Here is a 69,833-nt window from a genome sequence, read left to right on the forward strand (position 1 = left end):
GATAATTGTATTAGTCTTTTTTTATCTTTTATTTTAAAACTGTCTCTTGCTCTTATGTTCTATTGAGATACTGTTGATAATTCACTGTAGACATCCCTGTTATTATTATTATTATTATTATTATTATTATTATTATTATTTGTGGGGTGAGGGAGGCTAAAGGCAAGTGCTTGTGTTTAAAGTTGGGGTCTAGACACGCTGTTCTCAAGAAAATAAGGCATCTGGTAACATCTTATTAAATATACACAGGTATTTTGCATCATCTGAATAAAGCACCCAGATAATGAACTTACCTGTACACACATGCCTTGTGTAAATTTTGATGTAACTTTTGGACTCTGAACACTGCCCAATGTTATCAAGCTATCCACCAAATACAGTCCATTAAGTCCATAAAGTCCATTTTTCGGTTCAAATTGATCGTTAAAAATACAATAATGGATCTTGCATTAGATATTTAATAACAGTGAAGATCCCTCTAACATCTCAGATTCCAGGTAATATTATTACCTGGGCAAATAACAGCACTGCAGCAGAGTCTTGGGAAATGAGCTGCTTTATATACAAATCACTCATTTCATCCTAATGAAGCAAATATTTGCAGGAATGTAACAAGGTGGTATTTATTGCCTTCTCATGTGGTTCTTGTAAGAAATCTAACCTTCTCCACTCAATTTCCATGCTGAAATTATACGATAATCAGATATTATTGTAGAACCCAAGATAACTGCACAACCAAAAGTGGAAAAATGTTAACTTATAAAATGTTAAAAATTTGTCAAGATTAAACAAGTCTACAGAAAATAAATGTAAAATAGCAATTAAAAACTTTTTTTTTTTTTTTTTTTGGAGAAGTGTAAAAAAAAGAAGTGTGTAATTGTGTGAACACAATAGATTACAAAGAATCTGGTAAGGAGATGTACAATTATGGTCACGGTGAGAAAATAAATTCATGCAAAAAAAAGGATTTTTTTTTTTTTTTTTTTTTTTTTTTTACAGGAAACCTCAGTGATGAGAGATAACACTGATTGGGCTGTTTGTCTCTGTGGACGCTCACTAGACAGTAATGATCAGGACCATTCCAAAAAGTTTGCTAAATGGGATTTATTTTAAGTTTATAGCCAATTAGCTGTAGCCTAAACACATGGACAATTTATATGCACACAAGAAAGAGCCTGTATGAGTGTGAAAATCAGTAAAGACATAAAGCACTGAATATCTGTGGATGGTGGACATGAATCAGTCTACAGTAGCAGTAGAGCTGTAATTGTAATGAGCCGGTCTGATCTGTAGTGCATTGTGTGCCTTTGATTTCTGTCTAGTCTTTTTTTCCCATGTGTTTGTTTTTATGTTCCAGCCTCAAAGCTAGTTATTGGGATGTTTCCTGCTGTCTCCTGTCTGGGAGTGTAATTAGCGCACATTACATTTACATACTGTTTAGCTTCTGTTTAGCTCTCTCAGTTTCCCAAAGACATAGAGGACAGTCGTTATGATCTTTTTCAATTGTTCTCTGAAAGTCTAATTGGCCTAGAAAACATGTCATTTTCCTGTCCTTCAACAAAAAAAAAATTGTGAAAATCATCAGAAATCTAGATGAAACCAGGAAAGAGTAAGAGGCCAGAGATGGAGATGTGCATCCTTGATTACAATTCATAGTAATGATTGTTTGGATGTGTGGAGTTATAGCAGTTTTTATAGCATCCAGGTAGTATATTAGATGGGTGACATTGTAAAGACTGAAAAGTTGAGACACTCAAATAGCCCTGGTGCCAGTTTTTCAGAAACAACAGGCTGAAAGTGACCCCAGGGTGGACTTTGGAGCAACACCGGGATATTGCAAACAAGACACAACAGCCCTGCTCTGAATATGCCAGCCCTGTGCCAGTGTGATGTGCCCACAGCATGGCAACAATACCAAGGTGAGGCTGCATTGGCGTGGTGCTTGTGCCAATGTGCAGGAGGAAAAGAAGAGAAGTGAGTCAACAGCTCCCGGCTGCCTGGCAGAGGCGTGCAGGGCACTGAGGGCGAGGTCAGCCAGCATGGATGGATCTGACAGCAGGCATTGCCAGCTTGGCATCTCAGGGGCACTACACTTGCTGCCAACAGTCCCCACAGAGGTATAGTGAGACTTCTCTCCTCTGGGGGTGAGAGAAAACGAGTGAGTCGGGGGAGAGAGAGAGAGAGAAAGAGGAATGAAAAGCTATAGCATGAGAGAGGAAAAAGAGATAAAACAGGGGAGGACAGGAACAGAATTGAGGCCAACTGTGTTGCCCCAGAGTTTACTACCACAGGCTCTGGAATATGGGAAATGCAAAGAATAAACAAGAGCAGAACAGTGACATTTAGCTGGACTTGACTGTGTATTCAGACTGATAATGCACTGACTCGCCTTCTGAATGCTCAGCTCTACAGTATGTCACTGGAGTACAAGCCTTAGAGAAAAGACACCACACACAGTAACACTTTTCAGCATGAAAAAAATGTCTCTTAATCCTACTAAAAATGGACTATATGTTGAAATGTTATCCAGTTATTTGACATATCACCTGGTCTTTTTGCAGTCTTTAACTGTCCAGTGCCACATGAAGCCCCAGATTCCTGATGATTTAAGACGGAAGTGGAAATCTGTGTGGTCTTCTCATACTGTAGCTATATCTGCCTAAGGTTGAATATGTATTTCATTCTAAGGTGCTTTCCTGATTGGCACAGTTATAAAGAGTTGGCATTATCATCGATGCATCTAAGCTCTTATGTCAACTTGACCAAGTATGAACTGAACTTTGCCACCTGACCTCTCTAGCCATCATAGGACTTCTACCTGTGTATATACCAGTACTTTCTGAAATACTCACATCAGCCTTCTGGTATCAACAACTCTGCCAATGTCAAGGTTACTGAAATCACATTTCCCATCTGATGTTTGATTGTGAAGCCGTATCTGTAGCCTGTGTAGTTTCAGAGGTTTGAATGGCATTGTCTAATTAAAGAGCAATTTCCAGCTTATCAGGCAACTGCACAGTCTGCATCATGAATTGCTTGTCATGTAAGGCTTCACTGTGCACACTTTCCCCTATAGCGAAGGTAATCCATCCTGGAGTTTTAGTTTGCATCCTGCATCACTACAGCTGCAGCAGAACTTCAGTGTAATGTAATCCCAGGGGAGAGCGAGGGAGGTAGGAGACGGTGATTACCTGACATAAAACCTTTAAGGAAGTTTAGTACAGAGCCTAAAAAACTGGAGCTCAGCCAACTAAACTGTACTTCCATCCTTCTAGCTGGACCTCCGTAGTACTCTTGTTGTCTATCTACTTTTTTAACACCCCCTTCCCACCTCATCAACCTCCTCCCTCGCTCTATCCTTCTTCCTCTGCAAGCCTATTCAGCAGACCTTTTTTTGTTCAACTGAGCTATTTTGTGTGTTGTACACTGCTTTATTAAACTCAGAGGAGTTCAGGCTCCATGCTCAGCTCTCTGTCAGGTTCTTCCCTGCTCTGGCACTTTCTGTGAAACATGGTGAGCGAGTCTGGGATCGCTCCTAATTAGTTTCACAGCCAAAAACAGCGACTCTCACTTCTCCTCAAAAACTGACCTTAATAACAAAATGAGCCACCATGTGTGCTCTCTCACCCTCTTTTTTCTTTGTGTCTCATGAGAGAAAAAGTCGCCTCAGCATTTTTTTAACATAATTGTGGTGATTAGCTTAGCCTAGATACGGATGAGAGGAAACAGAAATGTTGCAAGATCTGTTGGAAAATTCTAAACACTTAGTGTCTTAAAGCTGGAAGATAGCCAAGATGTTGAACAGTTCCTGAATCATCATTCTATAGAACACTACAAACGCAAAATCAGCCTTTCAGTGTCCTCCTAAGGAGATAAACGGAAGTCAGCCACATGTTCTCAAACATTCGTGATAATGAGGGCTTAATGAAGCAGTGGATAGGAAATTGGCCAATGGTTAAAAGTTAGCAATAACTGTTTATTTTGATGATGAGTTTCAGCGTAGCTTCTGTTGACTGAAAATAGTAGCCTTACCTGGTTTTGCATTCCATATGTTTCAGTAGATATCTCGCCATTTTAACATGTCATATCTCTCTCTCTCTCTCTCTCTCTCTCTCTCTCTCTCTCTCTCTCAATCTCTCTCTCTCTTTCTTCACTCACAGTATCATATCATTTAGGAAAGGATTTTTAGAGCATGGAAATATACATTTTGCTGTTACATCTCAAATTATTACACTACTACTGATAACAATAATCAAACACATTAATTAGTATGTTAAGATGCAGACTGAGCCTGTGGACTAAAAGGTAAGTGAACCACTTATTTCTCAATTACAGCTACTTTCAAAAAACTGCAATTACATATATACTCATCCATCTGTATTATGCATCACAATGTATTAGAGCACACAGTCAACTAATAGGTTGTTTTCATATGGTTTTATTTGTGACCATTTCAGAGGCACTGAATGACAATGAATAAACTGTTTGAAAGCGCGCGCACACACACACACACACACACACACACACACACACACACACACACACACACACACACAGAGAGAGAGAGCTGTGTATTGATGTGAGAATAAAAGTGAGGTCTCACTATATGCATTTATAGTGCTTAATATTTTTTATTTTTCCATGGTGATCTTTTTATTATAATGCTGAATTGATACCTTTTACTTATTGTGATTCATTTAATCTGTCTCATAAAATGTTGGCCTTTCTGACATTTGGACATATATTTCACGCTGGTGTATTGGTAATTATTAATCTTACCCTTGAAAAGATGTCCCAGCTGAAAGCAGGATGGAAAAGGAGTAATTCAGTGTGTGCATCAGATTCTGTATCCCATACCGAGCCTGGCACAGGAGACGGCACTTTGCCCGGTGCTTGGCTGCCCAGATCTGTATCCTGGCTCTGTTCAGTGCTCACTGACATTTCAGTTAGGGACTACAGAGGACAGAAATTCTTTATTTTGTTTTTGCGTGTCTAAATTTCTCTAATTCATTTTCCTTTTTCTAGATTTCTGTCTTCAACCTGGACAGCTAGGTTTTTCATCCACTGTCTTTTTCAATCTATAAGGTTGTTCCACAAGTGGCCCCAGGCTCCCACATATGCTGCTTCTCTTCAGCTGTTGTAACAAATTAATGCACTTGTCACCAAAGATTATATCGTCAAACGGCTGCTCCTTCCACAGAAGGATCGTGACATGCAGTGGGAAAAGAAAACGCAGAAATGCAGACTCTTTTGGCAATCAATAGTGCATGTGAACTGACAACTGCAATAAGCTTGTGAGTAATACTTATGCCAAGAGGGAGACTTCTGAAACTAAAGAATAATAGTATAAATATATTGTTCAGGATTCAGTTTGATCACTTTTAGTCAAGATACAAACCTGTGATTATTCATATATAAAGTCTAAGCCTGGGTATGTTTGGTGCCGTCTGTAAGCTTTGTATTGTTTTATTCCTTGCTGCCACAACAGTGTACATTATTCTCCTTCTTATATAATACCAGTTTCTTCATGAAAACTCAGTATGCAATTTTAAACGCTTATCATGAGCACTAAGGGTCCTTTGGATAGTTAATAGTTCTACATAGCTATATTGTAGGGTTCTCTTAGTGGCACAAATCTAGATTACATATTTAACCTTAGAGTAACGCTCTAGAGTACACTGTGTTTTTATTCTCTCAGGGTCTTTTAATAAACTGACTAGTGTGAAGTTACTAAATTGGTTTTGCTGTGATCTGCACCACTATAATAGAACTTTACCTGTTAGACAAGTGCATCATCTCATCTTGATCTTGTTTGTGTAATTTTTTCATTCAGCCTTCTTCTTTTCATGGTGCTGAGACCTGCTGGCAGGCACAAGGGCTAAAGACTCAGACCTGCCTCGCTTACTATTTCGTAAGCTACTGTGACATTGGTCCAAATCTCTCTTTGAAAACCCTGACCAATATCACATGATTCAATTTCACACTCATGTGGACTGCTGACGTCCATAATTGCCATGCTGGGGATAAGCCATGCGTTTGCACTTGAACAGAGTGTTAACCTGCTCTCTCTCTGTCTCTCTCCCTCTCTCTCTCTCTCTCTCTCTCTCTCTCACTCACTCACACACACACACACAGTGTCATTCTATAGATTTAAAAGAGTGTGAACAGGGGTTGAAAAGGCAAAAATAGCATTTGAAAGTTACTGTTGACTTGTGAAATGGCTTATGAAAACTGTGTTTCTTCATGCATTGAAAGTTGGTACCATAAGCTCTATTCACTGGTGCATACATTTTGTGAACTTTTTCTACTGCTTCCTCTGATTCGGTGTCATTTATGTCTTTTTCCTCTGAATCAGTGTTATTTATGTTTAAAATGATGTGTCTGTATATTATGAAGGGAAATAACCAAGAGCCTTAATTTAATGCTCATGCATTCAGCCTTCCTGGACGTTACATTCATGTTACTGTATTTTGTAGTTTTGCTGATTTTCCTGAAGCACTTGAGTTTCTGTGTGTGTTATAGCCTCAATGTCTGTCTTTAGCTGTGTCATTGATGTGTATCAGTATAAGGGGAATGCACAATAATAACACAATATATTACTAGATATTACCATTATTATTAATACTATATGTGGGACTTCTCTAAATTGTTTCCACAAAGTTTAATCACACAAATGTATAGGATTTCATACTGTAGCACTACAGTTTTCCTTCACTCGTGCTAAATGGGTCTAGCCCCAAACGTCACAATGCCCCTGTGCATAAAAGTCCATGAAGACATGAAAACACTGATCTCATTAAAAAAGGGAACTATATTTGCAATGAGTTGCATATGGCTGTGATTATCAGGTGTCCACAAACATTTGCCCATGTGGTGTATATAAATTTCTCTACAGAACAGACATGCTCTCACAGCCATAACTTACAAGCATCAATGTTGACCTTTCAGCAACACTATTTTAGAATAAGGAAAATGCTTCTTAAAAAGGCCAAGATGTCCAAAAATATGCTATGTAGTACAGTCACTTTAACAGTTCATTCGTTTCATCTTAAATTTCACATCACTTAAAAATTAATGAATGTACATACAGAGTAATTTTTTTAATGATTTATTTATTTATTTATTTATTTATTTATTTATTTCCCTAATAAGAAAGCTACAGCATACAGAGTCACAGTTAAACACAAGACAGGTTGCACTGTTTCCAAACAAGAGCTAATCAGGTCAGCTTTAAAAAGACCTGAATTCAAAGCTCCGGTCAAGGAATGAAAAAGGCCACGTGCATTCAGTTTCCTGTGCATTTCTAGCCTCCGGAAACTAGGCACAGGTCTTTGGCACATGCAGCAGAACAACCAGCTCAGCATTCATTCCATTGTGTCCTAATTGTAGACAGGGTTTCAGAAAACTTGCAACAACAACAACAACAAAAAATAGCATTTATGATCTGCCCTCTTTCTCCTGATCGTTAACACCACAAGTTATCTGAGTGAGTATTTGTGGATGACAACATCAGTACACTATGCGGTCTTCTGCCAGGCATTTTTTTTATTAGGAAAATTCTACAGTTGTTGAGAAAATCAGTGCATTTAATGGCTCACTGGTCAGGAAATAAGGAGTATAAGAAACACTCACACAAGGTAATGCACACTATAAGCCAAATTGTTAATGTTTAAATTAATGAAACTGTTAAAAGGTTAATACTGTTAAAAGGTTTTTATTATTTATGCAACATTATTTACGTTTCAAAACTTTGTTGAAAGTCTATTTTCTCTCATCTTAATTCTATTTAAACCTGTTATCAGTTGTTAATTCTATTTTCTTATTTTGAAATAGATTTCTTTTCTATTTTTTTATGTTGGTCTCTGCACTAATAACAGGCTTTTTGCATTTGAGATCTCACATGTATATGTGACCTCTAAGTGTTTCTATATAATCAACCCAATCCATGTTGATGCGTAAAATATGGAGTGAAAAAAAATTACAAAACTAATGTGACTTAAATATATGCTGAGCAATTGTGAAGCTGTAGATTTGTTAACACAAATGTGATTTGGGGGAGAAGAAAATAAGTGAAGCATGTGAGACTAATGTGAAGGTTGTGTGCTGAGCCTAAAGCAGTTTTCTATATATTGGTACCACTATATGTTGAATTCTATAGGTGTGGACACATCTTCAGCCACACATCTTCAGCACACCACACTCCCACACCATGCTACCTGTCAGACCAATTATTAGTGTGTGTGTATAGGTGTACTGCCTGTGTTGTTGATTGCAAAGTTTGTATTCTGTAGGCAAATTTTACCTTGTAGAAAACATGTATTTTTAGTTCCTTATTATTACAAATATTCTTGTGCAATTGTTTCCATCTCCAAGTATATCTGTCAATAGCATTCTTCTAAAATGTGAAAAATAATTTTCCTCAACTTCTGCGCTAGAATGTTTGTGACTATGTGACATATTAACAATGTGTACCAAACACTTATATATATGTATTCTTCTGCACAGCAACCAAAAATGTAACAGTTCCCAAGATGACAATTTATAATTCAGCATTATATTCTAATATTGAGGAAAGCCATATGACAAGTTGTCATATGAGTTTATCCATTCAGTCGTGCAGGATGTGGATTGCTGCTTTCTGAAGGATTGTTCGGGTGTCGCATTCTACAGTGAGGCAGAAAATGCCGGCTTTTCAGCACTGATTCATCTGTTTAAGGGCTAAATATTATTGCAGAGTTTTATGAGAGTGCTCCTCATCTTTAGCCTGCTCTGCTGATTCTGGATGGCAGGGTGAGAATGAGTGGTTTTGTTTTTCATGGATTAGGCTGTCAGGCCTGATAAGGAAAGATATGCGTCCAGCACAGCCTTATGGGAGAGAGACCTCAAATGTGCTTTTGATGAAGACGAATCAAGAAAAGGGCTCAGAAACTTTCATTTAACAGTCTGTGCATGCTGTAAAGTCAAATTCCTTTCACAAAATGCAGCCCAGGGACATTGCAGCAAATATGAGATGATTATTCAGCAATGACCTCATTGTGAGCTAGTAATAAGGAATGCATATCATGCATATATGAACAAAAGCTGAAAACTGATGTACAAGTATATGATGTATAAGACAATCATAGCTTGTTGGATTCCTTTTGTAGCCCAGTTGAAGTGTTTATGGGAGGCTGATACTTTTAAATCAGTACAAAATGCTCTGTCGAAAGTGTACATGAGCCGCATTATTACCAAGCAAATATTTTCCCTGCTCCATAACACACCTGCAATAATTTAAACTACATTATAAATTGAGGTGTATTCTGGAGGCAATGAACTGATTGACTTGTTCTTGTTTGTTTTTTTATTAATTATGAGTATTACATTATTTATTTGAACAGGTATCTGCATGTAGAAAAGATGCAGTGCAGTCCTCAGCGGTAAACTGTATTTCCTTCCCTGGCAGCCGGCTTTCTGACTGAAAAAGCCAGTGTACAGTGGTCCAGATGGCAACACATGTTTGCACAACACTGAGATTATGCCGCTTGGTCATAGTGGCCATGGCCACATGCAGATTGCCAACTGCTAATAAACCAGATGCCTGCTACAATATAATAATGAAGTCTAGTGGATCCTCTCCAGCACCTGATTTGGTTCATTGTTTATTGCTAAAGGTTCCGAATTTCTGTTGGCATGCTCATGTTGAACTTATATATAATTAAAATGACACTTCCTGAAACATTCACATTTTGAATCGTTTCATGAAATCATTCTTCTTATCATGGTCAAATGAGTTCAAATCCTAGATACCATCGTTCAATCTTTTCTACACCTGCTCATTTTTCTCATCTCAACTCTAATTAATCTCTCCATCTCTCTGAATCTCCACAGTCTATTCCCTTTCCTTCATTCTCTCCCTCTCCCTCTTGCTGAGTTGGGGCTGACAGATCTGAGTGTGTGGTTGTTAGACGATGCCCTTTGCTGAGCAGCAGGGTTTTGGCCCATCTGTCTGGCCCTGCTCACTTTGAGGCAGAGGTGAACTCCAGATGCAACTGTTTTGACTGCACAGCCCTCCAAAGTAGCAGCACAGACAAAAGCCTTGACATTGATGCTATTTTTGATGTTACTATTTAGTCTCTGTTCAGTTTGGGAGTGTTCAAGTATAAAATCCCACTCTGAAAGTCACACAATAGCAGCAGTAGTAGGGGGTATTTGCCATCGCCACATGTTCAATACTGTATGAGGCATTCTTTAAGATGCAGAAAACACTAGGCACGTATACATGCTATTTGAACCGCAGTGCTGTTGAATTCCCGATTCTGATTGGTCAGAAGGTTTGACAGCGATTCCCACCACACGGTTTATATAAATATTTATATTTAAGATTTACAAAACAACGTCATTGTTGAGTCTAGTGTCAGAGGTGTCCTGTTCTGACACGGGAAAGTCTTTACCCTTTGTGGTAATGATAAAATATTTCTTGAATTAAAAAAAATATATTTGAATCGGTAGGTTGTTTTGCTTTAAACATGTCTTGCAGTGTGATCTCACAGGCAAAATGATCAGCCTCAGGTTTGTACCGGCCCTGCATCATACCACCAAATTGATTATTTACTTAAACAGCAAGTTGTGTCATGTTATATTCCATATTTATTACTGTCCTAGAGCATCTGTTACTATTTGAATATGTTGCACATTACAAAAAGGTTTCATGGGTATCATTTGCTATATTAGTAGAACCTCAGTAGAAAAGTCTTCTCTTGTTGTTGAGTTTATGTGTGTGTGTGTGTGTGTGTGTGTGTGTGTGTGTGTGTGTAGCTGAGCCAGGCCTTGAGATGAGAAAAAGATTCCTCTCTGTCACTGTACTCCAGGCATAAGGCTAAGCACAGTTTGGTCCAGAAAAACAGACAGAATCTCTTCTGTGCCTGCTTGCGTACACACAGGATGGCACACAACCCAAGTTTAAGAAGCTGATTAAAAGATAAAGACTTGAAAACGACAGCCCTGTCGAAACCAGGTTTTAAGGTGCCAACTGGCTCTACTTCATCCTGTATTTTTCTTTGTGAATTCTTTCCTTACTTTAGACAGTCCATCGCTTGCAGTACACACAAAAACAATGAACTCTCTTCATTTTGTAGTCTTTGTAATCTCGCCATCTGAAGACAAGACAGCTCCAAATTACTGCAACGCACAGAACCTGATGGCATATGCTCACTGACAGCCTTTCAAACGTCTAAAGTCCAGCAAGATCTCAGAGAGTAACACTCCCCTGCATGCTCACACACTGCGTTGTCAAAACAAAAATAAATTCACTTCAGCAGTAACATGCACTAATGACACTCCTCGCTTTCACTCGCCTCACTGACAGTTATTAATTGCATAAGCCCTATAAAGTTTAACCTGAACTTCACCTGCTCTTTTCTGAACGTCTTTAAATCCTATATATATTGACAAATGTACACATTCTTGAAATTCCTTTTTCATAAGGCATACTCTTATGTACACATTAAATGGGCTGTTATCTCTCGTCTCCTTGCTCTTTTCATTTTCTTTACTTTTTTCCTCCCTCATTTTGCTGCCTACATTTTGCCATAATACCAGAAAGCACCTGGCACAGTTCTATACCAATAATCAGTATTTGTAATTCCTGTAAAGAGCTTAGAGCCGGCGAGACAGGTTTTTTAATAATGTGTTGAATTTCCCCGGTGGAGAACCAGGTTTGTTAATTTAATTTCATATATCTGACAGTCATTCCAGATTAAAGAGCATAAATCTCTGCTCACAAGACTCAGCGTCTTTGTTTATATGTTTTCTTTCTCTTTTTTTATTTCATCTGGGAAAACAGTTATATTTATAAGAAGGATCAGACTAAGCTGGGAATGTGTAATGCTAGTTCTTCCCTGATGGAAGAGCCACTTAATAGGTCCACAGCATTGTGTTTGATCAGGTTACATGAATCAGCATTTGTTTGACTAAAACCAGTGCTTAGAGCTGGTTAAGAGAGAGAGGGAGAGTTAATGGGATTACAGGAATGCAGAATAGCAAAGATATTTGTGGGTGACAAGTAAATAAAAAATGATAATGCAAATGAGATTTTAATTCACTGAATGAAACAGGATGCTGTCAAACACAAGACTGCAACAGACTGGCAACACTAGAGGCAATAAACATCAGGTTGCATTTCATGTTTTTTCTTATGCAGCCAGATTTATTCTTAAGCTCTCGCTACTCACTAGTGTGTATTCAACCCAACGATAACTCACTGAAAATTGAGTTACTATAGAATCTCACAGAACCTGCAGCCGACACTGAATAAGAAAAGTAACAGGAACCTTTCATATTTATTTCATTATGTCCCAGCTATAAAGGAACACTATCTGAAAGCTGGGGATCTCAGAGGACAACTCTGAACTGCACTGTTTCATATCCGCTGCACCCGAACACAAGGGTCGTCATTTTAACACAAGCCTAGTCTACACACAGACGAGTTTCTGCTTCTTGCATTTATGTTTCCTTCTTCGCCTCCTCTTGCACACCTCTTTCCTTCACTGTTTCTGTGTATATGTGTGTGTATCTTCTCTCTCTGGTTCTGTCAGACTTGCAGAGAGACAGAGAGAGTCTGATGCTGGCACTCCTCTCTGCTTGATCACGCTCTTCATGCCAACAGGCCCACAGCGTGCTGGGGGCTCACTGTCAGCAGACAAACAGCTCAAGCACTAGACACAATCTTTCTGCCTTGCACAGGAGGCAAAAATGAGCCAGAGAGACTGTTGCATAGTGTAGTTGTCACTATGTGGATGTTTTATTAGCGTAAAGAGATTACGTTTTAATTCATGTGCATAGAAGTGCATGGCATTTGGCTAAGAAATTATGTTGATGGTTGATTTTCTTGTCAAAATAATTACAGCTCAGAGTGGGCTTGATTTCAGAAAATAAAACTCTGAGATTTCAGAAAAAAATAGGAGTTTACCAGTGTGTTTGTCAAACATATCAAATGACATTAATTATTGAAAATGTATTGTTGATTATAAGGTTAGTTATTGTTGTTTTAAAGTGAGACATTTTCTCTCATGCTTCAGTTTTATCCCAATTAGAAAACTGCTCATTTACTTCACTGAAAGTCATTTTACTCTTACAGTATTTCCAGCATCTTAATTTTGCTGTCTGCCTGCTGTCTTCTCAGATGGCGCTCTCAATAAGAGACAACTCCACCTGACTCAGCAGCAATATTATTTGCGTGTGTGTGTGTGTGTGTGTGTGTGTGTGTGTGTGTGTGTGTGTGTGTGTGTGTGTGTGTGTAATTGTGGATGTATAGCCCAGAAGGACAGTATTCTCTTAACTGCAGTGGTTTTGTGGAAGAAAAAAGAGCCTATATGCAAAAGCTGATTAAGGGCTGGTACAAAGGAGTGACAGCGCTGATGCACTCTCTTATATCTATCATCTGCATAATGCATTAAATAGGCCATGTCCTTCTGCCCGAGAATGGGCCCTACTCTTGCATACGGTTTGAACATCATGGACTCTTAACTTCAAGCCAATGCTCAGATTTATGGCTTTGTACATGGTACTTGTAATTGATGGATTTTTTTTTTTGTAAGGGCTGCTCCTCATCCAGCTACAAACCAGAAGACCCACAACAGACTGCAATCTCCTACAATACTGTAGCAGAATACTTATCAGCCATGCCTTATCTGTCAGACAGATCAGACATTAATACTTTGCGTGTGAAATGCAGCAGAGTTTAGTTAACTGTGTGTATTACAGAGGCTGGTGATGAAAGAATCTTTCAGCTGCAATCCAACATAACATATCCAAAAGAAACCTGAGATTTCTCTTGAATCTTCAGATTAATGTTTGGATGTTTTGTTGTTGTTTTTGTAATCTCTGTAATGACAGTAAGGAATAAAAGATTTGATTCAGAAAGGATACCGGTGCAGTCGGTTCGAGCACACAGAATTATCTTATAGAACTGAAGGTAAGTCATGGATGATGGTAAGTCTTTTAACAGCTTGTTAGTTAACATAAAATGTGTTAATGCATCTATATTTATATACCCCATTTCAACAGAGTCCAAACCATGTGAATACTTTAATGCTTTATTAAAATCTGACAATGAAATGTTTCTATATTAAATGCAGAAATGTGAATCACACTTTAAATTCAGTATATTTATGAATCAATATGTCAAATATCTCACTGGAGTACTGCACTGTTTGTTCATTTAACACAAACTGTTTCAGTGTGTGAAGATCTCTGTTGAAGCCCCTGGCACATCGCCTGTAGGACTCCAGTGAAGCATGGCTTCTATCAACTCCTATGGCAGATTCAAGAAAACTTTTGTTTTAATGGGAACAAAGATAATGATTTTTAGACAACGGGCTTTTACATGTTATTCTGCCTCCTGCCTAAATGTAAGGCTTCACTGGGGTCAATGAGTGAATGTGCAGGTAGGTTTTGTATTAAAAAAAAGCATTTCAATATTTATTTAACAACACACTCTTGTCTTGTCCTGTCCAATTCTGTTCATGTTAATTTGGAGAATTCTCTAAAGAGAAGCCAAACCTCGTAACCAACTGCCAATCACAGCAACGTTAATGAACGTGAACGTATCAATGCTAGTCTGACTCACAGAGTGTTCAGAGCTGCAGTAGTCATCAGTAGTCAACAGTTTTACACAACTTTATCTTTTTAATTTACCATTGATATTGTTTGATGTTTAGTGTAGTTAATATTTGATTTGTATGTTTGTTTGTTTATTTATTTATAGTTTGCTAATTGTCGGTAAAATTGAGCTAGTTTAAATTTGTTGACTTGATTTTTAAGAATACATTTGGTGCTCTTACTTGTAATAAGAGCCTGAGAATTAAAAAGGAGGCCAAGCCAACAGATGAAACAGAGCACACACACACACACACACACACACATTTCAATAACAATAATTTTAAAATTAGCTTTTACTATTTTAAAATTAAGCTTTTCCTATTAAAACCAACAGCTACCACTAGAGTCCACAGTACAAAAGATCTAAGAAGGCTGACCAGGTTCAGTGGTGAAGAGTTACTACTGTGTAATTCTCACATCCCTACACACCTGATTCGAGTCATTAGGTGAGAACAGAAAGAAATGTACCATACTGTGGCTCTCGGGACTGGAGTTGGGAACAACACTAATAATAGACAGCACAATATAGTAGTCATGCATGCATGGCAAAAATATCAGAATTGTCCACTAATTAGCTGGCATCAGTGGCCTATTGTAAATTGGCTGCCATTCATTCTCCGATCTGAAAAGAAACTGGGAAAGTGAATCCCTTCTAGACAATCAGCATCTGAGCGTATCAAAGAAATTGCATCTGAGTCTTTTCAATGTATGTTCATTTAGCTAGCTCATGGTTTGCTTGCTCTTGACTCTGGGGCTTGGTGTAACAGCTTCACTTCAATGTGCTTACCAGTAAACACAAGAAGCTGAATATTTTGCTTTACTAAATAGGGCATAATGATCATTCCGTGTTATTTAAATGTGATCTCATTTATATAGTGACTGTATCCAGTAAGTGTGTAAATTGTAAATTAACCGTTTACAGTCAAAATCTCTATGTAAACTGTGACAGCAAACTATACTTACTATGGAAATGACTGAACTCTTCTATGCAAGTATATTGAAAAGGCACTAAAAGCAGCAATAAAAGCACTTCCCTAGGCGTTTGATTGTGGCACTTCTGAATGCTAATGACTAGCAGGGCAATGTCATCAAATCCATGAATATTTCTCTAGTTCTTTTTCTCTAGTTTCTTTTCAGAGTGTTTATCTTTAATAAAAGTCTCACACAGCGAGTGTGCTCTGCTTACATTCAGTCTTGGTGTTCCTAAAATCATCCCTTAAAGATCACACTGGATCAAATTGGAGCAACAGTTTAAGCAGCTATTTTCCTGCAGCAAGGAAACTTTGTTATTTGCTTATTTGTTAGTTTGGCCAGTGTTGCTCTTAAATGCATTTCCTCAGTTAATAAGAAATATGACCAGGCTCTGTGTGGAATTAATGTGTACAACATAGCATAGTGTAGCTGAACAAAGAAAGTGGGAGGAGGGTGCAGGGGCCTTGTTCTTGCTCATTGTATCACAACACACACCCACACACACATACACACACACACACACACACACACACACACACACAATAAATCCCCCATAAAAAAGCACAGAAGGCTACATCCAATATGCGGGTTTCTCTCTCTCTCTCTCTCTCTCTCTCTCTCTCCATAATTTATTCATAATTAGACATGCATGTAATATCCAGGGGACATGTCTTATTTATCACAGGAGTCCCCTGTCTCAGCCTCCCCAAAAATAGGTGTTACAATCGTATAGTCATATTCAAGATTGTGTGTGCACAGATGTGTGTTGTGGTGGTGGTGGTAGGGGAGTTCAGGAGGTGGTCTGAACATAGGTGTACAGTAGCAACCACAGCCATGAGGGATGAGAAATATTGATTACTTATAGCAGTGCAGCCTCTCTCTCTTTTTCCATCTCTCTCTCCTACTTTCCCTCATCTCTATGTCTTCTCCCTCACTGCACTTGACCTTGTAAACATTTTTCCACACTACACAAGAAACAATACATCTGGATTAAATCAAGACACTTACAGATCATGTAAAGGAGTGAGATGGAAACAGTGAGGATAAGGCATTGTTGCATCGCATTGGCTTTATGGGCTTTGGCATGCAGAACAGGGAGGTTGTGAGATGTGGTGCCTCTCAATACCGCCACCTGCTGCAGAACACTGAACAGTGGAAGGTCATTGTGGTGTGAACAGGGTAATCACTGGAGCCTACAGAAAACAACATGTACTTACAAGTGGATTTCTTTTAATCCATTTAGCGTTTACAATTTAGAAGAATTATGTTCACATTAAACATTTTTAAAACCATTTATCTGTAATTAATTTGTGACCAAAATTTCTATCACGATATAGAATCCGACAATCACACATAACACATATTTGAGCCTTCTCCGAACTGTTGTCACAAAATTGGAAGCACACAGGATGCCCATTATGCGGTAGCATTACAGTTTTCCTGCAGTGGAACTAAGAAACCCAAACCTGTTGCAGCCCTGTGTAGAAATCACAGTCCCAAGAAGACATGAGATACGTTCCAAATTACACACTTATGCACTATTCTGCATCATTTTGTAGTATACATAGTGTGAAAAGTGTATTCACTATAGTACACTAATAGTGTAGTGACGTACACTTAAAGTACCTGGATGGTGCAAGCAGATTGTCGGACACTTCAACAGTAACAGTTTTGTTTACGTAGCAGAAGAAGGGTGGAGATACAAGGCACTGACATTGCATGGAAAAAAATAGATAGAATTTAAAATTCAGCAGTGTCGCATTACATACACTTGACGTCATTAGTCAATTAGCCTACTGGGAAAGGAATTATACTAAAAAAAAGTTATTGTTCCATTTGAGATGATAAAACCCGTCTAAAATTAATGCATTGGACAGTAGAGTGCATAGTGCAAGTGTGTAGTGTGTAGTTCGCTATGACCTGAGCATTGGTATGAACTGAAAGTCTGCTAATGCTTTGCTAACATTTTTTATGTTATGGCTTTTATGGTTAAATAGACAAATAGACAATAGACAAAAAATAGACAAATCCCTACAGGTACACTCCTAAATCTAGCACAAAGGTTTCCCAAAAGAGTGGAGGTTATAAAAACATCAAATTAGCGACTACGTCTGGAATGAGATTTTCAACAAGCACGTATGAGTCAGATTGGTCAGATTTTTTTCCATATAGTGTAGTTCTTACATAAAATCTTTATATAATCTGTATATTTATGAGTGTAATTTACATCTTCAACTTGTACGTCCTGACAGGCACAATATATATTCATACATTAATCTTCAGTAACAGATTTATCCTGGTCAGGTTGCTCTGGACCTGGGAATGTTGCACATAAGGCATGGGAATTCACTACGGATTGAATGCCAATCCATCGCAGGGCACCATGTACACACACACCTACTGCCAAATTAGTGTAGCTAATCTGCATGTCTTTGGACAGTGAAAGTAAACCCACATGAAGAGAGGGAGAACATTCAAAACTTCACAAGCTTAAACCTGGGACTCTGAATCTGCCTACTGTGCACCATGCCACCACAATTTCTATACTGTTTACCAAACTGTTTCTTTTTTAAATAATAGCCCTTATAAAGCAAATAGGTGGGCAAACAAATGAAACCTTATCATAGCTTAGGTGTCTAATCACAACAGAGACATAATGTGGGAAAAAACTTACTACCAAAACAGCAACCAAATAACACCAAATCACTCACACATTACCTTGTCTTAAGCACTTTCTACTCCCCTTGGGATAAAATACTATTTAAAAAAAGAACACAATCATTTTCACATTAAGCGTTTTCAGTTCTATTGAAACCCATTATAAGGAAACTTAACATGGCTTAATGTGATAAAACAGTGACCTAGAAACACCAAATTTTATATATTGTCATACCACCCACTACTAGTCTCTACTAGCACTCTCTCTGTATGTGTTAATTGGTAGGGGGTCTAAGTAATGTTAGAGTTGAACAATTATGTCTCTTTCTGTGCTCATACAGTATGCAGTTCTACATGCGCCTGAGTGATGTACTGTAGGCTTATATCTTCATCCCACGCCTACAGTTTGAGTGTGTGTGTGTGTGTTTGTGTGTGTGTGTGTGTGTGTGTGTGTGTGTGTGTGTGTGTGTGCCTCCCTGTAGTTTCTGCAGCATCACCATCAGCATGCATGGGCTTTTCCGCTGAACAGAGCATTTTTGGCTGCCTTTGTAAGACAATATGTAGTTATAGCTAGGACATATGCATTATAGATTATCTACTTACAAAGAACAAGAATAGAAACATATTCCATCAACATATTTGTATGGGCTGTGTAAGAATTGTAAGCTGTAAATGTTACAGGGTAATCAGAAAAAGCACACACAACTTATTGCTAATTACTGATGATTACTGTGATGGACTGGTGAAGCTCAGTGTTAGTGGAACAGGCTCCTGATTCAGCATGACCCTGACTAGAATAAAGTCCTTACTGAAGATGAATGAATGATGTCTTATGGTTTATATTACCATATTATTTTACCAACTCAGTAGATTACTAATCTTATCTTTGGGCTTTGATAAATATAAAAGCAAATTGCATTCAAAGGTCATTTGTAAACAATATACGCAAACATTATATTCTGGCTTTGGTAACTTGCTCTGATTAAATGATAAACCTGCCTAATATTAATATTTTCATGGTCTTCATGTGAAAATCAGGATTCTAGATAAATTTAGTTCTACAATGTTTGATATAAAATTAAGCTCAAACATTTCTATAGACCTTACACCCAGTGCGACCCTGACCAAAATAAAGTTGTTACTCAAGATAAACGGATGAATATCGATAAGAGCATCGGCTTCCAGATCTATTTACACGGAGTGGCTTGTGGCCACCTGAACAAATCACACCCGTGCACTTGTTTAACACCTCATTTATGATTTACAATATTCTCCACTTTTCTGTGAAGGTTTTCCACTAGACTTTGGAGCGAGGCTGTGAGGATATGTTCATTCAATTGTCAGGCACTGATGCTGGGTGAGGAGTACTGGTGCACATTTAGCAGTCAGATCCCAAAGGTGTTCAGTAGGGAAGATTTTCCGATCCATATCATGTCTTCACGAAGCGTGCTTTATGCACAGGGGCACTCTCATGCCAGGACAGGCTTGGGCCTCCAAGATACAAAGAAGTCATACTAACGATCCCTTAATTTGTCATGAGCAATCCAAAACACTACATATTCTATTCCAACACACAGCCACACCAGTATCATGCTTCACCTTACATGCCTTCATATGATAAAAGCCTGAATATTCATGAAATCAGAAAGAGTGAGGTATTTAAAACTAAAAAAATATATTTATATATTGAAACATAGAGCCAGAATTCTCTGAACAAAGCCAAAGGACTTATGCCTGTGCCAAAACAGATAAAACTCTTGTCACCCACAGTGAACAGGTCTTTGTTCTTGGCTTAAATCTCCTTCATTTGTTGCCTCAGTGGTTGTTCAATCAATATCAACTTAATTATATTCATGCTGGGCATTAGCAGTCAAGTACGTCTTTAGCAAGATAACACATCAATAGTAACTAAATTATAACGTCTTGATAAGAAGGAAATATTTAATAAATCTCTACACTGTGACTGTAAAGTAGTGATGGAGAGACATTAGAGTGCAACTTGTGTACAGAGTATTAGCACAGTAGAGTCCTTACACAACCTTTTGCAATGGTGTGAGGAGATATATATTAAAAAAAATTTTTAAAAAGGCATCTCGCGGGTGCTGTAAATGTTTACATGATTACATTGTGCCTTTTTATCATCTCAGTCTCACCATAAATATAGTACACTGAGAAAAACACCACACAAGGGATGTAATGTCCTTAAGCTATATATTTTTTTAAACATTTGCTCTTATTTCAAAATGTAAACTAAAGATATTTCACTGTTCTATCAATGGTTAAGACATACTTTCATGGTCATTGATTTTTCATGTACACTGTATAGAGGCTTGATGTCAGGCAAATAATGTCAAGCTTAGCTATCATTGCAGGTAATACTTGAATCCTAAAATGATTACGCCAGATAATTCACATTTCTTTAGCTTATCACGATGCAAAATTCTAGAATCCGCAGCTGATTATAGCAGAGCATACTATTTTCATGGTCTTCATGTGAAAATCAGGATTCTAGATAAACTTTAGTTCTACAATGTTTGATATAAAATTAAGCTCAAACATTTCTATTGTAATGAGTCTGTCTGTGTTTCTGTCCTGTTTCTGTCTGCTGTCTTTTCCTGTGGTTAATTGTTTGCTCCGCCCACTCTTTGGTTTCCATGGACATTAATTGTACTCCTTCTCTCCTTCAGGTGTCTTGTCTTTGTCTCTAATTGGTTCTGCTCTGTGATTGGTTCTTGTCTGTTATTTATACTCTGTGTGTTCACTTCCCTTTTGTTGGTCGTTATTGCATTGTGCTTGTATGTATGTTGTGGATGTTCCGGTCTCCTGTCTGCTCTGTATTCTACTCTGTTTTGCCTGCCTGTTTGTTTGCGTCCTGACGGCTCTTCGTAGCTGTCGGTGGGCCGCGGTCCACATCTCCCCGCTCCGACGAAACCAGTCATCGACGGCCGGTAGGTCGGTGGGCGTGTCGGACCATGGGAATAAGGGAGGCTGGAAGCCGAGGACGCACTGAAAGGGTGTCAGGCCAGTGGCTGGTTTGAGAAGAGAGTTCTGGGCATATTCGGCCCACATCAGGTACCGGCTCCACTCGTTCTGATTGTGGTGGCAATACGTTCGGAGAAAGCGGATGATTTCCTGGTTGAGGCGTTCCGTCTGACCATTGGACTGTGGGTGGTATCCTGAAGTGAGACTGATGTTAATGTTTAGCCGCCTGAAGAAGGCTTTCCAGACCCGTGAGGTGAACTGAGGGCCTCTGTCCGAGACGATGTCTTCTGGAAGACCATAAAAGCGGAAAACGTGGTTACAGAGCATCTCCGCGGTTTCGAAGGCGGAGGGAAGTGAACACACAGAGTATAAATAACAGACAAGAACCAATCACAGAGCAGAACCAATTAGAGACAAAGACAAGACACCTGAAGGAGAGAAGGAGTACAATTAATGTCCATGGAAACCAAAGAGTGGGTGGAGCAAACAATTAACCACAGGAAAAGACAGCAGACAGAAACAGGACAGAAACACAGACAGACTCATTACATCTATAGACCGCAAGCTATGAACTGATCCAGGCTGCATTTTAGAGGAGAATCGTAGAACCCCAATCTGATCATTATAGCAAATTACAAATTCCGTTGCTGATAATGCTGTAACATTTTAGAATTCTTTTACTATTAGGGCACAGAATTCTAAAATCCTCAGCTGATTATGAAAGAGAGTGCTAGAGTCTTCAGCTGTTCGTGGCGTGTAATTCTTGCTGATAATAGCAGAGAATTCTAGAATCCTCAGCTGTTTCAGCACAACTGATGACACTAGCTGGGATGTTTCACTGGGAAATCACACCCTTAGCTAGCAGGAGTTTTGATTTATCTGTGTAGCCCAGTCTCACAAGCACTAACACTTTAAATGAACTGCACTGCAGGGTGTTGTATTTTGATAAACACAATTATCATTGCTATTCATGAGACAAACTACAACCACGAACAAACATGTTTTCTCAGCCTGCAGTGCTGCCAGTCACAAACAGCCCTCCAAATGCAAAGTATGACAACAGAATTATCAGCCTTCACTGAAGTTCAAATACTCATCCCACACATTGTGTATATAAGTGTTTTCATGAATGCACAGAGTGTCTGAGACGACAAAGCATCGTAGCGGCTGGTTTTCAGGCCCGAACACAAATGAATACTTCTAAAAACATATCCTGTATATCCTAAGCATCTAGTGGCCTCAAAGCAAAAATGACATGCTAATTACTTAGGGACAGTTTTTAAAACAGTGAGACACAGTGATGGCCATTCCTTTTGACTTTCGTCCATTTGTGATGATATTTAATTTATTTTAAACCTGAAAAGTGTATAATCAGTAGTACTGTGACATGGGTAAATCATTTAAGCAACCACCAAAGAATTACAACTGGAGATCTCCTTCACAGGTTGTCTTTAATTGGTGCATTTATCAAAAATGCCGTTATCAGACAGAGTTTACATGCTGTTTTTGCACACTTTTTTGCTCTTTGCACATGCTGTCTCACATTTCAGTCATTTGCTGTTCACAATCCTTTAGAATATCTCAGGCAACTGCTGCTATAATACTGTGTTCATTCCAGTATTTCTGCACACGCAATATTGTTGAACATACAGTATTTACACTGGTCAGCGCTGTTTATGTGTATTGTCTTTTGTGTATTGTCTTGTATTTTTTGTTTGCACTGTCTTTTGTCCTGCACTGTCTTTCTGTCTTCTCGTCTTTTGTCCTGCACTGTCTTTCTGTCTTCTCGTCTTTTGTCTCACACTGTTTGCACCAGGTTGCACAGCTGCACTTTATGTGGCTAGGAGTTACTTAGTAAGTCCTTAGCTCTGTCTTTGTTTTATGTAGCACAATGATCCTGGAGAAACGTTGTCTCATGTCACTGTGTACTGCATCAGCTATATACAGTATGGTTGAAATGACAATAAAAGCTTCTTGACTTGACTTGACTTGATTTGTGTTCAACTAGAATTTTTTTTTGTATTGACTATGAGATACTATGTCACGTTTGTCACAACTAAATGTTTATATGCTGAGATGTTTATACTTGATTTAACACATATTTAATTGGAGCATGACATATTTGTGGACACAATGGACAATATGTAAAAACTATGGCTTTAGCAATTTAATTCATGGCCTCTCCTTAAACCAACATGTCATGTCAGGACCTTTGTCGTTTTCCAGGCATAAAGTATGGAACATTAATTATATTGGTGTTGCCTGATATCACTTTTATTGCAAAGGAGAGGCAGAAAAAGAGAGCGCAGAAACAGGTAGATCAGGAGCTGAGTCCTTGGCTTAACTGCAGAAAGTGCTGACACAGGATGCCACCAGTGAACTGTCTATCAGTCTGCTTGGATTGCAACTGAGATAGACTAGCTTTCGCTCTGTAATGATTCTGAGTAAAAGTGGCACACTTGCAAGATAAAGCTCTGAAATTTTCTCCACTATGCTGGAGTGACTGATTTCAGATTCCAGACTTCATTACAGCTCCAAGGACACTCTCACAGCCAGGCCCATACCTTACAACCAAAAGATCCATCTCCACCCCACAGAGCCCCGTTCCTCCAGTTGACAGGCCATGCAGGAAGGCAAACAGAGGGCATGAAACTGCATAAAATTAATGTCTCATTGCCTATTTTATTTGGTGGCATATGTGTGCAGCAAACATGCAGGTGGTTGTATTATTATTGATGGTGTTAGCAACAACTGTGCAAAACTGTTGGTTATTCATATTTTGCTCTGACCAAAAAGATTAAACCTAACTATGTTTCTAATTCTGTATTTTCCCTCCTTATTATCTGTGTTTTTGATGAACTGATGTTAAAATGCAATCAGTGCTTTTAAGAAAACAGACATAACAAATCTTCATCTCCAGACCAATGGGGTCAGATTTTTGGGGTCTCATCCACTTTGTGGACTGGTGCCAACGGAGCAGCCTCCAGTTAAATGCGGGGAAAACTGAAGAAAACTGGGGGTGGATTTCCGTAAGCACAAACAAACTTCATTACACCAAGTGATCATTCAGGGAAAGGACATTGTGAGAGTGGACTCTTACAAATACCTGGGTGTTTATCTGGACAGACAATACTGAGGCAGAGCAGACTCTTTCTGCTGAGGAGACTAAGGTCTTTTTGGAGGGCAGGGAGAGCTACTGAAGACCTTTTTTGACTCTGTGGTGGCCTTAGTCATATTCTATGGTGTGGTATGCTGGTGCAGCAGCATCTCTACTGCAGAAAGGAAGAGACTGGACAAGCTGACCAGGAAGGCCAGCTCAGTCCTGGGGATTTTCCTCTGGACACTGTACAGGAGTTGGGAGAAAGGAGGATGGTAGCAAAACTATCATCATTGCTGGAGAACGACTCTCACACCCTGTACGAAACGGTTTCATCTCTGAGCAGCTCCTTCAGTGACAGACTGTTACATCCTAAGTGTCTGAAGGTACAGACGGTCTTTTCACCCTGCTGCTATTAGACTTTACAATTAAAGCTGCTCCCAGTGAACCAGTCACCATAATTACACACTAGATTACTGTTTAACTGTAATAATAACAATAACAATAACAATGTATTTAAACAACACATGTGCAATGACAGAAATTTTGAAAAACGTGCAATATTACCTGTGTGCAATATGTCTGTTAGCGTAACTACTTACTTGTGTTGTGTATATACTGTATATTATATTGTTTTTAATTTATATATATATATATATATATATATATATATATATATATATATATATATATATATATATATATGTGTGTGTGTGTGTGTATATATATATATATATATATATATATATATATATATATACACATATATATATACACATATATATATATATATATATATATGTGTATATATATATATGTATATATATATATATAAAAAATTAAAAACAATATAATATACAGTATATACACAACACAAGTAAGTGTAAATTTCTTTCTCTTTGCTGCTGTAACAGAGAAATGTCCCCATTGTGGGACGAATAAAGGTATATCTTATCTCTTAAACATTTAAAATCTCAATTATTATTAATTTTTACAAGAAATACATACTTCAGTTTGAAAGCAATTAGGCAAGCCTGGTTCAAAGTGTTTGCCATTTCTCTCTGTGTGCAAATTCAATGCAAACATCTTAAGCAAAGAGGCCACAGTGGCCACGCCCACAAGAGTTCACTATGTAATAAAGTGTATAAATATAAACATATAAATAAACAAACCGCACGTCAGCTATATAGTTTTTTCAACACCACGCAGCATGAAGTCGGTTCTGACGCAGACAATTATTTATTATAATTTTTCCCCCCTTTTCGTAGGTTTTTCCTTTCTTTTCATTGCTATTGGCTCAAGGCAGGAAGCTGCTTGTAAGTTTTGAAACTGCGGAAACGCGTCCAGAGAAAAGTTCAGCGCGTGCACAGGAAGGTGTGACGTGGAAAAAAAATACACGCAACCTGGAAAAACCCGAGCGCGCGCTTGCAATCCAGGAATATTTGACCCTTTAAGAAGAGACGTTTGTTTCAAGCCATGGGTAAGACTTGTGCATGCTTCTTCACCTGTGTCTGATTCTTATCTACTAAGTGAAATATCGTAGTGCATCCAGTCTAGGTCATGGGTGACGTGAACGACTTCCGTGCTGTAACTCGCAGCAGAAGGCGCGCGACTATCACCAGCGCTAAAGGTGAGCTCGTGCGACGTCCGAATGGCGCGAGCTCACCTGATACGAACAGTCCCACGTGGATTCCACCTAAACACAAGGGACACGACGCACAGACGTTGGTTTTACCCGAGGAGAAGAGAAAAGTTAGTCGGAACGATAACCTGAGGTGAAAAACTGCTTATTCTGGAGATATTCAAAGTCTCTACCAACTGTTTTAGTTTACCATAATGTTTGGTATCATATACTTTTTACAAATGTAGCCCATGTTTCGTGTTCATTTGGGTGTGACCGTATAATAAAGCAGCTTACTTCACAAATCACTAAAAAACAAGTTCATTTGTAACCCATTGCATGTCTTAGAGCACTCAGATTAGTGTCCTTGCACTGTGGTGTTTCAAATAAAACTTCAGTACAAGGATTAGTGGTGCCTCGTTCACAGAATCTCACTTTATTACCACAGAAATCACCCCTTCATGTGGTCCACATTACAGAACAGGTTCAGCTGCTTGATTACATTGATTGCTTCACGTCTGTTCGTACAGTTGCCACAGGTTGCAAGAGTCGATGCTGAGTTCCGCAAGCAGTTTCAAAAATTACAGAGGAATCCTGAACTGGTGTGTTGTCATGCTGGTGAGTTTGTTGTTTTTTTTTTTGTTCGTTTTGCCATGCAGACACAAGACAAATTGTACCTGTAGCCTGATGGTTGTGTAACCTGTATGAGTAAAACAAAAGACATCAATCTACACCATCTCCTTTTTCTTGTTCTAACAACGTCAAATCATGTATCATACACGACTCACTGTGTACCTTGTTTAAGTGAGTTTATAATCCTTGAACAGAGCCTAGGCTTCTTCAGAAGTCTTCAGAAGACCATACCATAAAGGAAATAAGCTCCTGTCAAATAAATCGTGCAAATAAATCGTGCAAATAAATTACCCATCTCAGTTTCATTACAAAAATTGCTGGTGAACATCGAGTTAATGATAGATTGGTTGAAGTTTCTTTTCGGACAGCACCAGTCAAAACATTATGTGGCTAAAACCATGGACACCTGACCATCATACCCATATGTGGTTCTTCCCCACAAAGTGTTTCTACATAGTTGAAAGTGCACAGTTGTATCGTGTGTCTTTGAATCCTTTAGCATTACAGTTTCCCTTCTTTGGAGTAGATGGTTGGAGTAGAAGAACTTGAGTGTCTTGCATAGAGGGGCTTGACCTCAACCCCACTGAACACCTTTGGGGGAACTGAAGCACTGACTGCACCACAGGAATCACTCAATATCATTGACTGACTTTAATGCTGCCCTGTTGCCTGAATGAAATCCTCACAGCCAGAGTAGATATACATATAAAACAGCAAATGAGGACTAAATCTGAAAGGGGCTGCTCAGTGCACACATATGGATGCCACAAAACCTTCAATCATATAGTATATAAGATAGTTATATGGGTGCTAAGGCAACCCAAGCAGGTATTTACATCAAGTATCTGTGTAGGTTTCTTCCAACTGTTCTGGTTTCCTCCAACCTCTCAAAAACATGTTGTTAGCTGGACTGGCTATGCAAAACTGTGCCCAGGTGTTAATGAGTGTATGAATGTGCACATAGGAACACATGAACCCTAGCACGTTCATGCATGTAGCTAATTAGGCAATAGCAGCACAAAGCATAAAATCATGCAGATACAGGTGAAGAGCTTTGGTTCATTTTTACATCAATTGATGTGTGATTTCTGGTACTTCAACCATGCCATGGTTGGTTGTGCCAGACAGGCTAGTTTAAGTATTTTACTAACATTTGATCTCCTGGGCTTCTCACATACAACAGTCTCTAGAGTTTTCACAGATTTGTGCCAGAAACAACAACAACAAAAAATCCAGCAGCAGTTTTGCTGGTAGGTAGGAATACCTTGTTAAGGAGAGAGCTCTGACCTTCACAACACTCTACAGCAGAGGCAGAAAATCATCTCAGAATACACAAGAAGCCAAACCTTGCCTACAACAGCAGAAGACCACCTGAGGTTCCTTAGCTTTCAGCCAAGAACAAGACTCTGAGACTACAATGGGCCAAGGCTCACCAGTACTGAACGACTGAAGATTTGAAAAGAGCTGACTGATGTTTTGTATGAATACTTACTGAAGTTCTTGAACTATACCGTATGCATTGTACTGTTCCTGACAGGCTGATTGGATAGTCCAGCTGTAACCTTGGACACATAAAAATACAATAAAGCAGAGTGTCACTGATATGTCTGTTATAATAGACACTATATACAGTAGCACCATGGATAATAGTGTAATGAGCTGCTTGTTGCAATGACCGTGAAGATATCCTGAAAGTTTTTTCTATAACATTGTAATGATTAGAAAGAATCACTTTGGCAATTCTGGCACATTACCATTCCCTGGATGAATTTAAAGTAGCTCAAAAACAAGTGATCGTGTTGAAGTATGTGGCATGGCACTCACTTGGCACTCGATGAATCATTGTTCTGCAGTGTGTTTGGGGGACACAGTTAGTGCCAAGTGGCACCTAAGAATAGATTTCCTGAAACGGCTCCTCATCATGAACCCAAGCTGAGGTTAGCTTGTTCATTCTCAGTTTCAAACACAGATGGATACATTTACATTTTACGTTTTATTCTGCCTTTGAGGGTTTCCAAGGTTACTACAGAGACATGGTTGGCTTTATATATTGTTGTATATGGCTTTATATATATATATATATATGTTGTTTTACTGCTCCATAGAATGAAAAACAAAAATGATAGCTTGATTTCAAAATGAATAAATGTTGACAATAATCCATTTTCTGTCTAGTAATGCTAACCGTGCTGTGAAATGATATTATTAGCTATGAATGGTATGATTAACTTAAGAGCAGTCACCTTATACAGTAGCTTCTGTCACTCTTTGTCTTTGTCTTACAGATCTTGAGCAATGCACGTCTGTTCTTGGAAAACCTTCTCAGGTTTGTAGACGTTACATACTGGCCCATATTTCATGATGATCGCTCAGTTAGCTTTCTTTACGAAAATACTTTTTGATATCAGGCTTGGCTCGTGCTATAGGCCAGTTTGAAATAAAGAACACTTGTTGTAGGAACCATATGTCCAAGACTTCACCTAACTATTAACTATAATGATTGGAATATTCGAGATGTTTAGGTTGCTTGGGTGCATGCACAGGACCAGCTCTGACTCGGTGGGACTGCTGAGCCCCATGCTGAGGGCACCATATGCTGCTATCATGTTGTACTCCACTGTAGGCAAGCAGTTACGTTCCAGCTGCCAGCTCTAGTCACAGCCATGCAAACACTTTCACATGCAAAACAAACATTTATGAGACACAGTTAGAGCAGATGTGCAGGTGAGACAGGTGGACATGTATTGTTTCAAACAAAAGATAGAAGCACATTATTACATTTACAGCTTTTGGTGACACCCTTCTCCAGAACGTTTTCAATATTTTCTCAATTTATACAACTAATCAGTTGAGGGTTTGCTCAGCAGCGGCAGCTTGATGGACGTGGGATTTGAACTTGGAACCTTCCAATCAGTAGTCCAACACCTTAAACACTAAGCTACTGCATCCCCACATAAAGGAACAATTGTGTCAGAAAAGGTTGTTAGATAAGGAGAATGCATAAACGTGAATATGTAGCTCATGTATTCAGTCATTTTGTCACCTTGGTAATCACTGTATACTGTTTTAAGGTATGGTGTACTAGTGGACCCCATTCAAGTGGTGTCGTTGTTCGTGAAGGACCCGTACAGTTGGCCGGCTGCATGCCTGGTCATTGGTATGTTTATCCTACACTTTTGCAAAGCATTTTTTTTTAGTTTATTTCATACTTGCAAACCTTTTGCTGTTTTGCCGATCTGACGTTGAAATTCAACATTTAAGTGATTTTGTGTAAATCCTATTAGTATTTTTTTGGGTGGGACTGTTAGGTAGGTGTTGCCAATGAGCATAACTTAGCGTTCAAGGTGATCTTTCTCTGCCATCTCCTCAGTGGTATCCTGTGGTCCAATCAAAAGTTTACTGACGTTTTTTTTCTTTCTCTCTGCGACATTTTAAAGAACATTTGCTTTCACAGCGGGAACGTCACAGTCGGTAAACTGCAATTAAGGCCATTTTTATGTTGCTTATATAACAGCACCTCACACCCTATGCTAACAAGCACGCATGCTAAAACTATTCCACGTGCTCTATTTAGTGATGCCCACAAAAAACGGAGCTTCAAAAATCACTTAACTTCAGTTGTCAAATCTTTCGAATATACAGTATTGTTAACTGTACAGATATAACTCTTATATTTCATGGTGGAAAATATGTCAACTCACTGACAGCTCAGGTTACTGAGAGCTAATTAATTCCACTTCAGATATTAATACAGTCTAGCTGTTAGCTACTTAGCTAGCATAGCTATGTTAATGATAAAGCTGCAGAGGAGTATTTTTCATCTGTCTGGAGTTTTCAGGTATGTTATTAAGCAGTTAAAAATGTGTTATATGTTTAAAATGCTTAAAGTCGGAGCATACGTTTAACAAGGAATGGCAGATTAAGCGTCTACATAAATAGGCAAAAATCTTCTCCGCTCCGTTTTGAGCGTTATAGTGAAATTTCTGAGCCGTGATTACTGCAGGCAGCAGTCAGACTTCCTGTCAGTCTCGAGTGAGCTGCTTTTTAGAGTACATGCTCGCTCAAAATATCTAACTGGGAGTGATTGAACGTTGGTTTCACATAGGAAAATCTTCATACTTTTTGTATTTAAGTCTTTAGTCTAGTACAAGCCAACAGCGTTAAAATTCAGCGTTAAAAATCAAAACTTTTGGAACTGTGTGTTTTATTTTTCCCCAAAATAAATTATTCTGTTTCAGTAATCTGTTTCAAAAGAAGTAATTCTTTTACTTGATGAAAGGTGCATGTTTTTCTGCTTATCTTTAGTCTTCTATGTCTCTGCTAAGCATACTTTCAGCTCCATCTCTGTGATGTTTTGTTTCATTGCCTGAGGTGTGTGCGTGTGTGTGTGTGTATCATAGCTGTCACTGGGTTAATTTTGAGGGCAAAAGGTTGACCCTGTTTTGATTGGTGACATACTAAACAGCTCCTTTGCTGCTGAGTGCTGCTGTATGTCAGATGCATATTAAATCATTTGGTGCATATATAATTAATTAATGGGTGTCTGCTGCTTAATTTTCCTTCTCTTTAAAAGTGCTTTAAATGTTAAGTTTTGCATTTTTGTTAGGAGATTCTTAGAGTATAAAATCCCTCTGTGCTTATTTGCACATGGATAAGGATCAAGTCTTGTAGTTGCAGAAATGGAAGATTGATAGAAGGTGGTTAATGGAAAAAAGAAAATTGATTGTAGGATTAAAAAAAGGCTGATTAGAGCTATAAAATACCAGGCACCATTTTTTTATACCATATCAATAATTCTCTTCATATTAACCCCTTAAATACCTTGGTTATTATTCATTTATTAATATTTAAGTTATTTAGTTATAAAAATTTTAAATATAAGTCATGCTATTGCAATTTTTTATTTATTTATTTATTTATTTTGTGTGTTTGCTTCTTTGTGTTTTGCAATGTCATTGGTTCATAATTCATCTCTTGTCTTCTTCCAGTTTCAAATGTGTTCATACTTGTGGCGCTGTACATAGAGAGGAAATTAGCTATCGTAAGTTTGCCAGCTTCAGACCCAAACCATTACAGATGTAAACATCATACAGATCATGGTCTAAAAATCTGTGGTTTTAATCTATCTGTTTTTAATTATAATGAAAGAATTTTAAAAAAAAAAAAGCAAATCTTTATTTTTCTTACTTTCATACAGGGAGCCTTCAGTGAGCAGATTGGCCTGATTATTCATATCATCAATCTGTCAGTAATCTTGTGCTTTCCAGTGGTCATTGTGCTCATGCTGCCATCTGTAACACCAGGTGAGGAATACACCATGGCTGCTTTCTCCCAGATATCCTCAAAGCATTGTAATTGCAAGAGTGTAGAATTGGTGATCAGCATTTGTAAAATCTCGCTGCTGCTAATTCATCACATATCCGTCTGCAAACAAAAACATGGCTCAAAATACTGATGGCATCATCATAGGAATGACACTTTAAAGAAGTTGTAATTAAAAAATTAAGACATTATCTACAGTCTGATCAAGTCTTACCATCTATATCATACCCAAATATTGCCTTATGTTAATTTTTGTGGTCTCATGAAGCTATCAAGACTTCACACAGCTTGTCTAGTATCTATTGGGTAGCATATTGCCTTATTTCCCTTGGTGTAAACCTTTTTTCTGGCATTGTGATTCTGCCTCATCTGTTTGCACAATGGGAGGTGCCAAAGGCACTCCATCTGTTGGGTTTGTGCCACACTCCACCCTTGTGTATGAGACAGTAAGGTCAGCGGTGAGGCCACTGGGGCTGCTATTGGCATTATAGCCGAGCCCAAGAGTCCCTGCATGGGCCATTTCCACCCGGCATATGGCTGCTATTGATAAAGCTGTGGTGGCCTACACACGTATCTTCAGTGCCAGGACTGTGTCATCAGGTTGCTTTTGGGCTTGTGTTATGACAATTTCACTTTTTTTTTTCTTTTTTTTTTTTTCCTGAATTGTCTGCTTGCACATCATTTGGGACATTAAGAATGTTGTGTGATTTGCATTTGCATTGCACCTCGGTAACAATTGCCCTTTTATTTTGACTTTTGTTTTTTGCTTTATGTGTGTTTTATATTCGTGCACATGTACATTTTCTCAAAATGGTCCTCTCTTCTCCCTTCCTCATTTGCTTTTGTACTCTTGGCTCTGTTTAGTTGGCGGTGCCTTTGCGCTGGCTGTCTACACTATCCTGTTTCTGAAGCTCTACTCTTATAAGGACGTGAACAGGTGGTGCAGGGAACGGATGCAGGCGAAGGCTCGCAGCCTGTCCAGATCACTGTCATGTGAGTACACTCACTATCCTCTAGGCAAGGAGAATCAACCTGCCATTCTTTCATACTGATTATGCTCACTGAATAGTTTACTTTATTCAAATCACTTCATTTAGTTTTATTTGTTTATTTATTTATTTATTTATTTGCCAAATTAATTTGACACAGTTATTGTTGATCTCACAATTTTCGTAGTACAGCACGCAACAGACGCTTTGTAAACAAAATATTGCTCCTAGAACTCCTTCAGTACAATGAACTGTATTTGGGCTGCGCCATTCTTGATAAATTAGGAATAGCAGGTTGTTGTTGTTTTTTTTTGCTTAGAATTGGGATCACGATTCTCAATCATGCTTCTTTGACTCTTATGTATATTTATTAAATTCTTATCTTACTGTAGCAGAGTGTGGTACCTGCATTTTGAATTACTTATTTAGTGGAAGGTCTGTACTACTGCAATTAAGAACTAAGAGCACAGTGTGGCCTTGCAGATCTATAAGGAAACCTGGATAAATAATGAGCCGTTGTTTCATTTCTTTTGCCGATAACAACTCGGCCGGTCGTGGATGAAATTCTTCTTGATAAATGTTCTCTATTTGTAATGTTGCACTCGTGAGTTTGGCGCAAGTCCACATGTGCAGCCATGATTCATTCACCCCATTCTTTCATTTTATATCATTAATTGCTTAGTAATCAGCACATAATATTAAGCATTTGTTTGTTCCCTCTTAATATTGACTTCCATTTTCAGCACTTTTTCTTTTTAAATTTCACTCTCAGCTTTTCATGTTGTTTCTCCTTTCTCTTCTTATTGCCTGCCCACATCTTCATCCCTGTATCATGTATTGAATGATCTGTCTCTTTAATTTCTGTCAGAAGATAGCCATGACCCAGTTTTTTTTTAGGATTTGTCTTCTGGTCTTGCAAGAAAATGCCAGTATTCTTAAGGAAATGTCAAAATCCTATTCACATAGATTCATGCTATTCAATAACCTACATGAAACGTTCTCTATAACCCCGTGGATTTTGAGAAGTACAAATTGACACATGGGCATATAGATTTCACAACTAACTAACTTCTAATCATATAAAGTTGGACCGATTCTTTGTTTGTTTCCTTTACTTATCTCCTACACCACCTACAGTATTGTAATTCACCCGCAGCAGAGTCAGAACAGCAGTATCAGGTAGTGGCGATGGTGATATTGATAGCAGTAGCCTATTACCATTGAGCCAGTGCTGCCTACATTACTTAAGGCTGGTTATGGTGTAAATGAACTCCTATCCATCCACTCATCTCTTGACTCGGCTTTCATATGCCAGGTCCATCAACACCATCTACCAGTGGAGAAACGTATGTGTCCTATCCTGGAAACCTCTCCCTGAAAGGTCAGTAATCCTGCTTTGACTTCATCCCCATTAAGACAAGATAAATGTACCATAGAGTCTAACTCCGAGGACACCTCATTCTCATAAATGTACTGTGCACCATTTATGTTTGGTTTAACCATAGATACAGAATACCTTGCAACACTTAGGGAATTATTTCCTTTGAGACGAACAAGAGAATTGGGTTAATGGCACTATACAGATTAAATGAACGCTGACCACATTTTCTTTTTACGTCCAGATATGTTTTATTTTGCTTTTGCTCCCACATTGTGCTATGAGCTGAATTTTCCTCGTTCTAAATCTGTACGGATGGGATTCCTGCTCAGGAGGTTGTTTGAGATGGTATGTGGCGGTGTCATTTTATTTACTTTTTTTCCCATTTCTGTAAAATTTACCATAATGCATTACTTGTATTGCCAATGTAACCATCTGTCTTACAGTTGCTGCTCACTCAGCTGCTAGTTGGCTTAACACAGCAGGTATGCCATATTATTTTGCTATCATTAGGGGAAACATTTTTGATCATAATTTCTCCTGGGATTTTTTTTTTTAATAAGCTTAATTTTTTTTTCTCTCGTGTTCATTTCTGTTGTTCTTCAGTGGATTGTACCAGTTATACAAAGTTCAATGAAGCCATTGCAGGTATTTTTATGTTGATCCACCATTCACTGTTTTCTGATCAGCAGCAGAATAGAACATAGAGATTTGGATTAACCCTCATTTCTTACACAGGAAATGGATTTCTCCAGAATGACTGAGCGCCTGCTCAGGCTAGCTGTAAGTAGCAGGTTTTTTTTTGTTAGTTGTGTCTTCCTGACTGCAGACATAGGTTTAAAATAAATGTTAATGTGGTTCAACAAACACAGACAGAAAAACATGAATCAGTGCAATTGTTTTTTGTCCTCTTTGAATATCAGGTCCCCAACCACTGTCTCTGGTTGATATTCTTTTACTGTTTTTTTCACTCGTCCATGAACTTTGTGGCTGAACTTATGAGATTTGGAGATCGGGAATTTTACAGAGACTGGTGGTATGCAAATATATCATTTAATACAAATGTTGTACAGTTTATGGAACCATCTTCTGTAGTGTTCCTGTTTAAATTGTTTTGTAATAACATTACAGATCTGCACTTTGACATCATTTCTTAGATCTTGCTTATTTTCTTTCCAGGAATGCAGAAACTGTAACTTATTTCTGGCAAAACTGGAACATCCCTGTCCATAAATGGTGCCTACGGTAAGATTTTCAAAGAAGTGTAGACAGCTGAAGAGTTAGCTGGATAAAACACAGTGCAGTGAAGCGTATCCAGACTGTAATGAAGAGACGTTATGATGTGATCCGTCTGGCACATTATGCATGCTTATTTACTGTGTTGAGTGACTGTTTATTCTCCCTCTCTCTTTGCTTCTTTTTTTTCCCAAAGACATTTTTACAAGCCCTTGCTGAAGAAGGGGGCCAGCAAGTTAGTGAGCCAATCAGCGGTTTTCTTTGCCTCAGCCTTTTTTCATGAGGTGAGATGTCCATAAATCAAACATTCTTTTAAATATTGAATAACAATCAGGTTATATTAAAATGAACAATTCATACAGGATTCTAACAGGCAAGAATATAATTCTGTGATCAACAGTAAAGTAAATACCTTTCAGAAACAGTATCTGAGCTATAAAATTTTATCTGGTTTCAGACAATAGAAATGACAGAATGAAATATTTGTATCATGTTTGTAAGAATGGAACTATATAAGTGTGTATGTATATATATATATATATATATATATATATATATATATATATATATATATATATATATATATATATATATATATATATATATATATATATATATGTATGTGTGTGTGTGTGTGTGTGTATAATATATATTATACACACACACACACATATACATATATATATATATATACACACACACACACACACACACACACACACACATATATATATATATATATATATATATATCTTCAAAGTTACAAAGTAACACAAATTAGAACCTGGGACAAATTAACAGTGTATAGATTTGTGATTAATCTTAAATCTCTGACTCGGTGAAGGCCACTTGTAAGGTATTGAGTAGGAGTGTAACAGTCAGATGGTTTGGACCATCGATTTGAAAGGCAATGATTCAAATTAATCAAGGCAAAAATCATAAATCCTTTATCTGCTGTGATTGATTATACATTATTATTGACAAAGCTGGTTGAATGAATTTTTTTTTTTTTAAATAAACTAGCAGATAGATGATTTGCCCAAAACACATAATCATTCCCAAATTAACTGTAGGCCTTCCCACAGATTTCAAACAAAATTAGTCACACCTCTATCAGAAGCTTCTTAAAATCATAATGTATAGCATTATAACAGATCCAGTGGTATCATCCACTATTCAAACTTCATCTTATGACTCAAAACCATTAGATCATATTGTGTTTTGTGTATTATATATATATGATCATTGCAGATTCAGTAGAATTGTTAGATATTTCATTAAAATTGTAAGAAGCCTGAGGTGTTCACCCCTAGTGTTGAGGTTGCAATAAAACATTTTTCGGTACTTGTGAAGGTTAGAGTATAGTTTTGTGGATGAGGAGCAATGTAAAGCAACACGATATCACCCTGCTGCTCTCTGCGATAAGCGCTTGCCTGAAAGAAACCGACAGGACAAAGGGCATTTAAGCTACAGGTGCATCCAGATATCACAGAGAACACCCAGGCCTGTTCAGAAAGTCACCTTTGGAGGAGTGTTTCTGAAGCCAGCTTTCTAAACTCAGACGAGTTAGAGTAGTTTGAGAACTTCCAGAGAACATCTGCGATAAGACTGTAAGCTTTGGTCTGATTTAGCACTGGAACATCAGAAATTTTTTAGGTTTTAGGTTATGTTCATGTCATTTGCATTTGGTCATTTGCAGTGTTTTTTGTGGGTGTGTGTGTGTGTGCAGTATCTGGTCAGTGTTCCTCTGAAGATGTTCAGACTGTGGGCATTCATGGGCATGATGGCTCAGGTAAAAATGATCAAAATGTACTAAGGTGTGTGTGTGTGTGTGTGTGTGTACGTTTTCAGCTGGTGTGACTAGCAAAGACGGTATATTTTTCCATATGTAATATATGTACTCTATTTTTAACTTGAAGAAATGTCTTTATTGCAGCTGCCATTGGCATGGTTTGTAGGGCGGTTTCTTAGGGGTAACTATGGAAATGCTGCCGTGTGGCTTTCTCTCATAATTGGCCAGCCAATAGCTGTTCTCATGTACGTCCATGACTACTACGTCATTCACCACCTGGAGGAAGCAGCAGAACCAGCAACTCTCTAAGCTGCAGACTGCGCACTGCTCCCGAAACTGTCTCACTGCCGTCCAACTTACACCTCCAGTTATCACGCCTTCCTCAAAGAAAAGGATCTTCACAGGCATCAAACAAATTCACTGGAATTTATTTCGAACAAATGCCTTGACAGTTATGTGATGCCTTCCTGAGACGTTAGTGCTTGAATTCAGCAGATGTCTTTCACAATTGTAGGCTTAGAATGGACAGATAGGATTTTTAAAAATGTTTTATATTGATATTACTTTACTGATCAAATATAGCAAATGGATCACAGCTAGAGCATTTAAAAGATAATATGAACAAATGTATGTAATTTTTAAGGGTATTATGATATTTGATGTCATTTTAGATCATTTTTTAATAGGATCCACAACATTTTATGTATGAATTGTTAACTTTGACATTCATTTTGCATGAAAAGTACATTTGTAGACTGTTAATGTTTAATATAGTATAGTACAATGTTTGTTTTTCAGTGTGTTCTGGTTTACTCTAAGCTCCTGGGTGTATACTGGAGACGTAATTGTGTAAAATCAGGGAGTGCCACCTACTGGTGTCTTGTAAATCATAAAGTGTATGAATGAAACTCTTAGGCCATGTAATTATACCTTCATGTGGAGACATTCATCAAACATAATTATATTCCATAGAATAGCAGATACAGTGTAATCTCCGACTGTGATATTTTCTGCAGATTTTGTCCTTTTGGAGCCATTTGTTTTCAAGATGATGAGGGTGCCAGGTCCCTCCAATCAGTACAAGTTGGTGATAAATGGCTTTGGAGATAAGTTGTATAATAGCTTGAGGTAGTACTGTATAAATATCCTATCTCCAACACTGAGATGCAGGCATGATTTCACACAACGCTATCTTAAAGGTTGATTGCACGTTAAAACACTATGGCCTGTTTAAAACACTGCCTGACACACGGTACTGGAAGAATGATTACAATGCAGGGAATCAATGCCATTGATGCAGAGATGCAGTTTATCTATTTTTACCAGTAGTTCTGTTCTCTAGTCTGTATCAAGTTTGTTGTAAATCTTTAGTTTTGTAACTTTTGGAATTGCCTGCCATCTACTGTTTGAGTTGAGTAGAAAAAAATTAGTTTTATGATTGAACATTGTTTGCTTAATTTTAAATACAAATATTGTTAATATTGTTTCTAATTCCTTTGTGTATTGACTTTTTGTACTTTTTGGGCATTGGCATGAAGTTTAACAGAGAAATAAAGTCATAATGGAGATTGGGGTATAATGTAAATAGAGTCTGCATGCTTTGTCAAGGAAAGCCTACTAATAATTTTCAGTATAAGCAAATGTTACTATAAATGAACCAGACTTTATCCTAGACCAAACTTTACCTTAGACCCCTCCTTAACCTAGCCCAACACAAACCACAGGAATGCAGTAATACTACCATCAGCCCTATTCATACATAACCACTGATCCTAGCCTGGGCCAAAGCAAGTTGTAGTAACACTAGCCCAGCCTGTGCCAATCTATAGGAAAATGGTAATGCCACCTGAACCTAGGCTAAAAAACTCTAACCCTATCCGAAACCTAACCGTATGAGCAAACTTTACAATAGGCTAGCATAACCAGGGCCAAAGACTTATTCATTTAATGCAAGTCTGAACATACTGTACAGACCTACTATTCAGACACTACAATTCACACTGCATTACAGTAAAGAAGTGTACAATCCATATAACAGCTGTTTCTTTTGAATTCAGTGCTAAAATTAGGGTCACATGGTGCATTAAAAATCATTTAAAAAATTTCCACTGCACACATCAAGAATGCTGAACCATGAAACAATTATTTCTGTGCTTTTGCACTGGTATAGGAAATCTAACATGTAACCATGTCTTTGTATCCGGTTATCTTATTATTAAAACACTCATTATCACTGTACACCCATTAGGAGCATTATACAAATACTGGTTAGGGACTCCCTTCATTCTCCTGCAGATTATTTGGGTGCACTTTCATATTGTAAATCTCTCATTCTGCCACATCCCAAAGGTGTTCCACTGGATTCAGATCCGGTGTCAGGAAGGACACAGGAACACTGAAGTCACTGTCATGTTCATGAAACCAGTTTGTAGGTAGTCAATTAAAGACGGGTTAAATTGTGCAACATGGCTAGCAAATACAGTAATACTCAAATACACTGTGTCATTGATTGGCATTAACAGGCCCAAAGAAATCCAAGAAAACATTCCCCACACCATTACACATCCTTCACCACCATATATGAGCTTTAGAAGTTATGGAGATTCATCGGGTCAGACCACGTTTTTCCAGCCTTCAACTGTCTTAGTTTAGGTGAGTCTGTGCCCACTGCATCCTCAGCTTTCTATACTTGGCTGACAGAAGTAAAACTTGATGTGGTCTTCTGCTATTGTAGCCCAGCTGTCTCATGGTCTGACATTCCAGTGTTGTTCATTCTGAGATAATTTTCTGCTCATCACAATTGTACAGAGTGCTTATCTGTATATCTGAGTTATTGTATCTTTTCTGTCAGCTTGAACCAGTCTGAATATTTTCTTCTGTACTCTCTCATCGACAAGGTGGTTTCTATCCGAACATCTGCAGCTCACTAGATGTTTTTTCTTTATTGCACTATTCTGAGTAAACTCTAGAGTCTGTTGCATAAAAATCCCAGCATATCAACATTTATAGAAATACTCAAAGCAGCCAGTCTGTCACCCCACACATTTTCCCCCATTCTGATGGTTGATGTGAACGTTATCTGAAGCTGCTAGCCTGTATCTGCATGATTTTATGCACTGCACTGCGCTGTTGCCAAGTGATTGGCTGATTAGATAATTGCATGAATGAATAGATGTTCAGGTGTTCTTAATAAAGTGCACAGTTAGTGTAGGCTACATGTTTCAGAATATTGCAGGAGTACTGTATGTTGAAGTATTTCTTGCTGGAGATTAAGCCATGTACCCACCACAGAAATAGAAGAAGAATAAAAATGGCATCACTTCGACCTTAGCTCAATCTTAACTTGTTCTGAAGAGTTTTTGTGGCTGTTACAGGAAACTAATGAGTGTCCGTTCTTTCTACATTGCCTTTGAAAAATATCTCTGTTAAGGTGGTGGCTTGTGTTCCATTGCTTGGTCACTTTTCTGGATGACACTTTTAGCACCATAAAAGACACAGACACTTTTAGCACCACAAAGGTATTATTGCATATAGTGCATAAAAATGAGAGCTACAACAGATGCCCATTGGGGAAGGAAACATGCTGCTCCATGCTTGTTTTTTTTTTTTTCAGCAGACAGGAAAGTTAATGACAGGGTTGCATCTAATTAGGCAAATTTCAAAATAAATTGTAGTGATTAGGACTGGGTTTAATATTAAATTTAAATTCAGTTTAACAAAACTTAAGACAAAGTGTAAGGTATGTGTATAGGTGTGTATAGGACCATTTCTATTATTAATATTTTGCAAACAAAAAAAGGATTATGGAGTGTCTGTATATCAGAAATGTGTGTGCACCATATTGACCGTATTGTGTCCCATTTTCAGATGAACAATGCCCACTAACCATTTTTTGGGGCTAGATTAAATTCTTTAACATGCTTTTTGAGATGTAGTTCGGCTGGAAATGTTACTGCAACCTGGTAATCCTAGTTAATAATATACAGATTGGTGATAGGAAACACCCCTGATATATTAGATGCATTTGAACAAAGGTATGTCTGAAACCACTCCAAAAGAGCTGCTGTTAGACTGTATGCTGTGTGCGTGTGTGTGTGTGTGTGTGTGTGTGTGTGTGTGTGTGTGTGTGTGTGTGTGTGTGTGTGTGTGTGTGTGTGTGTGTGTGTGTGTGTGTGTGTGTGTGTGTGTGTGCCAATTTCAGGTTTCATTCAAAGATTCACTAGATATAGTAGCTTATAGCTAAGTGTACTAGCCTCTTGACTTTATTTTGCCTGGGGCTGTCATTATTAAAGTCACCCTGCACCAACATATTCTATGTTCATGAGCTGCTGCTGGTCTTGGTGAGAAGACAGACATCTTGAGATTTATATTAATTTTGCTTTAAATTTGTTTGTACATTGCTTGTAGATTTTACAACGCATTAATGAATAATCACTTAAAATTATGTACCTGACCATGAGAACCTAACGCACCCTTTAAATGTGACGTCCATGAATATTTATGTAATACATCCTTAACTCTATATTCCGATGGAGTTTCCAACTTACCTAAAAACTTTCCAAAAAGTTTCAGGTCTCTGCAATATGCAACTTTACCATCAGGACAAAGCAAAGAGTCCTTCTAGATGCTACACTTCTAAGCATCCCCTAAAAGTACATAGAAAAGAACTGTTCCAGGAATGAATAATAGTGTTTGAGCTAAAAGTCTATTAGCATTCTAAAATTAGATATGTTTTGAAACAAATGTCACATAGTAATGAACTTTATAGTCCTTTTCTAAAAAGCTCTTCTAAACATCCTGGGACACTCTTCTAAGCTTTTATCCCTTCCTGTACAACACTGAGGCAGACTGAATCCTGCACTCAGACTGAACAAAAGTCCCTGTAGCTGGAAAGTGTAAATTTCTAACTGCATTGCTTATTAACTGCTGGATTTAAAGTCTAGAATGATTCAGTTTGTGTTTAGCTGTGGCTCAACACAGGTTGTCTAAGTGGGTGTGAACAGAGGTCACGCACCTTGTTCCCATTTCCTTTAGCAGGTTTATTCACAGATTTGGGCCAAGGGCTCAGAGCTCTCCTCAGGAGACAGTGTCACCTGCCAGAGCTGAGTCTTTAGCCTCACATGGCTGATGAAAAGCAGAAGCTCAGTATATTGATTCTGCTAAAGCGAGTCAAGGAGATGGAGTAATTTTCCACTCTAAAAGTGGTACCAGGAAGTCTGCTTGTGTCATTTTGTAGATTTCCATTCCTAAGAGGAAATGTTGTATTTGCGTGGCGGTGGATTCTTTGGCATTCAGTGTAAAAACAGTGCTTCTCAAAGTAGCCTCTGTGATTTTTATTTATTTTATTTCTTTCTTTTGGCAAATGTAAGAAATCACAATTCACCATGAAATACTGCATAAGGTATATTATATCTATTCTTGCATTTTTATAGCTATTAGCTTGTTTCACTAATCACTTCAACTGTGTTTAATCCAAACCTCAAGAACTAAAAAACGAAAAGTCCCTTAAATAATATCAGCTTGGTCGTAATGTGTTCTGTCAACACAGAGATTAGTAATAAAAAGCTTTAAACAGTCAAAAGAGTGTACACACTCTTTATGTAATAAGCCTTAATACTTGAACAGCTGGATGATGTTCATGTGTTGAAAACAGTCTACAGACTGTGTGGAATTTAAAGGAGGTGCTGACTGCAGGTTTTTTGGGGGAGATTATTTGAAATCTTGAGTTTTTTCTGAGTTATTGATAGTACTAGTGATCTTAGTGATTTGTGTTTCTGCATCAGCAGATGATATCCTGTCTCCGTTGATCTGTGTATTTATCAGGTTACATGATAAAAAAAATCTTTGCATGGTGCTTTGCTTAAATGCTTTCATAAACATTTCAGGAATCCATGATGTAGGAATTAATGTTCGAGATTATTCAAAGTTTGTGGAATTGCATGTACAGACTGTATTTTAAAATCGTAGTCTAGGAGCAAGTGTTTTTTGTCAGTGTGACGTTTTATTTTACACACTCTGTTGGCATATTTGAATCCCTGTTATTTGTAGGATTTGCTAGTAGCCCAGCTTGTGGATATAAGACAGAGAAACGGTATTTTATCGGATTTTGAGTAAGACAGATGTGAGACAGACTTTACTATAACCAAACAACCGCCTGGATCTCAAGCATCTAAAGCTATGTTGTGGTGTAAATTCTTATTCAAACATGCCAAAGAAGCGGAGGTGAAAAAGTCAAATTTCATATCAAGTCTCCAATACAAGCAATACGTGATTCTAAGACTGTCATCAACACTGTATAGAGAATGAACAGTTTGAGGTATTTTGGACATTTCTGTATTATATTAATTGATTTATTAAAGTCACAGCCACATGACTGGCTGATTCAAGAACTACATGAATGTACAGGTATATAGGTTTTCTTAATAAACTGGATGGTGACTATGTATTTGTCTGGCACCAACAGTTATTAGTAAAAATATAGATTTATTTAAATCTAACAGTATTTTGTTTTTCTCAATCTATGTTCCATTTATTTCTATTTTATTTATATAATTAGATTTTTTAAAACTTAAATTTAAGATTGTCTTAGATTGTTGTTAATGGTATTGCAAACATTGGCATTTTATATTTACATTTTATTTATTGTGAAGCACTTTTATGTATGAAGCTGATATATAAATAAATAAATAAATAAATAAATAAATAAATAAATAAATAAAGTGATTTGTTTCCACTAGACAATGATATTCCTTTATGATTATGTCACACAGAATAAACTGCATTTAAACATATCACATCTTGCTGGCTTTGCAAAGAATTGCTCAGGTGCATTTCTAATGAACCATAAAAAGTTGCAGATTTGGAGAATACATTATAATAATTAGTTTGCATTTTATTTACTTACACATACATAGCATTTATACATCATTATAAGCTATATTTTACCTTGCACATATTCAAGTAAAGAACCTAAAACTTGTACATATTCTGTGTATTATAGTACATTATTAGTCACTGTATAGTAACATCACACAGTTAATAAGATATTACGTTCATCTTCGCCAGAACCCCGACTGGGACGTCCATCACAATAAAGCATGTGCATCGAGAGAACCCAGAAAAAACCTAGAAGAAACCTAAATGGGTGCAGGGAGCATGTGACAGAAACTTGCATTCAGGATTGAACCCAGGACCCTGGAGCGGTGCCACCATGTTGCTTCATTCGGTAATCAAATTCTGTGATATTTTGGAACTAGTCTATTAATGACTTTTTCTTCACAAATTATTTAACTGATCCTTCACATGTTTCCTTCTACTGAAAGGGAACAAATTCTATTCATTGCAAGCTTATTTGTGCCTGCTGATGATTACGACATACAATGGGCTATTCGCTCCATCTCTGAAGGAAATGGTATCTTTGGTTTAGCAATGAGTGTCTCACATTTAAACCTGTGTGATACTTAATTCTGTAGTTATATTTTGTACATACAAAAGACAACATACAGTAATCTAATATCCACTCAGCTAACATAACACTGAGGCTTTGGCAGATCAAATTCCTGCCTCAATAAAATAACTGCATACAGCAGTTACAGAAGTGCCATGGATTCTCCCAAAGTTTGTGTTTGACTTGTTGTTTCCACCTCAATAATGCAATTAAAGAACAATAACAGACTCTTATTTTATTCTAGAGTCTGTGAGTTTTCAGGTGCAGTGTGTAAGTCAGGGTTGGACTGATGTCAGTCTCCTTTCCTGTTAACATGGGCTGTGTGGGTAAGGAGGGAGGGATTGAGAGAAGGAAAAGAGAAAATAGAGAGACTCAATGGTAGACATCGGGATGAGAAAGACATTTTAGAGGTAGAGATAGAGGCAGAGGGATTTTCTTCATACGGTCAGCTTCTGAGTGTGTGATGTTTTGCATGCAGAGTGCTTTCTGGAGTTCAACACAGATACAAAGCCTGAGAGAAGCATCTGTTGAACCCTGCATGAAGAACACTGCTTTTAGGCATGAAGAGGTAAACCATGCAGTTTTAGAAATGCAAAGATAGGTGTGTGTGTGTGTGTGTGTGTGTGTGTGTGTGTCTGTGTGCGTGTGTGTGTGTGTTTGTGTTTGTGTGTGTGTGTGTGTGTGTGTGTGTGTGTGTGTGTGTCTGTGTGTGTGTGTGTGTGTGCGTGTGTGTTTGTGTTTGTGTGTGTGTGTGTGTGTGTGTGTGTGTGTGTGTGTGTGTGTGTGTGTGTGTGTGTGTGTGGGTGGGTGTGTGTGTGTCATAATGTTCACTTTGTAGTTAGTTTAATGATCCAATGTGTAGATATGCAACACCTTAACCACTGCATATTACTGAAAGTTTTATCTGTTTAAAGTTTGTTGTTTTCAATAATTATGACTCACAGTTCTACTTTACTCATAAATAGTTCCTCGTTGCTTTGTCACAGTTCATTGCCTGTTATTTATTTAATTATTTTTCAGTAGGTGTGGCACTTGGTAAGTACTAAGCTTTTATAGCAAAATATGTGTCTTACAGGAGAGAATGCTTTAAAAGACAGCATCAAGAGAGGATTAAAATGTGATCATCAATGAGAAATTTTATTGTGCATTTATGTTATGTTGAAGCTAAGGAGTATCAAAGGAGCTATCAGATAACACACATACACTAGATTTAGATATAAACCAGTGTGTGATTTATTTATTGGGACTAATTCTCTCAATCATCAGTTATATAAACACACCAAGCAGCCAGTCAATAATCATTAGAAGTCACCGGATGACATCATAAACTAAACTGCAAATAATTTGCATCATCATCGTGTGCATAACAAAATGTGTTACAGGAAGAAGGGAGTTGTTGTTTTTTTTTTAAAGAAAATAGTAGAAAAGAATATTTATTATTGAAATAACAGATCGAATGCAACTGCAGCAGATATTATTACATATTTACAAAATACCATCAATTCTATCAAGAATGCAGATGTTAATTGATGTTAATCAGCCTTGTAGCTTTGTAACAGTACTGTGAAAGGAGCATAGAGACTGTTGCTGTTTCCCTTTAAATGTGGAAATACTAAATATTTGGTTAAAGAATGTAAATGGGGTGAAGAATGTGAATTATCTGTGTATGGTTAACATCATGCATAAAAGGATTGATTTTCTAACAAGCCGTTTACGACTGAAACAAAGATTTGACCTTTATTTGAAAACGTAAATGACTTTTTCTTCCTTCTCACGTTTCAGACACATGAACAAAAAGATGAATGGAACTGAAGTGTTGTTATATTTGAATGTCACATCTACAATGACACTACCAGTCCCCGCCAATAGTTCTCCATCATATCGTGAACCCTATCTGCATAGACTGGCACATCTGGATGAGGGACTCTATAATGACTTCTACAGCCTGTGGATTGCTCTGGTGGTCATTAACACTCTGATCTTTATATTGGGAATGGCTCTCAACAGCCTTGCCTTGTATGTCTTCTGTTTCCGTACAAAGTCCAAGTCCACATCTGTTATTTATACTATTAACCTAGCAATCACAGATCTTCTGGTAAACCTGTCACTTCCTACCCGCATCATACTGTATTACAGCGGAGGCAGGTGCTTGAACTGTTCTTATATTCATTTATTTAGCTACTTTGTCAACATGTACTGCAGCATCCTCTTCCTCACCAGCATCTGTGTGGACCGTTATCTTGCCATCGTACAGGTAGAGTCCTCTCACAAGTGGCGCAGCCGCAACATGGCCAAAGTAGTTTGTATCTGCATCTGGCTGTTTGCCATCATTGTCACTTACTCTTTCCTCACGACAGCCTTCAAACATTCAGCCTGCTGCGTGTCCAAGTTCTTCGCTCTGACCGTATTCGAGTTCTTCCTACCCTTGGTGATCATTGTGGTGTTTACGGTCAGGATTATGTGCGCACTTTCCAGCCCAGGCCTCATGCAGCAAAGCCGGGACAGGCGGATGAAGGCTGTGCAGTTACTCACTACAGTACTGGTGATCTTCACCGTCTGCTTCACACCTTTTCATGTTTGCCAAGTTCTGGTCTACTTCCACCCTGATCTACCCCACCATGTGATTATCTACCATGTGACTGTCACACTCAGCAGCCTTAACAGCTGCCTGGATCCGGTCGTCTACTGCTTCGTCACCACCAACTTCCAGTCTACCATGAAGACGTTTTTACAGAAGGCCAAGGAAGAACAGACCAGTGGTGACATTATCAGCATGCACAAAAGCTCCAGAGGCTCAGGCACCGTTTGTGCCATCACTAACAGCATGATTATGATAAATATGAATTCTCCTAAAAAGGAAGGTGACGGATAAAGCTGTACAGTTTATGGACTATGTTCCATAGAAATATATATTAACCTGAACTCTTAGACCCTTTGTTGTAAATAATTAGCTAAAAATTTTGATTTATCATTTTATTATGTTACGATTATGTAAAATTTAAATATAATGAATTCAAAGGGAATAAGATCATTTGTTTAGCTGTTTGTTCAGTGTCAGAACAACTCACTGCAAAAACGACATATTTATCAACTAATATTTCTCTTTATGTGATTGTTTTAAAACAAATCTAAGATTATTAACTTTCTTTGTAGATATTTCATTTTAAGCTTGTGACTGTCTGGTTCTGTTGATGGATAATTTTGCTCAGTCCTAGCACTTCTTTCATTCTTTATTCTTTATTTCTAATTTCTTGAGAGAAGCAAAAGTATCTGCCAATAGAGTATGACTTTGAAATGGCTAAATATCTATCAAGAAATAAGCTTATTGGTCTTACGTTGCTATATAATTAGCCCATTATATGAAATATTAGATTTTCATTCATTCAAGATATTGACATTTACTAACATTTTTGTTTCATTTTCAGTCTTGTGTTGTTTTGTAAGCTAAGAACAGTTAATACAATACTGGTGGTAAATATGTCTATTAAGAGACTTCTTCTGGTGTTCACATAAGTTATTGTATAGTAGGAGTGCATGTTCTTTTGGGTTTTCAAGTTTCCTCACAGAAACATGCAGGTAGGTGGATTGCGAGTCTACATTCTGCCTGTAGGTGTGTGTGTGTGTGTGTGTGTGTGTGTGTGTGTGTGTGTGTGTGTGTGTGTGTGTGTGTGTGTGTGTGTTGCCCTGTGATAGGAATAAAGAACATCAGAAATGCAATTTTGTCAAACTCTTATGGAAAACAGATTTTGACAGTTCCCAGCTCCCTAAAGTGCCTCGAGTCTCTGAGGGGTTTTAGATACAGTTCCTCAGGATAACATTACTACTGTTTCATACTATAATACATGATATAATAGTTAACAGTTTATTTAAGGAATCATTAGAGACAGCAAATGAAATGATTTGAGTGAACTGTCACGTAATGCACTCACTCATACGTTTGTGCAAGCAGATTGTTTTCCACAAGAGGGAGATATTGGTACTCTAGGTACTCAGCAAAATTACAACAAAAATAATTGCCAGTGGATATGTGTGTGTGTGTGTCTGTGTGTGTGTGTGTGTGTGTGTGTGTGTGTGTGTGTGTGTGTGTGTGTGTGTGTGTCTGTGTGTGTGTGCACTCATTCAAAGCACACTAACCAAAACAGAGTATCACCAGCTCCTCCAAGGCCCAGGTCGAGGGACTAAGATGGCCATGTTAAAAGCATGATCAAGTGGTCACTAAAGCTTTTCTTTATGGATTTACGTCAAATTTTTGACCCAGTTGTATGATCTTCGCAGAGGAAGTCAGGGTTCCTGAGTTCTTTGGAAGAAAAACATACAAACATCACATATCCTTCATTATAGTTAACATTTCTTTTGTAAAAATGTGTGATTGTTGACAACGAATATATTTCTCTTATCAATTTGTATAACCCTGTTCCATTCAAACTTTCAGGAATGTCATGTTTGTGGTTTCATTAAAGAAACTAGTTTCTTCTGGAACTTGCAATTGATCTAAATCATTTGTTTGAATGAAGGTGAAGGTGTTTTGGAGGATTTTTCATCTCTCTATTCTCCAACTGGACTCTTTTTTTCTTGTTACTCTAACAATAAACAGTGGGCATCTTCTGGCACGTAGCTATTTTTATACATAGAAATGTTGGCAACTGTGCCACCTCGTACTTATATACCAGTGACACAAGATGGTACTGGTCCCAAAAAACATAGGAGATCTGTGTCAGGTAATAGACTTCATATACATACAGTGACATGCACAATCATTATTATGACGTCACAAACCTAATGGTGAGTCATGAGGAAAAGTTGCAGGAGCAAATTACGAAATAGCTAACAGGTCATCAAATGGTATTCTATGCAGAAATTTCTTTTTTTTCCCAATTAATCAAAATGATAGATGAACGCACTACTCGCCTTTAGAGGTGAATATTAACCATGCAATGGGAGGAGGGATTTTTTGAGTGTCTGGCAACCCAAATAGCGAACACAATAGAACAGCGTCCCTTCTGGAGCAGATGTGAGAGAAGAGCGTGTTTGAGTTACCGGTAAGATTGAAGATTTACTGGACTACAATCATGTGTATGGGTTTTTATAAACGAAGATAGACTTTATTCGGAAGGGAAGACGTTTGTTTGAAGAGCATCAGGTAGCCTTTTAGCTTAGCACACGTCAAATCAGACTTAACTAGACGGTGGACCTGTAACTTAGATGACTGACGGTTAAACAGCCAACAATGCGACAAGACAGACTAACAAACACAGAACCTAACAGCTTATTAGACGTCTAGCAGTCAAGTGTAAACGCCAGTTTGATTCATTCCTCTGTATTGAATGAGTTTAAATAGATTAGCTTTGTGCTGCTGGCTAACTAAGCTAGCTAGTTGCTAGTTACCAGGTAACGTTTTACGTGTAGCTCATTTACGGGTGTTTACTGTTTTCCACACACAAATGTCTAAGGTTACGGGTTTAAACCTTATGTTTAAAAAGAATAACTTCTCTGAGTGCAAAAAATAAAATGCTTTCATTACTCTTTTTTTTTTATTTTTATTATGTACGTTAGTTTCCAAACCCCGTTTGAGGCGTGAGGTGAATAGAGAAGGGACTCCGTTAGCAAGACAGTCCACATTATTGACTGCGGATGAATCCCGAATATATCCGTACAAATACCTCACTTCTTTTCACTATTAAACGAAAGCCTATAACGCGCACTGTTTGTTCGACAGACACGCGTTTGATATTCGGATTAAAGTCCTTAAAGCTAAAAAAAAAAACCTGCTGCAGTCACGAACGAGCTACAGAGTGACGTGACGTGTGTCTACAGTTACTGTACATTCGACCTTCCGCACTTTCACTGGTTTTTGCTTGAGGATTAAAAACGTTTCTTCTTTGCGGTTAGAAGTCTGGGATCTTTTACACGAATCAGACCTCAGGGATACGGTGTGTGTGTGTGTGTGTGTGTGTGTGTTCTACACTTTTTTTTCTTTAGCAGGAGTTAGGTTTTGGGCTTCTGCTGAATGAAAAGGTGTTTGATATATGAAGGTATGTTCCTCTCTGTGACTGATGATGATGATGATGAATGATGGCCGAATTCACTTGTAAAACACTACAGGTGGATTGCAAGAACACTAGTCACTATATTGCACTTCAAGTCAACAAGGGTTTAAAAATAAATAAATAAATTCAGCTGTGAAATGGCACAAATGCGTTCAGAACGCCATATAGTGTTTTTCATTCGCATTGTTTTGTGTGTGTGAGGGGATAAAAAAAAACGTGTGTTTTGGGCAGAGATTACTGTTTGTCTGGAGTTTTACACATTTCTCCCCGTGTCTCTGTGGATTTCCTCCAGGTTCTTCTGTTTTCTAATAAAAAACCTGTTGATGGATGTACTGGTGATTTGTTGTCCTACAGTGTTTCATCCAAACAGCAGTATTAGGCTGATGGTATGGATTCTTTAGCAGTTATCTAGTAAAACAGTATCATGATGGATTTATTAATAGAGACTTCAGTGTGCTTCTGTAAGTTGCTCTGGACATTAATGTAAATAAGTGTAAAATGACCCGTGTGGGTGTGTGTATATGTATATATATATATATATATATATATATATATATATATATATATATATATATTATATATATAATATAATATAATATATATATATATATATATATATATATATATATATATATATAAAACGCATAATGTGTGTATATCTATATATAAACACATAATCTGTGTCTGTATAAGTGTGTGTGTGTAAGGTGGGCTCCACCATGACTCTGATCAGAATAAAGTGCTGACTAGAGATCAATGATTAATTGTGCTCTTTCTTTCTTCTCACTTCTAGATATCAACTGATCACTCCATGGGGCTATTCAAGGAATCATCTACCTGTGCTGAGCTTCTCCTCGTTCTCCTCGTTCTCCCCTCTTCCTTTTTCACACCTCAAAAAATAATGACTCATCACTTAGCCAGAAATGGCAGTCTATGGATTTGTACTAGCCACAGCATGTGGTAAACCTTTCACTAATTGCTTGTGGAGCAGCCTGATGTCCAAATATTCTCATGGTTTTAAGCAGAGACCAGAGGGGAAAGCAAAGTAAATCTCTATTCCGTGTCTGATTCAATTCTCTACTTCAGCTGACTTTAAACCAGTTGACATGGTGCCCAAGAACGTAGACTCGGAGGCTGTACAAATTCTGCATGTGGACAGTGAGCCAGACAAGTCTTTAGGTAGCAGAATAAGTGGAAATAAGAAAATGGAAGCTTCTGATGAATCAGCAAGTGAGGAGTCTGTGGTTCACATCCCCAAACGCCTGTGGGTTATGCACGGAGCCGTCATGTTTGGCCGTGAGTTCTGCTATGCCATGGAAACAGCTCTGGTCACGCCTGTGCTATTACAGATAGGTAGGTGGCCACAATACTTAAAACAGAATATATCTGGTAAGGTTTATGGCTAGTAGGTCAAGGTGAATGGACTTTTGTCACTCTTCATTTGTCATCATGAAAAAGGGCCTCAGTATGAGTAATGAAACTCCTGATTTCCTCATGTCTGGAAATGCAGCAAGACCTGAATGACTTAAACCTTTTGTAGATGAGCAGTAAATGGTGTGTGGCATTTGAACAGAGAATGCGGCAAGTGCCTCAATATACACTCAATATAAGTCGTTCTGGATAAGGGCATCTGCTAAATGCTGTAAATGTATGCACAATGAAGGTGAAAAAAATACGATGGTGTAAACATGCACCCAAAAAATCACACACACATTGGACTAAGCTTTTGTTATAGTGTTTGTTTAGTAACAATGAACTCTATTGAGCTGAATGAAGAATGTGTGTATGTGCACATTTCTCACCACCTGGTTTTTTTTTTTTCCTCTTCTTTTTTTTTTCTTCTCCCTCTCTGCCATTTTCACTGGTTGCAATTTCAGTGACACATTTGCTATAAGGTAGTAATCTTTTAGGGAGAAGAAACGTGAACAATGAAATGCTATACAGCATGTTATATACAGCTGTATACAGCAATGCCACTTTAAGAAGTTTATGACCATTTATATTGGTCTTATATAGTACTGTAGTAAAAGCTTTGCCAGTCCTCTTACCTCTCATGGCATTTGATGAGTAGACGAAGTATGACAGTATTATAAAATGCAAGTTAATGAATAGATGACATGTTGAAACAGCTCAAGATACACGTGACTGACCCTGTGCAGCACAGCCAGTGTGCACCATGTGCTTTTCCATAGACTGGTATTTTAAAATGAAATGTCAAAAATGACAAAACGTAGACAGTGGACTTGAGATTTAAATGTTCACATGAATTAATGATGTAACTGAAGACAAGTGGCTTAAAGAACAGGTTCCCAAATCTGGTCAAAGATTATCCCCATGTAAGGGAATGAATGATGTTAAGAGCTGCATTTGGCTGAAATCATTGTTGGACATTAAGATATTGAGCTCCATTCTCTTTCTCTTTAGGTCTTCCAGAGCAGTACTACAGTCTGACATGGTTCCTCAGCCCCATCTTAGGCTTAATTTTTACACCTCTGATCGGCTCAGCCAGTGACCGCTGCACCCTCAGGTGGGGTCGAAGAAGGCCCTTCATTCTGGCTCTGTGTGTAGGACTGTTGCTCGGTTTAGCGCTTTTTCTCAACGGCTCACTAATGGGTAACATTTCTCTTTGACTTTATGTTTAATGTTTGTTATGATGAAAGCTTTGTTCTCATCAAGCTTTGTTCTCATCATTTGTCTCAACCCTTTGTCCTGTTCAGTTTCACCGACTGTGTGTGCTTCTGTGTGTGCATTTGTGTGTCTCAGGCCAGACTGCAGGGGATGTTCCTGGTAAACAGCCCATTGGGATCATTCTGACAGTGCTAGGTGTAGTGGTGCTGGACTTTTGTGCTGATGCTTTAGAAGGACCAATCAGAGCCTATCTGCTGGACGTCGCTGACGGTGAAGAGCAAGACATGGCCCTGAATATTCATGCTTTCTCTGCAGGTAACGTGCACGGCTCATTTTTATGCCACTAGGAGGTGTTATGTTCTCCTCTGTCCGAAATTCTCATTAGTGAGAGCAAATTAACAACAAGGTGGCAAATTAACAACAAGGTGGCAGCAGATGCATCCTCACTGACACGGTTGCTGTCAAGTTTGATCTGTTTCTAATATGCAGTATATAAGACCTTAATAAATAAAGGAATATTAGCCCAATTAACTTCTAGATTAGACTTGACCTTATCCTGAGTCTCTAATGTCCACTGTGTTGTCATGTTGCATTTACAGGTTTGGGTGGAGCTTTAGGTTACATGCTTGGCGGTTTGGACTGGACAAATACTTTCTTGGGACATGCCTTCAAAGCCCAAGAACAAGTGCTGTTCTTCTTTGCTGCCATCATCTTTATCATTTCTGTGGTACTTCACCTTTTTAGCATCCAGGAGCAACCATACAAAGCTCATCAGCAGGAAGTATCTGAGAGCGAGAAAGCAGACAGCTCCTCATCCATTCATCTTAATGAGATACTTCCTAGGACTCACCAAGTGCCAGAACTGGACCTTATTATAGAAGAGGATCCTTTTGAAGCTTTTGAAGACAATCAATCTGAGACAGAGGTCCAGAAGGACTTCCCGAATGTAACGAGATGTAAAAGTGACTCTGTTCTTGCTGTACCAGACACTACCATTGAGCTTGATCCAGATTTGGATCTTGATGATCACTTTCTCCAAAACATAGAGCCAGCTTTATTCCAGGACTTCAACACTGAAATGCCATTTGAATATTGCCAAAACAGCATTTGTCAGACCAATCACTGCTCCAACCTCCTACACCACGCTGATACTACAGGGAGCAATGGGCACAATAACGCTTCCAAAGGTACCAACGGTGACCTTGCCGGGGACGCCAAATCAAAATGTGATGTGAACCATCAAAATAAAGCTGTCGTTCGTCACTCCAACACGGCAGTCCGCTGCCGGCACCCTTCATTCTACCGGCAACCTTCCTTTACCTTCTCTTACTACGGCCGGGTGCGCTTCCATCGGCCTCGTCGCCGCATCAATTCAGCACACCCAATCAAGTCCTCACGAAGCCTGAACGACATCGACAGGATAACAAGACTGCAGGAGCGTCGGAGGCTGCAGAAAACAGGGAGCACATCATCTGGAACGGACGAAGACGATGACAGCGAGAGTGAAGAAGGAGAAGGAAGTGTTACTACTGTGAAGCTGCTGTGGTTGTCTATGTTTAAAATGCCTCCACAGCTCTGGCGCCTGTGTGTATGCCATCTTGTCACATGGTTCGCCATTATCTCCCAGGCCGTTTTCTATACTGACTTCATGGGACAGGTCATCTATGAAGGAGACCCAAAGGTAAGAGGAACTGCGGCTTCTCTCATGAGTATTTTGAATGTCTGGTTCTGAATTACAATCACTGCAGACACCAGACATGCCTTTTCTACATTTAGGCTGCTGCAAACTCGACTGAGCTTCAGAACTACCATAAGGGAGTACAGATGGGCTGTTGGGGGTTAGTTATCTATGCTGCCACTGCTGCCATCTGTTCAGGTATGTTTTACAACCACCAAAGTTTTTATTAAAGAACAACAAAGTGGTAAATCTAGTAGTGGATTTTTAAAAATTCATAAAGTACACACTTGTTCTGTAACCTTCGGCACTATTCTAATAGTCTACCGTAATTTGTATACAAAGTGGCATTTGAGAATATTGGTAGAAAAGGATTAAACATTAAGCAAGGACAAAAGCAAAAAAAAGAATACACACACATTGATCATGCTAGAAGAGATTTAATCATGTGATAAGGGAGATTAAAACTCTGAGCACTGTGTTACTGAGTCTTTATTTAATAATGTTTGTATAGATTAAAAACTTAATGCTGGACTGCAGTTAACCAAGTTCCTGTGGTACTAATACCAACTTTCTTGTAGCTAGACTGTGAAGTATAATTGTTAGAGATTTGAGCGGTGTTGGGCTTATCGCTTAATCTTCACACAGCTTGTGCCATCTGCCTCGTAACCGAAGTGTCAGACATTTAAAAGAAGGATTGCTGAGGCAGTAAAGAGTTTACGCTACAGACACAGTGCACAGAGGCGAATATAATAACCAACTCAATAACACAGTAAATACAGCATGCTACCTTTCAGTATACTACATTTCTTTTGTACATAAATTCATAAATTCTATATAAAATGCCTGGAAAGTCTCATGTTAATGCTGATTCATAGCAAATGGAAGGTAATACAACACAGAAAATTAAAATACCATACCATCAGTCACAATGGGACTTTTGTTTTTATTCTTCACATTCGCTCTCACAGTAGATAACACTAATGTTCTGTCTTTTATAGCTGTGCTTCAGAAATACCTCAACAGCTATGACCTGAGCATTAAAATCATCTACATGGTGGGAACGCTAGGCTTTGCTGTTGGCACGGCTGTAATGTCCATCTTCCCCAACGTCTATGTAGCCATGATAATGATAAGCAGCATGGGATTCATTTCTATGAGTATATCCTACTGTCCTTATACTCTGCTTGGCCAGTATCATGAGATCAAAGAGGTAAGATAACTGTATTTTATCTGCAAATCTCTTAGCATTACACTAGTAGATTTTGACGTATATTAATATTGTTCATTGTCACTTGATGATAATTAGAGACCCTTGGGTACTTCCTCTTGTTTTTTTTTTTTTTTATAGTACATCCATCACAGTCCAGGTAACTCCCGCAGAGGTTTCGGAATCGATTGTGCCATCCTGACATGTCAGGTTTACATTTCTCAGATTTTGGTGGCCTCGGCTCTCGGGGCAGTCGTGGATGCCGTAGGCTCAGTGAGAGTCATCCCAATGATGGCTTCAGGGGGCTCCTTTGTCGGATTTCTTACTGCTGCGTTCCTTGTCATTTACCCCGACGTGCCTGAGGATGACGAGGATGAAAACGCACAAGCCCCAAGTACAATCCTAGACCGTTAATGATTAACAGACCAGAGTCACCTTCAGTGTGTGAAATGTTGACTCTTAGGAGCTCCACCTGAGTAATAGATTAGTCATAGAAAAGTCACTCTTTCATTGTGAACACTATAAAATTAAGTAACAAATCTCAGGTTGCCCTGCTCCAGAATGGTCATGATGTGCTTGATGAGTGTCACTCTACCCTTTTCAATCACGGTGCATCATATAACACACACACACAAACATGCAGAATGTATGTTTAAGAAAAAAAAGAAAGGTACAGAAGAGATGATTTATCTTCTATTTATTTTTTTTATTTTTTTTTTTTACCATTAATGGTACAAAAATTTTCATTTTCTTTTGGATAGCAATATTATCCAGAATTCATAAAATAGAAGACCACGGCGATGGTCACACCTCTAACAGGGAGAAGCGTTCCCTTATTTTACACAACACATGCAGGCTTGATTTTAGTGCATTTAAGAATCAGAATCAGAACCAGGTTTATTGGCCAAGTGTGTTGACACACACAAGGAATTTGGTTTCAGCTGTTTGTGACTCTCAAAAGTACAGATATAAATAACATTATACTATACAAAACAAGATAATACAGACTATACAAAGAAATGCAGAGGATGTGATACAATATAGACAGTACGAGTATTAAATATGAATACAGGATATATGACTGGTCAGTTATGTACATAAAGTGTGAAAAGTGCATGGTAGGCATTTCATAAATTGACACCGCATCATACTAGTGTTTGCACACTTACATTTCATTTGTTTTGTAATTATGCTGGATAACAAGTAGTGCTTGGAACAGAAGCACTCTGGTGAATCTCTCTCGCACACGCACACACACGATTAATACATTAGCTGCTGCATGACAAGGTGGTTACACTTCAACAGCCTTAACTATGCACAATATATAAAACTTTAAAAATATTTAAGTTATATATATAAAGAATCGGTGAGGTTTTTTTTTATGCTTTGGATACAATTGATTTTTTTAAGTGAAGTCAAAACATCACTTTGTCAAAAGTTCACATTGATATATTACATTTAGTCATATAGGAGGTCCAAAATGACTGCTGTTTACATTTAGGAGGTCCAAAATGACTGCTGTTTCACTTCTGTGTGATTTGTTCATGATCATTTTATGCAATCCAGCTGTTTACCAGAACTGACCTAAGACCACTTTTGTTGGTCCACTTTTATGTTGGTTATTTGGTCAGTTCTCTTAGTACACCTGAAACTTCTACAATGCTGCTACGAGACCTTTTATCTTGTCAGGTATTCAGTTACACCAGCAGTTGGACCTTATTGTAGAAGAGGATCCTTTTGAAGCTTTTGAAGACGATCAATCTGAGACGGAGGTCCAGAAGGACTTCCCGAATGTAATGAGATGTAAAAGTGACTCTGTTCTTGCTGTACCAGACACTACCATTGAGCTTGATCCAGATTTGGATCTTGATGATCACTTTCTCCATAAAAAAAATAAACCATTTCATTTTTATTAAAACAGCATAGCACAAAAATTTTCATTTTCTTTTGGATAGCAGTATTATCCAGAATTCATAAAGTTCACATAGAATGTCGCAGATTTACATCCCTGTTTTGTACTGCCATGAGGATGAAGACTACGGCAATCGTCACACCTCTAAGAAAGAACTGGGTGCTGGTTCAAAGTTGGTTCCACTAGCGAGCCTTCTAAGAACCGGTTTGCCTTTCCATGGGCTAGAGAGCCATCGCAGAGCCGAGTCTGATGTCACTGTATACGTGTCATCTTTCCCAGCAACTTTAGCGAAGCAGCTGCAAACACAACATCAACAATGGCGGATGTTGCTTTACTGTTATTGCTCATGACTTTGCGGACCTACATTGGCATCCAAACGTGGCAAATCCAACGTGTACGTGCAGCTCCATGTAATTTGTATAAACGGAAGTTGCAATAGAGAATAACGGAAAGTACATAACATTATTTTATCATTAACACAGAAAAAAGGTAGCCTTGGTATGTAACTACCTACTATCATATATGCTGATAATTGATCATATTGCGGTAAAGTAAAAGTGTATTAAACATTAGTATACTTAAGGTACATTATCAATGGCGCTAACTAACCCCGCCCACAGCCCCTGACGTAAGCGTTCTTAAGTCTAGACCAGCAACGTTTTGGTGCTACTTAAGAACCACTTTTCCTGGTTCAGAGCCGGTGCTTTGGGTGTCGATAAAGAAAGAACGGATAAATTAGGCTCTGGCTCCGAACCCGCACTCAAACTGCCTTGGTGGAAAAGGGGCGTCAGTTCCTTAGTGCACAAAACAACTCTTGGGTCTTGTTCATGGAATACTGTTTGGGCAGTGGCCTTGTCTGTAACACACAATCTGCAAAAGTAGTGGGCACTAAAAGACTCTACATAGTCAAGAACACCATTTAAACCTAAATTGTCACCTGTAATCTGTGACACTGTTCCATTAAGAGGTTCTTCAACAAAAGGACACTGTATTTCATCTAAGCCATACTTTCTAGCATCTTGTGAATGAAACAGAAATGAGATGTTCACAAGAGAAGAATTCAGATGAGGTGGAAGATTTCTAAGTGTGAAATACAAACATCCAAGCTTGTGTACACCATGCTTAGATCCTAAAGGATTAGCTGTTTCAAATTCATCAGTATAAACCTGAATCTGCGGAGCATTTTTAAAAGATGAGAACAATTGATTATTCCTGAAGTAAGAACCATCACAGAAGTCACAATATACATCACTAAATCTACATGACTGAATATGGCTGCAAACAATCTTATTCTTGAAAATAAACTCCAAGGTCTTAAACAATGGTATGTAGAGAAAAGTGTTATTGACTGGGACCTGTCCATAAATTCCAGATGGTCTATTCCTCCTGGAATCATATCTTAGTCCTAAATGCACCTCCAGTGGTTGTACAGTGATTTTTGCCATTTGTTATCACTGTTTAGATCAGAAAAGGGATTCTTCAAATTCATAAAAACATTTCTACTGCCAAACTACTTGGGTTCCACTCTGGCACTACATTAAAAATTGACTTCTAATAGATGTATGAACATCATCCAAACACTCTTCCCTACTTTCTACCACAGACAAAATGACGTTTGAAACACCACTGCCCTGCAACTCGGCAATAATAGAAGCATACATTTCTGTTGACACTGAATCATCAGTACGATCAGCAATGTCTTGGTGCGAGTTCACCACTGCAAAAGATGAATCACTAGGTCCATCTACAGTATAGGCAGAGCCAGCATACCTACAGATGCGATGGCGTTTGAAGTTGTTAACAAATCCGAGCAATTCAGAAGTTCTTTGTCACTATTTTCAGTGTGAAAAAGTTTAAGATGTCTTCTGAAACCACAGTAACTTTTAAATTAAAAAGAACAACCATCCTGTGCACATAATTTGAGCTTTTTGCCAGGATATAAACCATGTGAAAGTCTGAGATGCCGAATCAACAGACCACCTGAATTATGTGATGTCCTACAAACATAACACCTAAACATCATTCAACAACTTGGCTCGCAGTTCCTTCACTTTTGGATTCTCTTTGGTGGTTCCCACATCAATAGCATAGACAGTAGTCTGGATGTATTCATGCTGCATTATGCTTCATCATAATTTAAGCTAAGAACAAAGTGGACCTTGAAAAGCTCATTAAACGTTGCAAGCGATGTTCTTCCTTGGCATGAGATGAGTTTTTTATCCATGGCTATGTAAAAGTTGTCGATGGCTCATCTGCTGGTCCCTGAAGCAAGAAGGTAAGGCTGTTGACGTTCATCAGTATCCAAATGCTCTTCAAGACTCCGGCATGACTGATAGAAGCAAAGAAGAAGGGAATGTAACATAGTACTTGTTCAAAAAAATAGATTTAGGTTAGAGATTTACTGACTTTACATTATGCACAGATTCATGGAATCATAACATACCTTGTGAAAATCTATAAGGTGGTCCACAGCTTGACGAGCACTTATTTGTCCTTTTTCTCCCACCCGGCTGAGGTGACAGGATATGCAAGAGCAGGAGTAAAGTAGACATATCACTGTTCCATCCTGCAAAAAAAAAAAGCACTTAACCAATCCAATCTACAGAGTACACTGTCATTCGACTCATCAAAAATAAAACTCAGTTTTGAGATATAAAAGTTAACTTTATTTAACATCAAATACATAGTGTTACCCATCACTTAAACATCAAAACCAATATGGCTAATAATCGTATGGCAAAAATGATATTTATTAAAAACCAAAAACCTTTGGGTCATTTTTATGGATAAAAATCAAAAGCCTTTTGGCAGTTCAACATGTTGAAAGGAAGACGTCTACCTGGGATGACATGATACACTGCTTTTCCAATACTGAGCAATTTACCTTCTAAGCTATCTTCAGATGATCCCCCTTGCCAACATTTTGTTTTGCTACTGGATCTTATTTTTCTTAGTCAATTTTTTTATTGAACAGTACTCCTCCTAGTGCTTTCCAGCCACGTGCACCAAATTAGGATATGTCGTAGCTTTCGAACTATCTACAACAAACTTGGCCAGCTTCTTTAGAGTGATACTCTAAACAAAGTTTTAAATTGGTGTACTGACTGGCCTTTCGTTGTCCCGCAGCCCCGCCCCCAATATATGCAAAATCAAAAAACATTTTACAACATTGACATGTGACATTTCAAAACACTCAGAACAATGAGGGGAACGTCCTAAAGGGTATTTGGATGACGTCACGTGACATCACGATGCTTCCCCTTGCTCATTTTGGTGCTATATTCCGTAACAAACTGTGTGCCTGACGATCACACTGTGTGCCTGACGATCGCCTTTGCTCATTTTGGCGGTTTAATATAAGTTATACATTAAAGTTCAAACTTTAATGTTAAAAAAAATCACAACATTTTCTATATAGTTTTAAACAGCAGAAACCAGATTGTTATAATGATCGACTGAGATATAGTTAGCAATTACACAAGCAACGACAAGCAATCTGTTAAAATTTGTCACCATATACGATATAATATTACCAACTGTGCATATATAGTTATATTTCCATTCCGAAAGTATATAAAATGCTAACTTTTTAGCATCTTTACTCACCACATGCTGTTTCTCTGAGGGAAATGACACTCGTGCCTGATGACGCCGTTTACCATTTCGGAGTCTTAGTATATGGTTTAATGTATTTTAAACTTTCAAACATCAGAAATCATCGTGTACCAACTCATAAATATCTATAAAACTTATTTTTGTTTTAAAAATTGAAGTAATTGCAGCTTTAGTGTCTTTACTCACCAACCGCTATCTGTTTGAAGCGAGGAGAAAATGGCGCCTAGAAAATTCTAGAAAATTAGATTGCTGCATAAATCCAACCCAGATGTTGGAAATAACACTGACAGGTATTGATTACCTGTAACTCTGTACTTTTACACTGTCACAATCCAGCTTCTAACACTTATAGTGTTAATTTGTCAAGATTTAATGCTACAGTTTAAACACTTACCTCTGAAATGCCTTAACACTAGGAATTTAACACTCATAAATTTGCTGTGTGTTTTAGGTTACTGAGATTCAGCAACTATTATAATTATTAATAGTAGTAGTACATTGGGAATGAGAGTGTGTGTGTGCCCTGCAATGGGTTGGCACTGCCTCTAGGGTGTATCCTGCATTGATGCCCGATGACGCCTGAGATAGGCACAGGCTCCCCGTGACCCGAGGTAGTTCGGATAAGCAGTAGAAAATGAGTGAGTGAGAGTAGTACATTGGAAAATCAATGTATTTTACTGCTGTGAAAGTGACTATTTTTGGTATTGTGTGAACCAAGTGACCTGTTTTACATTTTCTGGTGTTTAGAAAATTTGTTCAACAATTTGAATACAGAACAAAGTGTAAACAAACCTGAGGTGTGACAAGTTTATTTCTACACCATCACAAGCTCACCAATCACTGAGAAACCATTTCAATCCTAAAATCACTGCTGATGCAAATAACTCACTAGCCATACTAGCATCAAGCCATACATTAGGCTTCACGTTTACACTCACTTCATTATAACTATCAAATATACATCTGTCATTCAGACAACAGCACCCCCCCCCACACACACACACACTCTCTCTCTCTTTCTCTTTCATTGATATTTATTATGCAGACATACAGTCAGTTCTGCTTTATGATCATAGCCCCAGTTTCAGTGTTCTGCCGTATTATGCTATGTGAGTGTGTTTTGTGGGTTTAATAGTACATTGCATAATACATATATCATTGCAGTTACAGTATCTGCTGGAAACAAATAAGAACAAATGATGATTTTTCTACCTGATAACTCTCATATTTTTCTCACATGCAAATATCCAAGAAAAAAAATACATTCACAGTCTGATAATTAAATCAATTCATAATGTTCAGTCGTTTCATATGGTGAAGATTTCTGTAAGGATCCTGTATTTAATATACAGTGTATAAAATGTAAGATCATTTTATCAGTGGTAACAGATTTAATAGGGGATTATTTTTGTTTATTTTATATACATAAACACTAGTTCATTACACTAGTTCAACACTAGTAAAAAGTGGGCAAAGTTCAGTGTTAATGTGTTGTATGTGAAGTGTTTAAACAAATAAATGGCCATATAAATGGAAAAAGCTGTTATAGTTCACATTTTTTAAAAGGTCATTTAAAAGTCAGTTTTGCTCAATAATATTATATTATTATTAAGATTTGTGATCGGGTGTAATGATTGTGACAGCCAGCCCTGTGATTGTCGGTTTTTAATGTTTTGGCTTGTTTTACATCAGGTCTTTCATACAGAGCCATCTCCATCATACAATTAATGAAAATCACTACCTAAGCAAAAGCTATTTAACATCTGTGAAGAAAACAATAAGTAACTTCTTTAGTTTCCAAATGTTATAGGTGTCCTGTTATTCTACCTCCAAGACGTTTGCTGTGTATGCAAATGTCTGACATATTAGTGAATTTGCCATGACGTACATGCCTACACTTGTGAAAACAGGGAGCAGCATATGGAATCTTGTTTCACAACATACAAAGACTTAGTCATATAGTTGAACTGAAGTTAAAAAATAATGATAGTTATGATATAATAATGATATCTATCTATCACACCTTCCTGCATCTTCTTGACACTGAACATTTTATATTCTTTGGAAATCATTATAATCAGTATATGATGGCTGACAGCTTGCACTTTACACTATTTGTACATGTAACACAATATATCTTGTTAACTAGCACACAGAAATCTCATCATAAAGAAAAAGCAGTGTTTGCATCTTTAGACTGTAAAATATGTAATATTATACATAAATATATAAATAGAAAAATCATCCTTAAATCCATGCTGCAAATTGACAAAAACTTGTAGAAACATGAGGAGATGAATGTGTTATTTCTCTGAGACTTGATGCAACCCATGTCTGCCTTCAGCAGATGGCAGTATCACATCCTAGCTCACAAACCCCAGCTTCAGGAATGACATGATGTTAGACTGCAAAGGATCATTGTGTAAAAGTTCAGTCAGCTTTACAGTGGGACGTTGTGGTATGTCAAGTCAACAGATTAATTGAAGGGTCCTCATCACTTCCTTGTGGCACTTCACTAGCTATCCAAACAATGTAACCGTACAGAGGGGACATCTTTAGTCTGTCCTACTGAGATGCAATGCTGTACAGTTCTCTACATAATGTGCCAACCGTAGCCCTGTTGTCAAACTTAAGCAGACATTTGCTTATTTCTTCTAGAGCTGAGCTGGAAGCTCTGCAAGCTCTCCTGGCATCCTTTTCTTTTTTCTGATCCTTCTCTCAGAAAGGGCAGCCTGCACTACAAGCTCACACTCTTCCTCATCTTGCACCTTTCCATTAGCCCACCATAAACTCATCAGCTGCATGCTTAACTCCTTTAAAGTCCCTAGCACACTTCCTGAGACCCTCCTCTGTCCCCACAACCAGACATTGAGCTGTGATGATATCCATTCCCTTTGTCTGTAAGTATTTTGAAAGGGGGATGTAAGCTCAAAAATGTGAAGGAAGAGTTGAGCAGGGAGCACTGTCTCATACTTCAAAAGGCCTTCTATGAATCCCTTTGCCTTGCCCATTACATTTGGTTTTTGTGTACTGTTATCTACAGTGGTGTCTAAAGTCTTAAGCACTTCAAAACACAAGCCTGATCCTTATCCCTCCAGCTAGTTGGCCCTGACTCTTCTCTTCTCACTGCTGCATGAGCTTGAATGACTCTTAAAAAAAAACTGCTAAATTATTAAGCATTGAAAACAGGGTTCCCCTTTCACAGCACTACCCGTTGTGCCTGCTAGTACGATAAAAAGATGTGAGTAACACTGAATATGATTGGGGGAATGTTCAGAGAGGAGTTTAGAAAACCCCCTAAACTGTCCCTGCATATTAGCAGCACCAATCTGTTGAGATGCCCACACATGTTCCACCACAGCAATCAGCCTTTCTTGAATGACATCTGTTGCATATCTAAGTATGATTGAACACTGACTGGTCTTTAGAGCTGATATCTTGCATTGGGTTAATTTGGACTAAAAAATCATAGCTTGTATCACTTCTTCTGCTACAGTCACCTTTATCAGTTGGCTTATGACATCAGCAACTTTATTAAATGTTTCATTTGACAGCAGAGTAAATAATGCACCTTTTGCACCAGTTTCATTCTGCTTTATGCTGTTTTCAATCCAAGTGTTAACATGTTGTTGGAGGCAAATGTCATATTTACTCAAAAGTAGAATCAACTCCAGGACATTATCATGATTAACATCAAGGTTATCTGAGCTATAACCTGCCTCTTATTTATCTCCCCTGCAGCTAAAGCCACATTCCACATGACTTTAACAACGTCCACTATGCGCTCCATCACCTGACGTTTCTTTTTTACTTGCTCAGCACGTAATGACATTCGGTTGCCAGTCAACAGGCTTTTCACATCTGCCTTTTGTATTTTCAGAAAGTAAGCATCCGCTCTATCCCTGTGTGCCTTACTTCTTTCATGTTCCACTATCCTTTGGTGTATGTGTTTCCAGTCATTCATGCCTTCCTTTATGAAAGTTCCATCACTTACCAATGGAGCAAATGCCAAACAAACAGAACAGAACAGAGATTGTTTTTTTTTTTCACAGTAAGTCAGCCACTTGCAGTTTGTTGCCTCTTTGCTGTTGAAAACTTCTGGCATAGGAACTTTTGGGATTTGTTGAGGATGATATGAAAAAAATGTATGTATATCCTGTTACTGAGGTCCAGCAAAGTAACCAAAACAATCAACAGAACTTTCTTCATCTACCTTGTTCCTAGCTAGTGGTTCTAGGTTCTGAGTTGTTGCCTCTTTTATCAGTCCCTGACTAGACTCTGCTCTCCCTTTCACACTTCCGTCTGCATCCCTAGACTCGAGTGCACCTGTGTTTAATCAAAATAAAAAGCATTCTGTAAGCTCATATTTGACATGGAAAGCAGGTTCAAATTAAATTAAATCAAAGAAAATGTACATTTCCAAATGGTAAAATATGCAGGTGTATTTCATGACTTTTATCCTATTCCTTTTCACTCGTGGTCTTTGTATATTCACTATCTTTTGATGAAAAACATAATGGGTCACTAGTAACACTTGGGCATAGTAAGTTGTTTCCCTGTAACTAATGTGATCCTGCTTGTTTATTCACACACAGTGGTACAACAGCTTGTCTGTGTCTTCTACAGTGAGAGCATCTGCTTCTGACACTAAATAAAAGCTAAAAAGGGCCATTTTTCTGATCACAAAACAATTCTCTCCTTTTTACAAAGCTTTCTGATCAAGTTATGTGAGTTTCTTTAATGTAGTGCTGCTGAATCATCTGGTATCATTAATTATATCAGGACATTTTTCACTGAGCAGATGTACACCAGGCTCATTAATATTAATTCAAACTTTTATATTCCCACAATGACAATCCTAGCTGCCCTTTCTTGTGTGTTGGGCTCATGACTGTTGCTAGGTAACGTTACTGAACTTTTCTCCTCACTGTTAGCAGTAAACTGGACTACAGGCTGCAGCTGAAGAGCTACAAGTAAATGTTAGCTACAGAAACATGAACGGTGGTTAAACACTGGTAAACACCAGCTTAACATTAGTTTAGCGCCACCTTTGCGCTTTTAATTATCCATTTATAGATCTTATTTTTTTGCTCGCAAATCACCAACAATGTCTTTTTTTCAGTGTCATGACAACACCGACCCAATAGGCTCCGCCCACTGTTCCTGATTAGCCAATCTGGGCCCGGTGCCAGGGGTCAATCCAATCAGTTTCGCAGTAGCATTCTGCCAATCCACACACTTCATAATTAGTATTAATTAGTTCATTCATTCATTCATTCATCTTCTACCGCTTATCTGAACTACCTCGGGTCACGGGGAGCCTGTGCCTATCTCAGGCGTCATCGGGCATCAAGGCAGGATACACCCTGGACAGAGTGCCAACCCATCACAGGGCACACACACACTCTCATTCACTCACACACTCACACATTAGGAACAATTTTCCAGAGATGCCAATCAACCTACCATGCATGTCTTTGGACCGGGGTAGGAAACCGGAGTACCCGGAGGAAACCCCCGAGGCACGGGGAGAACATGCAAACTCCACACACACAAGGTGGAGTCGGGAATCGAACCCCCAACCCTGGAGGTGTGAGGTGAATGTGCTAACCACCAAGCCATTGTGCCCCCTCAGTATTAATTAGTTATATAATAATAATAATAATAATAATAATAATAATAATAATAATTATTATTATTATTATTATTATTATTATTATTATTATTATTGTTGTTGTTGTTGTTGTTGTTGTTGTTGTTGTTATTTAAAAACTTGTCACATTAGTAAACCAAAATGTTTTTGCTTTATACATGATTAAAATCTTACAAAAATATCCACACACTACTTTAAATTTCACTCCATTGAATTCTATTAAATCTTCAGTGTGAGGATTTTAGTTCTTGTTCTTGTTGAATTGACTAAAGTTCCTTGGGACTGCAGCAGCTGTTGGCCTTCAGCAGTTCAGCCATTATGAGTTTAAACAAAAACAAAAGGATGAAAGAACTCAGTGATGCTGTGAATCAGAACACAGATGATTCTATGTGACATCACCGAGAATTATGTATCTCCATAGCATCAGATACACAAATCATTTCATTTTCAGCTTTTATCGGTAAGATAAGAACAATTATTTACTGATATCTCATTTAAAGTACATCATTTTGAAACTGTTAGCCTGTTACACAAACTAATAAGATGACTACTAACACTATAGTGTTCTATTATAGACATTATAGAAGTTATATAATGTTATATTATATAAGACAAACTTATAAAATAAATATAACTTTATTATCGTACTGCTAGGATTAAGAGCTACAATGTTGTCATTTTTTATTCTCCAGATTAAAAAGTATTTTGTTAGTTGAAACTATACTTAAATTTGTCAGGAAAAAAAAATGATAAGCTTTTTAAAACATGATACCAGAAGTGTTATCTAAAGAAACCTTGAGGAGAAAGTAGACTAAAAACTAAAAGCTTTTTTTTTTTTTTTTTTTAACTTTTTTAGATTCTCAACTAAAAGTGAACAGTGTTACTTCACAAATGTCGTCACTCAACGTCAGTGACCTTCATCCTAAAGTGACTGAGTCTCCATCTGCTGTTCCTGCTCCAGTCCTGAAGCCCCTGAACATCTACATGTTGGAGTCGGCTGATCTGGATGAACAGAGCAGGATGCTGTGTGAGTCTCACAGTCATATAGACACTTACACACAAATACAAGCTCAAATACACTTCTACACAACACATTCATCACAACATGAGAAGTGTTTCCTTAAATACAACAGTGTGTACAGTATACAGTCTACATTACACTAATATAGATATACTAATATATACAGTATAGTAATATGAAGCCAAACAAAACAAAACCAAACAAAAGACAAAGCAGCATCTCACTCATCTCACTCTGTCTCGCTTCCTCTCTCTCTCTCTCTCTCTCTCTCTCTCTCTCTCTCTCTCTCTCTATCTATCTATTTGTCTCTCTGCAGATGAGTACATGCTACCCCTTGTGGAGGAAATCCATCCTTCTAGGGCCAAAGACATAACATGTTTACTTATACAAGGAGCGAACAACTATGACCTGCTTAATATGATTGCGGAGCCCAACTATCTGCGTGCCCAGGTTCACACACACACACACACACACACACACACACACACACACACACACACACACACACACACATAGAGGTGTTACTCTTTCTTTTATTTAGTAGTAAATTGTGTAGATGTTTATCGTTATATCAGTTTTGCCCTGTCTGATTCATGCAGTTGACATGAATTAGCTTTACTTGTGCGGAAAAAAGCCACACCCACTAATGTCTTATTTACAGATATTCACGTTCATGTGTATCACTTGCTTATTCAATCATATCTTGTGCTCTCACCTGCACAAGCCATGCCAGCCAATGAGCAGTTAGGTGCCAGTCCCAAGCACAGGTAAAAGTGGAGGGTTGAGTCAGGAAGGGCATCAGACATAAAACCTGTGCCATGGTGGATAGGAGGACTGGCTTATTCAATCATCATACACAAATCATATAGATGAAACACTGTAATGTTCTGTAATATTCATGTGTGTGTGCAGGTCGAGCAGATTGTTGCTGTGCTTCAGGCGAGGGAAGCTGGACAGGACGTGGTGTGTACTCTGATGTACACAATTATTCTTAGACAAATGCTACACAAATTTATTCTGCACTCATTACACATTACATGGCCAGAAATGAAACATGATTTGGTTTGATACACAGTATAAGACAAGCTCTCTTCTGCTTGATGAAGAGCTCTTAAGAAAACTTGCTTAAATGGACACCAGATATTTCTTCAATCTGCTCAATAGAAATCTGTTGAATAGAAAACATGCAGAATGACAATAATTTTGGAATTTCATAATAATTTTTATGACCAGAGAAATAATAATATAATATAGTAATGTAGTAATTATCATATAATATAATAATGTAGTAATTATCATTATATA

The 69,833-nt window shown here is 38.0% G+C and overlaps 4 protein-coding genes across 6 annotated transcripts in view; all 4 read left to right on the plus strand.

Moving 5' to 3' along the window:
- Positions 1-25,675: 25,675 nt before the first annotated feature.
- dgat1b (diacylglycerol O-acyltransferase 1b) lies at positions 25,676-38,905 on the plus strand. Of its 2 annotated transcripts, none has more exons than XM_060870324.1 (18): positions 25,676-25,829; positions 25,902-26,124; positions 26,501-26,588; positions 28,889-28,929; positions 29,675-29,760; positions 31,592-31,644; positions 31,801-31,906; positions 32,790-32,918; positions 34,230-34,295; positions 34,537-34,640; positions 34,739-34,777; positions 34,899-34,940; positions 35,031-35,075; positions 35,216-35,328; positions 35,472-35,537; positions 35,725-35,812; positions 37,258-37,320; positions 37,465-38,905. In XM_060870324.1, exons 2-18 carry the CDS (start codon positions 25,910-25,912, stop codon positions 37,627-37,629), a joined length of 1,509 nt encoding a protein of 502 aa, XP_060726307.1. In that variant the 5' UTR covers positions 25,676-25,829; positions 25,902-25,909; the 3' UTR covers positions 37,630-38,905. The 2 variants fall into 2 exon arrangements, with proteins under 2 accessions (XP_060726307.1, XP_060726308.1); XM_060870325.1 differs by having other exon boundaries at positions 25,705-25,829; positions 25,893-26,124.
- A 6,252-nt stretch (positions 38,906-45,157) lies between these two features.
- Positions 45,158-47,639, plus strand: gpr20 (G protein-coupled receptor 20). Its single transcript, XM_060869269.1, has 2 exons — positions 45,158-45,335; positions 46,550-47,639. The coding sequence occupies exons 1-2, from the start codon at positions 45,328-45,330 to the stop codon at positions 47,637-47,639; spliced, it is 1,098 nt and encodes a 365-aa protein (XP_060725252.1). The 5' UTR covers positions 45,158-45,327.
- Positions 47,640-49,727: 2,088 nt separating this feature from the next.
- slc45a4b (solute carrier family 45 member 4b) lies at positions 49,728-58,247 on the plus strand. 2 transcript variants are annotated; one of them, XM_060870326.1, is made up of 9 exons: positions 50,748-50,799; positions 51,107-51,200; positions 51,608-52,167; positions 53,239-53,427; positions 53,578-53,757; positions 54,042-55,123; positions 55,219-55,318; positions 56,119-56,330; positions 56,469-58,247. In XM_060870326.1, exons 3-9 carry the CDS (start codon positions 51,921-51,923, stop codon positions 56,739-56,741), a joined length of 2,283 nt encoding a protein of 760 aa, XP_060726309.1. In that variant the 5' UTR covers positions 50,748-50,799; positions 51,107-51,200; positions 51,608-51,920; the 3' UTR covers positions 56,742-58,247. The 2 variants fall into 2 exon arrangements, with proteins under 2 accessions (XP_060726310.1, XP_060726309.1); XM_060870327.1 differs by lacking the exons at positions 50,748-50,799; positions 51,107-51,200 and adding an exon at positions 49,728-49,806.
- Positions 58,248-64,692: 6,445 nt separating this feature from the next.
- The window catches only part of LOC132845322 (polyadenylate-binding protein 1-like), a 5,266-nt gene continuing 125 nt past the window's right edge, over positions 64,693-69,833 (plus strand). Inside the window, exons 1-4 of the mRNA XM_060869270.1 lie at positions 64,693-64,754; positions 68,364-68,534; positions 68,845-68,978; positions 69,441-69,491. Of these exons, the coding sequence (XP_060725253.1) occupies positions 64,733-64,754; positions 68,364-68,534; positions 68,845-68,978; positions 69,441-69,491 (378 nt within the window). The 5' untranslated portion in view covers positions 64,693-64,732. The remainder of the gene's footprint in view (positions 64,755-68,363; positions 68,535-68,844; positions 68,979-69,440; positions 69,492-69,833) is intronic.

The sequence above is a fragment of the Tachysurus vachellii genome, chromosome 5 (genome assembly GCF_030014155.1).
Source record: "Tachysurus vachellii isolate PV-2020 chromosome 5, HZAU_Pvac_v1, whole genome shotgun sequence".
Classification (NCBI taxonomy): Eukaryota; Metazoa; Chordata; class Actinopteri; order Siluriformes; family Bagridae; genus Tachysurus; species Tachysurus vachellii.

Bases quoted from the DNA above. Each gene is read 5' to 3' on its own strand.
- dgat1b (XM_060870324.1), top strand. From the start codon at position 25,910: ATGGGTGACGTGAACGACTTCCGTGCTGTAACTCGCAGCAGAAGGCGC. The intron at 32,919-34,229 runs GTGAGTACACTC...TTCATATGCCAG, and splicing joins CCTGTCCAGATCACTGTCAT to GTCCATCAACACCATCTACC. The intron at 34,778-34,898 runs GTATGCCATATT...GTTGTTCTTCAG, and splicing joins TAGTTGGCTTAACACAGCAG to TGGATTGTACCAGTTATACA.
- slc45a4b (XM_060870327.1), top strand. From the start codon at position 51,921: ATGGTGCCCAAGAACGTAGACTCGGAGGCTGTACAAATTCTGCATGTG. The intron at 52,168-53,238 runs GTAGGTGGCCAC...CTTTCTCTTTAG, and splicing joins GCCTGTGCTATTACAGATAG to GTCTTCCAGAGCAGTACTAC. The intron at 53,758-54,041 runs GTAACGTGCACG...TTGCATTTACAG, and splicing joins TATTCATGCTTTCTCTGCAG to GTTTGGGTGGAGCTTTAGGT.